Here is a 70,491-nt window from a genome sequence, read left to right as displayed (position 1 = left end):
AGACTAGATAAAATATGTACAAATGTGAGCACAAGCTATCGCAAGGGCATTGAGATTTGAAATGTACTTACGCTGGTGCTTAATAGTTCTGCCCCAGGAAGACCAACTATATCCCAATCATCCCACTGTTTAACACTTGTATGTCCTGTGGTTTTAGGAGAATCCCTACCACCAGAATCTAAGCCAGCACCACCTTTCTTGGGATCCAAATTCCCATCAACCTCAATTTTCATAGGTCGATTCATCTTTTGTCCTGCTTTATTATTTGGAATAAGTTCGCCACTTTCCTTAGCTTTTTGGGAATTCAGCTCGTACTCCTTTTTCCTCTTTTGCTCGATGTGTATCTTTGCTTCAGCCAGTGTACGGCATCCAGCGGAACGACATTCCTGAGTCAACAAAATAATAAATAACCAATGACCATTCTATTTGCACACAGAATATATTGATGCTACCAGGAATACGAGGCAGAAACAAACAGGTCAATAAGTGGTTCCGCGTATGATCAGTACAGAACTTGCCTTTTTGTAAAACAATACCGAGCAGAAAGAATAAAATTGATCAGGAGCATAGTTCTTTTAATGTTTTCCAGGAAAAGAAAAGGAATCTTCCTTCATATGCAAATACTATTACAAAAAGTTGGTATGCAGGATCGTATACTCTACCAGAATTCAAATGAAACTTAAAATGACAAGATATCAAACATGGAAGTCCGATAACAGATGGAAGTGAAGTGTAGTTCACAATTTTTTTTAAAAAGGGGAACGGATAATTGATTCAGTGGATGGGTGTGGGGTGGGGTGGAGGAGCAAAGAGGACTACAGGAGATGGACAAACAAAAGTGAGAATCTATGAGTTGCAGCATGTGCGCCTACCTACCATCCATCAATGCCAATAAGAAATGGAGCAAAAAGTTAAAATTGAATATAATAGAGAATTTTGCACCATCTATACCTTTTCTTTCGTTTACTAAAAAACTGCGCGAGTAGTTTAATATTCTATTGTTGAGGCAGTGTTTGAGCTTACTGCACTTTTGTGGCACAAGTAACCTCTTAAGGAGAAACGAAACATGAAAAAGAATTTGTAAAGGATTAGTTCTCAGCCAACAAGTGCAATTACATTTGATATATTTGTTCCTTTGCATCGGCAATCACTGTTTCTCAGCTTCATGTAGACAGCATGTAAAGGCGTCGATCAATGGAATGAATTGTACGTGTAGATTTTTAATGGTGGAAATTCAAAATGTAATTGTACTCAAATAAGAATTAAGAAGACATTGCTATAGTTGATATAGTAAGAGAATGCAATGAACAAACATAAAGGTGTGCCCATTAAAATTTAGGAGGGAAATACAACACCTGAAGCTCTTGAATTCTCCTCCGAATTTTTCGCTCCTCAATGACACTCCTAACAAGGGCTTCATGTTCCTCCTTGGAAAGAAAACGCATGAAGACCTTATAGCGATGGTAAACTTCCTTGTCTTCATTTGTAAGATCCTTCTCCAAGGGATTAGGGAATAGTAAATTTCTTTCCAATATGAACTCTTTTCTCCTTTTTCTTTCATCAAGCCTATAAAGGCAAAAACAATATTTTTTAATGGCCGGGAAGCGCAGAATAGGTTATAAAATACAGAGAACTTCAAATAGGCGCTTTGTGTAATTAAACATTATCTATTACATGCAAATATAAAGTCAACATACAAACATGCCTACTACCGAGGCCCTGTTTGGCAGGCTCCAGCTCCCAGCTCCACCTCAGATCTGGAGTTTGTAGGCTAAAATAAAGTGGTTTAAGCGTCTATTTTTAGTCTAAAATGGAAACAAAATAGCTTACCCGAACACTGCTTGTATACCCTCAGCTCCAGCTCCACAAATTTGTGAAGCTACAAATACACAGCTCCAAGAATTTCTTGGACCTGGAGCTGTACCAAACAGGGCCTGATTATCTAGCAACTAAAGCATTGCGAACATGAAATTCATGTCACTAAATTTTACTGCAATAACAGCTTGCTTCTGTTTATCATGAACAATATATTTCTTTCTTCACTATTAACGAACCTGGATAAGTAAATACGCAACACACGCAGCTTCAGTTCACGATCAGTTTCCGAGTCAGTTTCTTTAAATTCCATCTCAGCGAGCGCTTGTTCAGCATCATTATCATACTCCGGGTCAAATTCATGTCTCTTTGAATTGTATCCACTCAATTCAGTTAACGAAGGCCCTTCATCTGCAGAATATCTGGGCTTCTTTACGCCAATACTTCTATCAACGTGACCATCTGGTACATGCAAGTTAAATATGCCAAGGCTCAACAAGTGATTTTGCAGAAACATGAAAGAAAAAAAAAAGGATGTCTAAACACTTCACATATCATGCCATAAAGAGTTCCTCTATCTTCAGTTCATTTCTGCTGGTATATATTGATAATAGAATACCCTTTAATTAAAAAAAGGGCTATATCATACCATTATTTTTGTGCATTCCTTTCCTAAGAATTGCTTTGTTTCAGTTTACTTTGTTCAATCATCATTGGTAAGAGAATGGAAAATGGGTGTTATTATTGACTTTAGGATATTGCTGGAGCCTGAATGCTGAGTGAAAGTAGAAACTAGAAAACTACAGTGATGCATTCATCTATCGTACCTTCAACTTTTGATACATTAGCACCATCTTTAATCTGTCCAGCATTTGAAGCTTTTTTATTTGCACCTGCAGTAGGTCAAACAGAATTAGCACAATATGATATCATCTCTTGACAAGGAAAGATATACTGTTTCAGATATACTGTTTCAGGACTGGGTTGGACAAAGACTCAAAGTAGTCATTCCTAATACATACCACCAGCTATGTGCGAAGGTGATCGACCAGCTGGACCTTCTCCAAGTGCATCTTCCACCCTTTGCAAGATAAATAATTGGTGACTGGCCTCTTTGAAGCTTAAGAGACATATTCACAGGCATTCATAGAGAAAGAATGGCATACTTGACCCTGGAGGGAGAAAATGGAGATTCAGCCTTAGGAGTCAAATCCCCAGGCAACAATGAAGTCCCTATATGAACGAAGAAGAGAGATGAGTTATGAAGATATCATTTTTTCACATATCTACTGACTACTGTCATTCTTCTTTTCGTAATTGTAGGGCAGTAGCCAGCAAGTACTCAGCATTCCCACAATTGGAATCATTACCAACAGAACAACTTTCAGCAGGAGCCTTATTTGATATTTTTAATTTGACTATTAGCTCGTGCACATGCTTAGCCAAATTTGCTCTAATTGATCAACAAAATGATGCCATCTCACATAGACTGCTTCCATGACCTGAAAAAAAGAACACATGATCACGACTCACCTTTTTTACTCTCACCCTGCACTTTAGCCATGGCAAGAAGCTCCTTCCTGTTCTTGCCATTAACATGAGACATATCCTACAATCATGAGGCGGTATTAAATTAAGAATACCAATTTTGTTCACTGCAGAAATAAACAGGTTTAGAGAATAGTTACCGGGAGGGGATAACAAGGTGAGTTCATGTACGCTGTTGTATAATGATCAATGCATTGTGCCTTTGTCTTGGTACCAACATGTTCTGCAACCTCAGCCCAGTTTCCCAACCCATACATTTCAATTCCCTTCAATAATAACGGGCAAACAATCAAAACACACCACCCAGAAAGTAGATAGACCAAAATGAACATCGAAATTACCTCTAGAAGAAGGATTTCCTCATCTGCATTCCAATCCGGACAAATAAGTGGGAAAGAGAGGTTGTCCTGTTCAAAATTTCATTCAAGTGAAGACTTCATCAGTAATGACAACCTACAGGATACAGCACTAAATATCTAAGTGCTAAGGTATACATTAGTTCCATTTTTTCTCTTTCTTTGCTCAACTGAGACCATGGTGGCTGGGGCTATGGGGTCTGCATGTGGTTAGCCAAATTTGCACCAGCTGTATAGTGGTCGAGCATATAACCCTGTGGAACCGAAGTTAGCAAACCATACCAGCTCGGGTTAGCTACTGGGTTGAGCAAGGATTAAAGTCTTAATATACTATGGTTAAGCAAGGATAAACATCTGAGCGCACTTTGCGTAAGCAAAGTTATAGCTAGAAGGCTCAGTTTACGTGGGTAAAGCAAGAATAAGCATGAATGCACTTAAGTGAGCAAGGACAAAAGGCTGAGGGGTTGTGTAGATCAGGCCTTGGATGTTACATTTTCTCTGTTTTATTCATTTTGATTAAGGTAGCAATCAGTTCTGATTATAACTAGTCGGTAAAATACTACTTCAGAATTGAGGGACCATTTACTTCGAGACCACAGCTCTCAGCTCACTAGCTCAAAAATGTTCCAATAAACAATCAATCGTTGCAGCTGTAACTTGTATTTCCCTTCACAGCGTTAGCATTAACAAGGCTGTTACAACTAACTTTGAAGGCTAACCAATCATATAAGCATTGTACAGCAACTGCCAATAACGGAGCAAAAATAAGGCAAACAGAGACAAGAGAAGCTGTACTAACCATCACCCGGTACGGATGATTGCTCCGATGCGGGGTGACTTCTGCACCGACGGAGAAGCACTCCACGCAGAGGTCGAAGTCGGGGCACTTGGAGCACTTGATCCGTATCTTCCCAGAGATGTCCTTGTTGCAGTAATTGCAGTGGTAGAGCGCCTTCTTACCCCCTCCCTCGCCGGCTCCCCCGCAGGCCGCGGAAATGGAGTCCGACGCATCCCCGCTCGACGCGACCCTCCTCCGCTTCGACCTGAAACCACCAACCACCACACAACCAGCGCCGTCGGCTCATTAGCCCGTCCGCGCGAAGCAGTAGAACGAGATGGCAAAGCACGGAGGAACGTCGCGCGAACCTGTGGGCGGTGTCATCGTCGCCGGAATTCGGCACCCCGCGGGACCGCCCCATCGCGCGCCCAAACCCTAGCGCAAACCCTCGAAACCCTAACCCTAGCGACCGCGCGGGCTCGCTACGCCGCTGCTACAACTCGCACCGGACTGAATTGGGGACGGATTGGGGAGGGGTGATCGGAGCGGGAGGGTGGATTGGGATTGATGAGGGTTTTTGGGGAGATCTGGGTTTGGATTTCGGATTGGGGATCGGGGTGTCGTGGTCTCGTGGAGAAGACGACCATTGGGGAGAGAGAGAGAGAGAGAGAGAGAGAGAGAGAGAGGACGGACTTCGGTCCAGGGAGGCCGTAGACTCGAGCTGTATTCGGTGATCTCAGATCTGGGCCGTACATCGCCTAATCCGACGGCTCTCACCTTTTGTAGCGCGGAAGGCTATGCCTCTTGCAATTTGTCTTGCAAGAGTTCATGCTAAAAAGGTTTTGTTTAAGGAACACCATGTAGAATCCAGAGATCTGTTCATTTAAATTGTTTAGCTAGATTCATAAAAACTAAAAGCTGATAGAAATATCAAATTTTTCGCTGAACTAATGGAATAGCTGAGAAAGTCATAAACAACTTCTGCAATGCTCCAAGAGGGGAGAAATACTTAAAACAAGTAAAAAAAAAAAATCTGCAGACAACCATCAAGACAAGAAGTTTAGGGCACAAGTTTCAATCATATCACAAGAAAGAACCAAACTGAACTTCACAGTTCAGATACTACTTGAATCGATTGGCAATCTACCCATCACTCCCAGAACATAATGCATAGGCCACTGCATTGCCATACGGCCCCATATGCCACAGATTGCGACTAAAAACGATTTTGCCCATCATCAAAAGAGAAAACCGACGTTGCCCATTCATCTAACCATGGTCCATGACACAGCACAGCCTAACTTACATTGCGAATAGTTGAGCAGGCATGAACATAACACGAGAAAGCACAAACCAGGATCGCATTAGCTGCTAGATCATGGGCATTGTTATTACACAACTTGAAACCTGTGTCAATGGACCATATAAGTCCACATGCTTATAGATATTTCACATAGCAGAGGCTAGAGGCTGCCTTCAGGGGAAGTTTATGATGCGGTGATGAACTCAAAACAGGTTTTGATAGATCTTGTCTTGGTTGGATTTGTATACTCGTCGCTTGCTGTTGGTGCCTGAGGTAGGCTTGTGATGATCAGAGCTCTTCGACATTGGTCTTGCCTTGCTGCTGCTGTTGCGATGAGAACCAATGGATTCCTGGTACTCCTGGCAAGTTGAAGTTTTACATTAGAAAAATGTTATTTCAAGTCTCTTTGCTTTCACTTGAGGTTGACAATAAGAATAGGAGAAGGAACTCGCCTTTGTGGAGTGGGAAGAAGAATGGAATTGTGCGGATACATCAGATTTGCTCTTGGCAATGCACGGGGTCAGGCAAGGATTAAGATCCTTGCTGAACATTTCATCTGGGCTACCGTAGTTTGGCGTCTCAGCTTCCCCAATGCTACACTCCTGTGTTGACAACAAACAGAAAGAATGGATCAGCACTAAAGTCGGATTGAATCAGTTTCTGTTGACAGCTTGGCATAATAGAAGTTGACATATAATCCATGCATATTTAGATATCATTTGCAGCAATGCTACAATATCTTTTTTTCTAAGAAAAGTAAGAACTAGAAGCTGAAAGCCTGAAACCAACTAGCCAAATTAATCGAGACACATAGGTCAAGAATGACTATGCAACGTTTACAATGTTTAGGGAAGAATCAACAAAATATTGGCTTTCAAAAAAGAAAGTTTGAAATGTTGTCATGAAAACAAGGTTAAGAGCTGATAAAGGTTTGAAATGTGGTGCACAAATGTGCTACGAGGAGTCTCAAATGTTGCAAGTTCAGGCCAAGACATGAGATAGTATAGAGGAAAGAAACATTGGTTTCTGCAATCCACCACCGTATTATCACTGGAATTTGGGACAATCGTACACTTATGAACATGTAGCAACTATTGCTACCGTATAAATGAGAGCCGTTTGCTGGATGGTAAACATACAACTAACGAACACATAAGTATAAAATACTACTTTTTTAACCCAAAAAGAACAAGGCAGCAACAAACACCTAGCTCAACCAAGAGATTCATAACTTGATACAAGGACCCGCTCCAGTCAATAAACACAAAAACGCACATTTAAAATGTCATCATGAAAGAGAATGCACCATTCCCCTCACAGTACTTTGCTTGCCCTACAGATAAATTAATAGACTCATTTCCAAAACAGCAATCTTATTGGTAAGTGATAACCAGGTCGCATAAGCTTTGATTTAAGAAGGTAAATTATAATTTAAAAACAGACTAGCATGCGCATCATTTAATTGTAATAACAAACAAATGGTGGAGCAATCGAACACACCAGAGAGAAGGCGATCTCCTCGTTAAACCCCGGCGTCCTCGGGGATGAGCAGTACCCATCATCAAAGCACGACCTGGCCGTGTGCTTCTCGGCCTTAACCTGCACAGCACAGAGCAAAACAGCAGCGAGCATTAGAACCCAGTCGCCAAGGAGCAAAAGCCAAGATTACATGGCAAGATCGTGACAAGGAACGTGCCTGGGAGAGCTCCTGCGCGAGGCACTGGATCTGGCCGGTGAGCGTGGAGATCTCGTCCCGGAGGCGGCGGTCCGGCTCCGGCTCCTTCTCGGCGTCAGGGAACAGCACGGCATCCTTGAGAGCCCTGATCTCCTCCCGCTGCTGCAGGCAGAGGTCCCTGAGCCGCTCCACTTCCCGGTCCTTGTTCTCCAACTGGAGGCGGAGCGCGGCGATCTCGTCCTCCTGCGCCTTGCTCTGTGCCAGGAGCTCCCGCTCGCTGCGTAGCACCATGGCGAGCGTCCGCGTGTTGGCATTGTTGCAGCCGTTCTTGACGTCCGTCAGGGCCGCCGCCTTCTTCTTGTTTCCGCCCTCCGACGAGCCCTTCTGGAACAGCAGCTTCCGCGACAGCCCTGGCAGCTTCCCGCCGCCGCCGTTGTTCTTCGCTGCGGCGACGGTGGTCGCGGGAGGGACCTGGAGGTGGTTCTTGGCGGGCGGCTTCTTGTCCATGGAGATTAGCCGCCGGAGCACGGAGCCCAGGTTGCCATGGTGGTGGGGCTGCGGCTGCGGCCTGGCGCCGAGCAGGTCGCGGCCGGATCTCGCCGCGACCACCAGCGCGCGGCTGCTTCCGTGCGTTCCCGGGGTCGCCGCGGCGGCTGCGGGGGGACCAGCCCGGCGCGGCGAGGGGGACGGGGAGTCGTAGGACGCGTAGCGCGAGGCCGCGGCCGCCTTCTTCATCTCTCTCTCTCTCTCTCTTTCTCTCTCTCTCCCAACGCCGCCGCGCGTTTCGGCTTCGCCTCGGTGTTTGGCTGCGTGAGTCGAGCGAGCTGCGGAGAGGAGGGAAGAGGGGAGGATGGGGGAGCGGCCGGCGGCGTTCGAAATTCAAACGGGCGCTCCCCTTTTGGTGCCTACCGATGTGGTTGTACCGTGCGATCCCGTTGCGTTTCCGCCTCGGTGTTCGCTGACGCTTTGTTTCGGAAAGGAGAACGTCTGCCACTAGCGTCAGCGCCTTTTGCTGCACGCCGAGCAGAGACCGACAGGGCCGGAAAGGGGGTTTCAAAGTTTCGAACCAGACCAAGCGCCAAAGAGTTTTTTTTATTATTTTTATTAAAAATTTAAATAAATAGATTCTCTATGAAAAAAATTACAAAACCAAAGGGCGGTTAGGTCACCCGTCCTTCCAGTGGACGGTTAGCAGGTCTAACCGCCCCCTCAGAGGGCGGCAAGAGGGTGCCCGCCCGTGCCTAGACCTTACCGCCCTCTGAGGGGGCGGGTACGGCTCCTTACCGTCTTCTCAGGGGGTGGTTAGAGGGGCTGCCCGCCCGCACCAACCAGCCTCCACCCCCTCCGCACTCCTCTATAAAAGGGACTAAAAAGAGCCTAAAATCACATTTTATTCAGAAAAAAGAAAAAATTGTAAAGAGGGAGGAGAAGAGAGGAGATGAGAGGGGAGGAAGAGAGCCCAGCGAAACCCTGCTACATTTGATCTGCGGATTTGAAGATCACTTTCTGGTAAGTCTTTTTTTTCTTTTTATTATTGTTAATTAGTGCAGTAGTAGTATATGACATAGGTTTTAGGACATGTATGACATAAGGTTTAGAAAATGATATATTTAGTAGAAAATTGTCAAATTTACTTAGAACATGTTATGATAGCAGTGAAATATAGAATATTATTTGTACTATGTTAGTTTTAGAAATGTAGATTTTATAGAATAATAATTGTAGGGTTGTATTGTGAGACCCAAGAGCTAGCACTATATGATAACAGGCGAACCTAGGATATAGCGTTTAGAAAATTGTAGCGTTTAATTTGCACACGGTAGAATAGCTAGTAAATATATATTGTATAGAGTAATATTTGTAGGTAAGTTTGGGTAGGACTATTATTGAAAACCTATTGTTATGTATGAATCGGTGTCGGTAAATTATTTTCTCCGATAATGAGAAATATAGTTCGTCAGTCTTAATATTGGTTATGTTTGCGGGTGTTTCCAGAGATGGTAGAAAAATTAAATTTTCAGATATATTATGGTGAAGGTGAAATTAGGTACGGTCATAACGGTGTAGATCTGTCTGGATTTCGTCATGTCACGAAGGGTCTTAGTAAAGCTAATGAGATGACCATTGTGGGTGCGTGTAAATGGTTCATGCGGTTTTTTCAACTGGATCCGCAGCAACATGAGCTGAAGCTGAAAGCTGTCCTTAGCCGTGCTAGTCATGGATACTTCGGCGAGCTTGTTCCCATCAAAGCCACGTCAACTTGGAGGCATTATATAGATATATCTTGTGAACGTGACCTGTCTTTGGTTTTGTTAGCTGAGGCGTACCTGGAAGATCAACCTGAGGTGAACTCTGCGGAAGCAGTAGCAGGACTAAATGAGGTAGTGGAAGATGAATCGGAGCAGGTTAATGTTGGGACCAGGGAAGATGTTGGAGATATTCAAGAGCTGCAACCGATGGGTGTAGCCGATGAAGGGGAGCATATCCCTAGCATCATTGAAGAGATGGAGTTGAAGGATCAAGAGTTGGAGGAAGGCCTTGCCGATGGGGATTTATCTGACGAGGAGGGTAATGCTCCAGTGCCTGCAGTGATCATGAATTTTCAAAGCTGGTGGTTAGTGAGGCTGGTCGGACACCGTGACGGTACCATGAGAACGAGGTGTCCTATGGTGCTATGTACCCTACAAAGGAGGCAGTTATTGATGCAGTTAAATTTTGATATTTGTCTCTTCGGAGGCAGTTCAAGGTTGTTAAATTCAGTAAAAGGGAGTATGATGTGAAGTGCTTGGTGGCTCAGTGTCCTTGACGGGTGTACACATTCAGAGGAAAATGGGTAGACTACTGACAGTGCTCAATAGTTAAGGAACATAATTGTCATATTGAGGAAATAGAGTTCGCCCACCGGAACCTGTCATTTGCCTTTATTGCAAATGTAATGTACGGGGAGATTGTGGATAACCTAAGGTATGAGCCATAATCAATAAGCCGTGCTATTGAGCAAAGGTTCCAGTACACAATAAACTATGCGAAGGCATGTAGGGCGAAACAAAAGGCTATTGAGATGAGGTTCGAAACATATGAAGATTCATATCATAATCTACCTCGTCAATTAGTCACAATTTGTGGAAGGAACCCAGGCAGCTACTATGATATCAAGCATTACCCCTCGACTGATATGGAGTACAGCGGGAAAAGAGTATTGCAGCGTGCTTTCTTTGCATTCGCTGCAACAATCAAAGCATTTCGGTATTGTCGACCCATCATTTTCCTGGATGGGATATTCCTGACTGGGAAGTACAAAGGACAGATATTGTCTGCAATTGGGGTCTACAGTAACAACCAAGTCCTGCCACTAGGGTTTGTTTTCGTGAAGAGTGAGAACGTGGACAACTGGTATTGGTTCCTTGAGCAGGTCAAACATGCTATTGTTCTTGACTGACCAGATGTGTGTCTGATTCATGATAGATATGCAGAGTTGTTGCAAGCTTTGCTGGATATACAACATGGTAGTGTTCGACAGGGTGTAGCAGCACAGTGGCCCGACCTCAAGAGCAGGTGGTGCATGCGCCATATGGGTGCGAACTTCTACAGACAGTTTAAAAACAAAGAGTTGATAAAGCTTTTCAAAAAGTTGTGCAGTCAAAACCAGCAACGGAAGTTCAATGTCCTATAGGCAAGACTTGATGAGCTAACTCTAAAACAAACAGCGGATGCTGCACCAAATGGTGATGAACCGATAGCTCTTGGACCTCTCCCAACAGATACTCCGCAGATAGTAAGGAGGTCAGGGTTAGCTATTAAGAGCTTCTCACAGTGGATACGTAATGAGCCAAATGAAAAATAGGCTCTGTTGTACGACAGTGATGGTGCAAGGTATGGAGTAATGATAACAAATCTTGCAGATGTTTATAACTGGGTCATGCGAGGAATGAGGTCTCTTCCACTTGTTGGAATTGTGGAAGGCATTTTGCATGGGACTTGTAAGTATTTTATTGATCGTTATGCAGCTGCTAAAAATATAATGGAGGATAATCATATGCTTTACGGACGGATGCTATGTGAGTATATGGAGAGGGCCACTAAGAAGGCCCACATGCATCGCGCAAATCAAGAGGGGACTGTGGAGCACAGGTTTAGTATCCTGTGCCAGGATAAGGGTCGGAGGGGTGGGAGACGTGAGAGGCATGTTCAAGAGTGTGTGCTAAGGAGTGGGACATGCATTTGTAGTTGCCATAAGCCACAATTACTTCACAAACCTTGTACACACGTCATAGCTGCGTGTGCGGAGCACTATATGCTTCCCAGGTAATATGTTTCAAAGTACTTCTTGAAATATCAAATACTGAACACCTGGAATCATGAGCTATATGGTTACGGTATTGTTGACACTTTTACAAGTAATCCAGGGCCTGCGAGAATCTATGTCCCTGATTTGGAAAAGATGAAAAACGCACCTGGCCGAAGACAAGCTCGGCAAATTCGCAACGATATGGATGAATCCGAGACGGGCCCTAGGGTCAAGCGATGCCGTCAGTGCAATGAAACAGGTCACACGTACAAATATTGTCCGAAAAATGCATCTGGTGATGCACCTGTTGTCTAGGTGAGTATTATGACGTGTTGTAGTTATTTTCTAGCATTTGAACCTTCATTTGTAAGTAAATGTCGCAATGTGTTCATGTTGCATATAGTTGTATAGTGAATTTGCTTTCAATGTATATTGTTCCCGTCTATATCTAGTAATGCATTAATGTACATGTCTTTCAAATACAGATATGGTGGACCCTGCGACCCCCGAGCTTCTGGACCCTGCAGTGGATAAGGGGCACCGCAGCTTCTTTTCCGGCCCCACATCGCGTCAACTACGGAGGCATACCCGGTGCATTGGGACGAGGACGCTGCATTAGCGGTACGTTTTACTTACAAGTCAGTAGTCCATACTCAAGGAACAAAACATGTACATTTTAATTGTTTTTTCTTGTTCGTATCTGCAGGCCGATATTATTTACGATGTCCATAGGGATGCAGCGGGTGCCATGGACCGCCTCCGGCGAGGCCAGCACCTCAGTGCGTTGGATGTTGCGGGCTTCATTAAGCAGGTTTTTGACAAGACCGCGCGCCTTGAAGCTTACCTCCTGCCGATCCACCACAGATGTAGCTGGAGCGCCTCCTAGGTCTAGTGGTGTCCACGCCGAGTCGTCTCGGCGGTTAGATGTGCACCGCCGTTCATCGGTGTCGGCACCCACACGACCCCTTTTACCACGTCATGCAGGCTCGGAGCAAATAGGTACGAATTTTTAATTTGCACGACGTTCAAATACATTCGTTTCTTACTAGTGCATTGATTATTAAACTTTCATTAGGTGCTCCTACACAAGCCTCGACGCAACCTCGTAGACCGAGCCTTGTGCGTCCACCCTCAGGTACTGGGCACCCTCTTCATCCTCGTTTTCAATATATTCAGCAAATTAAGCTAATATTGTGCACAGGTTACTTCGGTGATGAGGTCGGTCCGTCTTCAGCGGCCCCATGCGCTACCCCACCAGCACCGTTCAAGCCATACTACGGCACGCCCGCCTGGCCATCTTCTGTTGCACCGGCATACCATGTAGGTATAATTGTACATTTTTTACTACTACTTTTATTTTTACATTGTTCATATCTAACATAATTATTTGTTCGTAAGCCCCTCCAGCCAATACACATAGACGCCAGGAGAGCCTTCACAGTCCTCGTACCTTAGTCAGGAGGATGAGGTTGGCCCGGACCCCGTGTACGACCTCGTTCGTGACTTCTTCGGAGGCACACTTGACTACAATGTCCTCCAGTGGTCCCAGGTACCCAGTGCTCCCCTTCGGACACAGCCCATGCAGGACGAGGCCTCGACATCGGTGCTCCCTACTAAGCCTACCAGACAGGTCGGTCCACCCGACCCTCTTACCTACTCTAGGGGCCACGTGAGGGTTAACCAGCGGTATCGGGACCACGAGGAGGGGCACGGCCGATGGCAACGGGGGAGACAACAGTAGAATTTTAGATTTGTTTTTGTAACTTACATATGCATATTCGATTCGCGATGTACTCCTACGTATTCAGACACGTTTACTCTTTATGGTTCACTTCGCATGTCGTAACTGCATTTCATATTTCAAAACGATGGCATCCTAGTTGCATTTCTTTATCCGACATGACAACACGCTACATTCTATCATCGTCACCAATGTATATCTTACAAACCTACTTATGCAAGAAGTGACACCTCGCTTACTCTGTCGGGAGTGTAACTTTAATCACGAAGTGACCACACTACTGAACTTTAACCATGACATGACAACACATTCCTCCTTACACAGGCTTTAGACAAGAAATGACAACACTGGACAACTTTTACCACACAATAAATGACAACACAGGTACCAATAAACATTGAATCTCTATCCATCATCAATGACACAACTTTCTCATTCTTCAAGATGGAATCCAATGCTCCTGCCACCATCTGAGCCCCTGCACTCACTCCTTTCTTCAAGAGCGAATCCAATGCTCCTGCCTCCCCCAACCATAAATAGCCGAACCTCCATACGTTGATGCACCACTCATTTCTCAGATCTCTCAAGTGCAATATCTTTCTCAGCTCCACCAAGCCCACCAAAGAAATATTGGGGGATTAGCTTACCTCAAGGTATCGAACCACCAATGTGCTTCTGTGATGACTTTTGCAGGCTCCGCGAGTCGCATGACATCTCATACACATATGGGCTGCGCTTATTCATGTGTGCCAACTACGAATATGACAAGCCTCAATATGCAACATATGAGTATCGACCGGTATAACAAAAATATCAGCCACATCTCTGCCGATTTCGCACCCTGTTTTACTAACCGCTCATCTTGTTCTATTTGTTCAGTTCCCTCCACCGCTCTGTGATTTTATTCAATAGTTCGACAATGATCAAAATGAGGATCAGAAGCAGTGGGTTGACATGAACATGAGGTAGAGAAGGGAAGCATATGCACGGCGAGAGTACGAGCAACAGCAAGAGGAACTTCGCCTCAAGCGGGAGAAAGAAGAGCGCATGAGAAAGGCGGCGCACAACCATACCGTGGCTTAGGCTCGGGAGGCTGAGAGGGCAAGAAAGCGGAAGAGAGCCCACCGTGCTAAGGCGGCAGGTCCCGATACCCTCCGAAAGGGAAAATATCCTAGATGCACTCAGTAGAGAGTATCTAATGTAACCCGACATACTTCCAGTCCCTAAGGCATGTTATGATTAGGAGCGGCGCACTAATAAGTAGGTCTTAGTGAGAACCGTACATGCCACCTTCGTTTCCTCGCCGTGTCATCGTGGTTACAGTTTTATGTAATATTTTCACCCTATGTTTAATACTATGTTTGGCGTAGTTCGCACCGCATACCCACATAATATGCTGCGAGTGCTAATTACTGATTTTTTATTCTCCGACTATTACATAACCTACTCCAAATTTTAATTCCAAATTTTCTTAAAGCCCTATTTTATTTTATGATGAAATACACAAAAATTTACAATTTTCGGGGAAAAAAATGTCATTACCGCCCCATCAGAGGGCGGCAAGGGGGCTAACCGCCCTCCCAGGGCCTACCCACCCCCTGAGAGGGCTGTTAGCCCCTTTGCCGCCCTCTGAGGGGGTGGTTAGGCCACCCGCCCTCCCAGGGGGCGGTTAGCAGGCCTAATCGCCCTATCAGAGAGCTACAGGCGTCTAGTTTTGTAATTTTTTCCATAGGGAATCTATTTATTTAAATTTTTAATCTGAAAAATAAAAAAAAACTCAAGCGCCAAACACGCGAATTTCTTGTTGTTCGCCCCGTTTTCTTGAAGCTGGCCCAGCCCAACCCAGCCGAATGTCGTCTAGGGCTGTTAATGGGTCAGATCGGATCTGATGGAGTAAAATCATGCCCGACTCAAAATTCGTGAGCCTCAACTTAGCTTGAACCTGACATACAAAACAGGCAAAAACTGGCACAAAACCCCATCGGGTTTTCACTATCAAAATCCATGTCTCTGTCACACTCTTGTTAGCCCTTCCTATCTATTCGTCGTCGTCCGTCTTCAACGCGCCACCGTGCCTCCTCCTCCTGTCGCTTCGCGTCATGGGCTGCCGCTGCCTTCACGGCTCTCTGCATCGCGTCATGGCCCGGCATTGGGATCCTCTCTTCACCCCGGATCTCGCCGTCGGGGCACCGCCATCGTCGGATCACGAATCCTGCCGATATGGCTATTGCTGGATTTTCACATCTCCGGCACCGCTATCGCCACCCTTCGTCTGTTGTCGCTAGTTCTCATGCCGCAGAGATCCCCCCCATCCATCGTTGTCGCTAATCGTTAGGCCACCATTGTCGTCCCGCTGCCGTCGCAAATCCGGAGCTATCCATCGGTCGCAGGGACCTCTTTTTCGGTTGGATTTGCTTTCCTCAATCGGCCTCGTCAAGCACTGGTGTGACGGCATGGGGCGGCAGCTACGCGTGTAATGGCGATGGCCGAATGGGGCCGGGTACTCGGGCACAAATGAGATGGAGGGCGAGGGTGGTTCTGACTTAGTGGGCTCAATGACGAATGACAGTTGGGCTTGGGCTTAGTGGGCTATAATTCACTGTTTCGGTTAACCTGATGGGTACTTGCGGGAAAAATGTAAAACCCGAACCTGATCTAGCCCTATTCGGGTACCCGACCCGCTAGACTCATGGGCGGAAATTTGGACTTGAACCTGATCGGGAGCAAAACCCGCAGGTACCCGAACTTACAAGTCCAATTGTCAGCCCTACCGTTGCTGCAAGGAACAGGCTGGAGCCACAAGACGGGTGGCGGGTCTAGTGGGGATCCTCAAAACAATGATTTTGTCCTATCAACTATAGGAAGGACACTTCATAAGAACTAAAATAGAAAGAAAGTATAGCATATACCCGAATAGAGAAAGCATAGTAAAGATCAATTAATGAGCGATTGGGTTGATACAACTAAAATCTGTTTAATTATACCTTGACATAGGGTAAATTTTAGGAGTCCCCTTATGTAGTAGAGCCGATCCACTAAGTGTGTGATTGGTTGTCTATATGAGTTTTGTCCACATGGAGTATATATGTAGCATGAAGTGGAGCAGGTTGAGCGAAGTCATATTTGTTGAAAACAATAGTGTTTAGTTAGTTGTATCTGTCTGCATAGGTTGAGTTGAGTTTATGTTTGGTTGATTGAATCTGTGGCTGTATAAACAAGTGCAAGAGTTGAGACCGTGATTGATTGCTAATATGAAGACGACTTTGCGACAAGTAGACTCGTCTGTATAAGCGGATGCAGGAGGCTACATCCATCGGGCCAAACTGCGGAGGGAACAGTGCATATGGCAACAAACATGCTTCTGCTTAGATTATATACATCCATTGAGCTAAAATCTATCTATACAGATAACCAATCACACTTTAGGGATTAAGCAGCAGTGCTTTGGAGAACGTGGGATCGAATTTGTTGATGAAATTGCTTCTACGATCCTGCCTGCGTGCAGGTAAAAATTATTTGAGAATATCTTTGGATCTTTCATATATGGTTTTCTATGAATTCGCACCATTTTTTAGAACTAGTACATTTTCACCTGATAGCTGATATGCACCTAGTTGGATTAAAACCCAAACGTTTCAACAACCAGGATTAAAACATGATCAATCCAATAGAGGAAAAGAAGTAGACAAAAAGATCATTGATTCTATGCTACCTGGCTACCTGCTCTATCTGTACCAGGGTTCAAAAATTCACCGAAAACCCGTCAATTCACGCATCGAATTCTGAATTTGACCGGTTTTCAAATTTGAATTAAAAAAATATTTAAAAATCACGAAAAATATAAAAATACTAGAGACAATTCTAAGACATGATGTGATTTTTTTTTTCTTCAAAAATAATGTACTTTACATCATATTTCATGGAGAGTAAGTATGGGAAAAAAAGAAAAAAGCATGCAACACATTTAGTAGGTGTTCACGTTAAGGAAAATATTAATATGCAAACATATATATTTTTTTATGTTTAGGGTGTACCTTAAGAGGATATATAAAATTAGTTTCATTTCATTTAGAGTTTTATTAATTTCTCCATAATTTTTATAAGGTTCACAAGCATAAAAGTGGATATATTAAGAAACAACACTGATTAACTTTTTAATGTCTACCATTATTTTTTCTATATAAAGCATAGTATAAGCAAACTAATAAAAGTGGTTTCACTAATTTTGGAGGTGTGATATGTTAGTTATGAATTAATATAGTTGCAATACATTTACACAATCATGCATGTTATAGTAACTATTTCATGAGTTCATATATTTTTAAAAGATATAGAATCATATAAGAAGAATAAAAGAATTGATTTCATGATTTTTGGACTAGCAAAGAATTAACTGTACATTTAACTAGGTTTAGCAAATACATTTTCTCATAGAAAATATTAAACTTTTTATGATTATAAATACTTTTATCATGTAGATCATGTTATAGGAAACTAACAAATTTGTTTCACTTTATTTGAAGCTTAGATGAGTTAGTTATTGATTTTACAAGGTTGAGATATTTTTTTGATATTTTTGTTGAACTTCATTGAAAATTGAGAAATGCACTCGGTAAATTGGAAAATTCGACCGGTTTTCTACTAGTTCATGCAAAATGCATTCAATGCAGAAAATGCGATTGTTAAATTGGAGAATTCGCACGGTTTTCGGTGGAATTCGACCGGTTTCGCTAACTCGATTTGGTTGGTTTTTGTCTCCGATTTATAAATTTGTCCGAATTCTCGTCGAATTTTCTGGTTTTCACGAATTTTAGAAAATTGGTGGCTAGTGATTTTTGTTGCCCAAACAAATTTTCGAACCCTGATCTGGACACTAGAAGAGAGTTCTAAGATCCAACCCATCGAATCGATGGATCATGAGCCATACATATAGAACTTTCAACCCAGTAAAGGAAATGGTAAAAGATTACAAATTGTAGACAACTAACGCCTCACGATGCTCGACGCCTTCCTCTTGCGTGGAACAAGAGAATACTCGCACGTCCGGAAGAAATTGTGTTGCAAGATAATAGGACCTTTGTTATATATGGTAGTTGTTGTTAGGCCACTCCCAATGGTTTGTTTTTTATGTAATGTTTAAGAGATAGAGTAATAAATTGATGCTAAGAAACAAGCTTTCAATATATGCATGTGTATTACTTGTTTTTTAGATATTTCAAAGCAATTTATTATCTCGCAATCATCTAGGATTACTAAAAAACTAGTTTCTTTCATAAGAAACTAGCTCATTCTCTCTCATCTTTAAATTGCTTGCAACATCATCTTTTTTTATAGACACCTAATTAATGTCTAAGAAAATAGCATTGGTAGTGGCCTTAGATCACAGTGTTATATCAGGCTAAAATTAACCCATGGTTTAATACACAACATAAGTTAATCATGCAATTAAGTTGTAATTAAGGACTAACTAGCAATTGCAGTTTTGATTGGGGAGCTAAACACAAAATAGTTAGATTACATATCAGTTAGTGCTATAAATATAAGGGTGGCAGCCGTGAACTTGAGTTAATCAGATCATTTAGCTTATGTTAGCAACCGTCCTCTATAAAATCCCTCTCCAAACCCATCGGGAGGGCGCTAGATTATTTTTTTTTAAAAAAAGGGGCCCCTGTTACCAGAGCCTTCATTGGAGGCTTTAATCGGAGAGGTAGGACACCGGGGTTTGAATTTTCTGGTTTTCACGAATTTCAGAAAATTGATGGCTAGTGATTTTTGTTGCCCAAACAAAATTTCGAACCCTGATCTGGACACCAGAAGAGAGTTCTAAGATCCAACCCATCGAATCGATGGATCATGAGCCATACATATAGAACTTTCAACCCAGTAAAGGAAATGGTAAAAGATTACAAATTGTAGACAACTAACGCCTCACGATGCTCTACGCCTTCCTCTTGCGTGGAACAAGAGAATACTCGCACGTCTGGAAGAAATTGTGTTGCAAGATAATAGGACCTTTGGTATATATGGTAGTTGTTGTTAGGCCACTCCCAATGGTTTGTTTTTTATGTGATGTTTAAGAGAACATAGAGTAATAAATTGATGCTAAGAAACAAGCTTTCAATATATGCATGTGTATTACTTGTTTTTTAGATATTTCAAAGCAATTTATTATCTTGCAATCATTTAGGATTACTAAAAAACTAGTTTCTTTCATAAGAAACAAGCTCATTCTCTCTCATCTTTAAATTGCTTGCAACATCATCTTTTTTTATAGACACCTAATTAATGTCTAAGAAAATAGCATTGGTAGTGGCCTTAGATCACAGTGTGATATCAGGCTAAAATTAACCCATGGTTTAATACACAACATAAGTTAATCATGCAATTAAGTTGTAATTAAGGGCTAACTAGCAACTGCAGTTTTGATTGGGGAGCTAAACACAAAATAGTTAGATTACATATCAGTTAGTGCTATAAATATAAGGGTGACAGCCATGAACTTGAGTTAATCAGATCATTTAGCTTATGTTAGCAACCATCCTCTATAAAATCCCTCTCCAAACCCATCGGGAGGGCGCTAGATTGTTTTTTTTTTTAAAAAAAAGGGGGACCCGTTACCAGAGCCTTCATTGGAGGCTTTAATCGGAGAGGTAGGACACTGGGGTTTCACCCCGGTGGGCTGGTTGCACCCTTGCTGCCTTACTTGGTTGAACCCCAGGGAGGGCACTAGATTGTTTTGAAGGGTGATCCACGCCGCCAGGGGTCTCTCTGGATAGTCGTCAGCCATATACATCGATCCAGAGCAGATGGCTTCACCAAATTCTGATTCTAATTCTTAATTCCACATTTATTTGGTGGTGTATTCATGTGATTAGTGATGATCTTGCGCTAAGATTAGTTTTAACTCAAACCATTGCAAACACGTCCGTACCACAAGGGACTCTTGTTGCGCATGTTAAAGCTGCAGATGTCCTCTACCATAGGGCACTCCGATCTCCGACGCATGTTAGGCAGCAGGAGGTAGAGGGCACCATTCGGCATCAGGGCCGAGTACCTGGGCTCGACGTCCCGCAACTCCGTGCACATGAAGTCGGCCTGCTTCCAGAGCTCTTTCCAAGGAGTTCCACCTCTTTTCTTCCACCGCCGGTGAGCCATGTTCAGAGCCCACACCTTCAACGTCTCATCGCCACGACTCAAGGAGCATTTGATGTTGATGAACTTGATGGAGTCCCTGAACGCAACCCGTGGTCCAGCTCATCTTAGTATGTTTGATTAGCTCATCACATGATCAGTGGCGGAGCTTGGATCTAAATTTAAGGGACGGTAAAGCTAAATAGACTCCAACTAAATCATAGGAGACCGAATCAATAAAATATAAGAGTTTATGTTCAAAATACACTAAAAATACATAAAATTTGTTTAATAAAAAATACATTACAAAATACATAAAATTAGTTGGGCCAGGTGACCACAACCCCTTTAACTACAACTATCCTTCGCCCCTTCACGTGGCAACTCCAAGAAGTCAACCCGACACCCCTCGGACAAGTCGATGAAGATGAATTCTATGACGGAGCTAGCGGAGGTGCGCAAGTCACAGTACGTGAGGCCCTGCTAGAGGTCGACCTAGATGGCCTTACCGTCGAACAAGGACATCATGTCCGTCGAGAAGGCCTCAAAAAGGTCCATGAAGCGCCACACCTTTATCTGCCACAGGCCGGTGCCGTCGGACGCTGCGTTCACCCTCGTCGCTAGAGTGCACACGCAGAGAAGATCCTGGTTGACGCTTTGGGACCAGAGCTTATGCGCCATGAGGACCAGCTCGTGATCTTGGCCATCGGTGGTGCGCCTTGGGATGGACGTCACCATGTAAAAGGCCTCAAGGCCATTTGATTGGTATGTACGAGATCATGGAGAGCGACGCATGTAGGTGGAGTCGTAGACGAGGTAGTAGACTATCAAGGACCTGAGAAAGGATCTGCTGGATGGACGTTAGGGGACGATGAGGCAGAACACCGCTTGGAGGGAAGGTGCAAGGTTGAAGGGGAGTAGGAGCTTGGGCCCGGAAAGGGTTCTCCACATTTGAAACAAAGTCCCTTAGCTCTTTTATAGGCCTTAAGAGCAGACAAATTTTCTTCATCATTCTTGGTCCTGGAAGTCTCAATTCCCCTTCTCTCATCGACATAGCCTTGCTGAATGGACCTAGGAGTAGATGGTATTGTCCCCTTGTTGATTCTTCTTAAGGAAGAATTTCCATCCACTTTCTTCTTCAACTGTTCCCTTACATGTTGTTGAGGAATTATGGCAGCTGGTCTCTGATACTAGTCAGCCTATTACTGAACCAAACTCTGTTGGAGATTTTGATTCAGGAAAGGATCTTATGGCTGTTTCTGCTCAAGCTGTGTCTGGCACTGAGGCTGCAAGAACCATGAAGCTAATAGGGCAGTTGCACAATTTAGAGGCTACCATGTTGATACATTATGGGAGTTCAAATAGCTTCATCAGTGAAACTCTTGCATTTCAGATTAGTGGATGGAAGGAACTTGTCACCCCTGTCAAGGTGAAGATAGCTAATGGAGGGCTTGCCCTGTGCACACATGAAATCCCAAATTGTGAATGGTGGGTGCAGGGAGTATCTTTCCTAACTGCACTAAACATTTTTCCTCTGAAATGCTATGACATTATCCTTAGAATGGATTGGTTAGAGTCACATAGTCCCATGAAAATTGATTGGGTTGACAAGTGGATTTCTTTCAGTCATCAGTGCACAATGATAAAACTTCAGGGAATTTCATCCAATCCTATGCATTGTTATTCCATTGATGATCTGGCTCTCTTGAAGCTTGAAATAAAGGATGATATATGGTGTGTAATCCAGTTGTACTCTATGAACATGATGGACAGTGAATCAGACTGGCCTGATGAACTGGTGAATGAATTTTCTGATATTTTTGAGGAACCAACAAGTTTACCCCCCAACAGAGCCTTTGAGCTTTCTATACCACTAATCCAAGGGGCTCAACCTTTCAGGCTAAGGCCTTATAGGTATAGTCCAGCTCAAAAGGATGAAATTGAAGAACAAATCAAGGAGTTGCTCTAGAAGGGTATGATTCAACCTAGCTCAAGCCCCTTTCTTTCTCCAGCACTTTTGGTCAAGAAAAAAGGGGGAGAATGGAGGCTTTGTGTTGATTTTAGAAGACTTAATGCCATGACAGTCAAGGGTAAATATCCTCTCTCTGTAATTGATGAATTGCTGGATGAGCTGGCTGGAGCCATGTGGTTCACTTCACTTGATTTAAGAGCTGGATTTCATCAAATTCTGATTGCAGCTGAGGATCAATATAAAACTTCTTTCATAACTCATAATGGTCAATACCAATATAGAGTAATGCCATTTGGATTGACTGGTGCTCCTGGAACTTTCCAAATTGTCATGAATACAACTATGGCATCTCTTCTCAGAAAATGTGTGATTGTTTTTATGGACGGCATCCTTATTTACAGCAGGACCTGGGCAAAGCAGTTGTTGCACATACAACGAGTGTTTAAGATCCTGAGAGAACAACAATTCAAAGTGAAGTTGTCCAAATGCTCTTTTGGGCAACAAAAGCTCCATTATCTAGGGCATGTCATTAGTGCCAATGGAGTGGCTACTAACCCTACTAAAGTGGAAGTTATAGAAAAATGGCCATCACCTTCCAATGTCAAGGAATTGAGAAGTTGCTTAGGCCTAGCTAGGTACTACAGTAAGTTTGTTAGAAATTTTGGTTTGATAAGTAAGCCCTTAACCAACTTGCTAAGGAAGGGAGAACCATTTATTTGGTCAGCTGCTGCCCAGGTGACTTTTCAAGCTTTAAAATCAGCCTTTAGTCTCTACTCCGGTACTTATTTTGCCTTATTTTAGTCAGCAGTTCACAATTGAGACTGATGCATCTTATAAGGGAATAGGAGCAGTATTGCAACAAAATGGTCATCCAGTGGCATTCATCAGCAAGGCTCTTGGTCCTAGAAATCAGGGGCTCTCCACTTATGAGAAGGAATGTCTAGCTATATTGTTTGCAGTTGATCATTGGCGTTCATACTTGCAACAATCTGAGTTCATCATCTATAATGATCATCAAAGCTTGGTACACTTAGATGATCAGAGACTGACTACCCCTTGGTAGCATAAGGCTTTATCCAAACTTATGGGTTTGCAGTACAAGATTTGCTATAGAAAGGGCAAGGACAACAAGGTGGCTGATGAGCTCTCAAGGCTTGTTCCTAATTCTGATACTGAGTGTCTGATGGTGTCAGTTGCTCAACCAACTTGGTTGACTGAAGTTGTGCAAGGCTATCAAAATGACAGTAAGACTTTCTAACTTCTCACTGAACTATCTATCTCACCTACTCAAGACAACTTCAGATTGCTCAATGGACTCATCAGGTACAAGGATAGAGTTTGGGTTGGCAATAATCATGCCGTTCAGCAGAAAATTATTTCAGCTCTTCATACTAGTGCTATTGGAGGACATTCTGGGTTCTTAGTCACATACAAGAGAATTAAATCTCTATTTGCTTGGCCAAAAATGAAAAGGATGATTAGGGACTATGTCAGTCAGTGCTCAATCTGCAAGCAAGCCAAATGTGAAAGGGTGGCATACCCTGGACTCCTCCAGCCTCTCCCTGTACCTGAAGCTGCTTGGTAAATCATCTCCATGGACTTTGTGGAAGGTATTCCTACATCCTCTCACTATAATTGCATACTTGTTGTGGTTGACAAATTCTCCAAGTATTCCCATTTTATTGCCATGTCTCATCCATTCACTGTCCTCAAAGTTGCCACTGTTTTTTATCAACCATGTGTACAAGTTACATGGACTCCCTCAAGTGATAATATCTGATAGAGACAAAAAATTTACTAGCTCCTTGCGGCAAGAGTTGTTTAAGTTAACTGACACAAGGTTGCATATGAGCACAACTTATCATCCACAAACGGATGGCCAAACCAAACGTGTTAATCAGTGTTTAGAAACATACCTGAGGTGCTTTGTGCATGCTTTTCCCCATAAATGGTCCCAATGGCTACCTTTAGCCGAATTTTGGTATAATACTAGCTATCACTCAATCTTGGGCAAAACTCCATTTCAGATTCTTTATGGATAGGATTCTAGACAGGTGGGCATTGATAGGATTGAAGCTTGCTCTTTACCAGATTTTGCAGTTGTGGCTCAAGGAAAGACATTTGATGACTCAATTGCTGCAACAACACTTATCTAGAGCCCAAAACAGGATGAAAATGCAGGCTGGTAGGAAGAGATTAGAAAGGTCATTTGATGTCGGAGATATGGTCTATCTTAAGCTTCAACCTTATGTGCAAACATCTGTGGCCAACAGGGCAAATCATAAGCTGTCCTTTAGGTATTTTGGCCCTTATAAGATATTAGCAAAAACTGGTGCTGTTGCTTATAGGCTACAACTTCCTTCTTCCAGCAATGTCCATCATGTTTTTCTTGTATCCCAACTCAAGGGAGTTGGCAATCCCGCTGCAAATTCCAACCCAGATTTTCCTGACAACAATGTCCAGTACCAGGTACCTGAATACATTCTTGATCATTGATTTCGTAAGGTTGGTACTCGTCTGGTTTCGCAGATCTTAGTTCATTGGACTGGCTGGCCTGCTTCCATGGCCACCTGGGAAGACGAACATCTTCTTCGACAAGAATTTCCAGCAACACCAGCTTGGGGTCAAGCCGGTTGTCAAGGAAGGGAGATTGTCAAGGACCTGAGCAAGGATCTGCTGGATGGACGTCAGGGGACGAGTGAGGCAGAACACCGCTTGGAGGAAAGGCGCAAGGCTGAAGGGGAGCAGGAGCTTGGGCTCGGAAAGGGTTCTCCACACGAAAGGATTCGGAAGCCCAACATGAGGTTCTACGGCCCAGACTGGGAGCACTGAGGTTTCGGCCCATTGAGGTTTATATGGCGGGAGATAGCGTGTGTATTTAGGACAACTCTTTCTTGCCAGAGGGGATGAACTAGAGGAACTGGTGGGCGACAATATGCCGTTGTAGGCGTGTGTGGCCGGTGTGTCGCCGAAGATAGCTACAGAGATACACATCTACACTCGTATCCACACTCATACATCATGGGTTTGTAACATAGACGCGCTCGATATGGTGTCGTAGTCGAAAGATCACAATGAGGACTAGGAATTGCTGGTTCATGATCTTGGTGGCACCCTTGGCATCCACAATGACGAGTGGGAGGGGGGGAGGGGAGCACCGCTGCGATGCTTCGAAGCGCCTTGTCGTTTGGTTGCAGCCCCAGAAGCGAAACTTGGATCAAAATAGTGATGATGTCACTTCACTATATATCTAACAATATATACAATTTCACATGTTCGATATGAGTCAGTTACTCGTAAAAAATTTCTTTGACCTAGTGCATGTGCACCACCTAAAACAATCTAGCTTCGCCCTGGCCCCGAAGAGAAAATGCCTAGGTGAAGAGCTATCGAGAAGGATTTAGGAGCTTAGATCGGGAGAATGGCCTTCTTGGTAGCGGAGCTATAGACGGATCGAGGGGATTCGATGGAAGGCCATGCAAAAATCAACAAATTTACATGCTACTTCTAAGCACCACCACTTTTTATCAGGCAAGTCGTCTAAGCCTCCAACCAAATAGGCCCATAACATGATGCCTTCCACCAACGCTGGATGAAGGCGGGGCCACTGCAGCCATGACTGACGCCGACGCAATGTTAGTGGAGGAGGGCGGGGAAGGGCTCGATCCTATCAGTGCTACTACTTTTTTTTGAAAGGATCGGTGCTCGAAAAGCAAATAGGCGTCGTTGGATGCGACCGGTGGATGTGCTATCTCAACACACACAAAGATGACACTTTTGCCCTGGAGTCGGTGTATTATGGTGGACTTAGTGGGCTAGGCCTTGGACGCCACATTGGGTCTGGCTCTTGTACCAGCCCAGATGATTAGATGCACGTACTAAGATTATGGTGTGGAGGATGCTACATCATAATATTTTTATTTTTTTCTTATTATATAAGTAATGTTTTGAGCTGAAAATTCTATGAGAGTTAGATGATAGCATTCTCTACACTATAATTTTTTTATAACTATTTATATAGTATTTTGAATTTTGAGAGTAATATAATGTTATATTTTATTATTTTAATCTACTAGTTGAATGCTCGTGCTTTGCAACAGGAGCTAAAAATTTGCACACGATAACATTATTGATTCCTCTAAAATCAGTCATCATCGTCGAAGTATCTTGATGATTATTTATGAAGTTACCAACATAATTCAAGTATATGAAGTTACAACACTAAAGACATAACATTGTTAACATTGTTGAAGCACTGCAAACACTAAAGATATTGTTCGCCACTGACTCATATAACATGTAGTAGCAACAATAGTGATAAGTAATTGTGGGATAACTACGCTTATTGAAATAGCATCATACCCCAATTCAACAATCCTTGAGCCAAAAGAAAAAAATTAACTACGCTTCTGGAATTTACAACATACCTGCACGAAGTGATCCTCGACAGTGGCAGGTGGGCGGACGATGTAGTCCATCGCGCGGTCCTCCAACCGCACATGTAGGTGCAAATTCAACAGCTACGGCGCAGAGGACGCACACCTGAATGAGGAGATCTTGTCCAGCATCGCAGTGCTTCTCCTTTTCATATATTTTTTTATACTACAGATGTGATAGCAAATAAATGCATATTTAAAAACTACAAAATGAGACCTACATTGTAAAAACATAATTTTATCATGTCTAAGGTCACCTAAATGGCCTCTAAAGACAACACTGAAAACTGTCGTAATCAAACAACAGACATACAAACTCGAATATCTCCAAAACTAGTCAACAAAAAATTCCAAAATTGGGTGGAAATAGAGATAACAACAAGAGATACAACTTTGGTATAAAATTGATATGCAGAAAAAGTCATTAACAGGGCTCCATGATCTTCATCGCACCAGGTGTTCGATCCTTGTTCTGTTCATATAAGCACTTGACATAATGCACCCACAGAAACGGAAGTACAAAAGCATCCTCTGAGAGAACATAACAGAATGACAGTTAAGATTCATGCTATGCATCCTTTCTAACATTCCAGTCCACTACGACACACCATTTGATATTGAAGTACTACCTTAACCTTAACATTTATACCAATATTTCTATCCAACGGTTAGCACCCTCCTAACTCATACCAGTGTTTACCATTTTATGGCTATCACCCTAGCAATCAAAACATGAAACTATCCAAGAGGAATTCTCATGCAGATAAATGATAATGTGCATCGCATTACAGTGACAAGCATTCCTCATTCAAAGTTTCAAACTACATCATGAAACTTCTATTCTAGACCTTTCCCCCTTGACGATTGCAGAACTGCATAAGTCAAGGATTGTAGCTAAATGTGCAAACAAACACCAACACTTCCACTCCTACAAGAAAATACATTTTGCTTATTCCAACATTACACCCCAAACTGAAAATCCAGAGTCCACAAATTCAATCAACGTGTTCCTCTATTAAAATACTTTCATTTTGGGGCCAACTTCCAACTCTCTGCTTATGAAAGTTATTAAACAATGAGGACACGAGGAGAAGCAGACAACCGACAAAATCTTTGTCTAATCAAAATTAACATATCAAAAGAGCAGCTTACAGCCCACCAGAACAGCAACGAATAGCACACAACAAGCTAAAGCGATTAGCCCCCCAGGATCGAAACCCACCTCCATGAGCTCAATCAGTAAAACACTCCATTCGAACCCGCAACAACATCAATAGCATGCAAGTAGCCTCCCACAAGTGGGGAAGGAGAAGAGAAACCGAGGCAATCGCCTTGAGCGCGAGAACGTGGATGAGGAACACACGCGCTGCTAGATTCATCAGCAGCGCGATGGTCACCCGCGACCGTAGCACGGTCGCGAGCCATTCCCCGTCCTCACCCGGTCAGGCCTCATCGTTGAGGAGCAACGCCGCCCACCACTGCAGTGCGGTGGCGCTGGCCTCCGCGGAGGCGGCCGTGACGTAGAGGCAGTTCACCATCGTCATGCGCGGTGCATTGGCGTCGGGGTTGGCACAGTGACCGAGCCAAGCCAAACCCTAACCCTAGCCCCGACCGAGGCAGGCGTTACGATCCAGTGCGTCGAAGGCAAGTACCAGGGCCTTTGCTTGGGCCGTGCGCCTTCGGCTTTATTCACGTGGGATGGGAAAGCGGAGGGGCGGAGGCGATGCCGCGATGGAGAGGGCGGCGATGTGACGGGAACGCGACGGGAAGGAAGAGGGGAGATCGGGATGGATGTTGGACGGGAAAGATGAACCACCTGTTAGAGCTCTGGGGAGGAGTAGCATGACGTTCTATCTGATGCGAGAACCTCTACGTATTTTTTTTAAGTAGTGGAGATATCGAGTGTTAGAGGAGCAATAATCTATAGTTATTATTTTTTCAAATGGCTACCTAAAATTGTTAAATTTGAAAAATTAAAATAAAAAATTAAAAATCTAATAACTGACGCCCGCAAAATGACTGGACTGCCGACGACCAGCGCAGCGCAGACGAGGGAGGAGGAGAACAGGGAGCAGAAGACAGCGGAGAAGACGAAAGAGAAGAAGAGGAAAAGGACGATGGTGTTGCCGACGGATCCGATGCTGTGGCACAAGGTGGCCGCCGTCTCCGGTAACATATCCTCTTCGTCCTCCTCCTCCTCCTTCCCCCCCCCCCCCCCCCCTCCCTTTCTTCCTGCTTCCTTAATCTGACTGACCACTGGGTGAGCGGTTGAGTTGAGCAGGGGTCGCCGCTCTGGGGCTCGGCACCTACGGCGCGCACATGTTCCGCCCCAAGAACCCCGCGTACAAAGAGGTAGATATGATGTTCTTCTTCATCCGCCTTCTTCTCCAGTTTCCAACTTGTTCCTTCCAATTTATTGACCTGCTTCTTGCGATTGGGGGTGGGGGGAAAATCGGCAGGTTTGGCACACGGCGTCCCTGTACCATCTTGTCCACACCGCGGCGCTGCTCGGAGCTCCGATCACCAAGCGCCCCAACGTTGTGAGTACTAGTGCCGTCCGCTTCACAATTTGCTGCTACTCTATTCCCTGTAATTTACGTGCGCCGCACGATTCTTTCCTTGTTTGCAGTTTGGAGGGCTCCTCACTGCTGGAATCGTGCTCTTCTCTGGAACGTAAGCATGTCTTCCTCTCTAATTGTGATTCAGATTATCACGAAAAGAGCAATGGAATAGGGAAAAGAATGTTTTCTTGAGTTATCTTGCGTTGTATCTGGATCGTGGATTTCAAAACTATTACTGACGGAGGATTGACCATTTTCACTTTAGGTGCTACACTGTGGCTTATCTTGAAGACAGGAAGTTTTCTTCACCAGCGCCACTGGGTGGCTTTGCGTTCATCGCCGCTTGGGCCAGTCTTCTCTTATAATTAAAATGTGTTTTGGCCAATGAAAACAATTTCTCAATTTCTGAAAGCCTTGTATGTGGTGCTTTATTAGGTTATGCAATTGTACTTGTATGGTATGCACCTTTGGTTAAATAATATTACTTTGAGTTCATACTTTCTTGTTTCCACCAAAACACGATGTGCTGCTTATGACCTGTGATCAATTGATCATGCCAATGAAACTATGTCTCCTTTTTCTTTAATTTAGTTCCATCTAATAGTTTTGTCTTGTTAAAAGCATGGAGTTGCTTTTACACGAGAAGTGCGGCCTTCTTATTTGCTATGCAAACATAGCCAGTTAGATCAGCATGATTGCTGCCGATCTTGTTGCTTCCATCCACAATATGAGCTCATTTTCTTGCTACAGTTTGGTTCACTGCTTCCGTAACTTGTTTGTCTGAAACATGTTTAACACTGTAGACATCACTCTGGACTTCAGATTTTGCGGACTATTTAGTGTAGCAATGAGTTCACCATATTCTGGACGGAGGTGTCATGTTAATATTTTTCTCATGTGTCACTGGCCCCAACTAGATACTGTACAAAATAGTTATTGATTGTTGTGCTAATTATATCCTAGTTGTTTGGTCTCCACTTTTACATATTATATAACACTAAATAGGTTCTGAGTTAACATAAAACAAGATACATGATGAAAAATGAAAATAGGTTCTGAGTAAAGTTGACATGCAGAATTGCAATATTTGGAAAATGTAGCAACATGTGAGCTGTTGCCTTCTGTAGCCAGCCATGTTTCCAAGTAACAACATGCTCTCACGAAGAGAAAGTTTCATTTTTTGACTCAATGGAAGATATTCCAGGAATACAGGAAAAGTTTCCTTCTTTCTGTGCTTTGTTTATCAGTATATCAGGCTGCCAGCTCAAAATGACAAGAATTGTGACCTGCAAGATGGCATTAAGTGAATCGTGTCAAGAGTAAGACTTGCAATGATCATGTTTTTCAATAGCATGATGCCATGCTTAATTTCTATGAGGATGCGTGCCGCTTCCAACAGAAATAACTTTATACATGTCACTTAGACCTTTTGATTTATACTCCCTCCGGTCACAAATACTTGATGTTTTGGACAAGATCCGGTCAAACTTTTGAAATTTTGACTTTCAATAACTTTTAAAATATCTGGTTTGGAAACATGAAAAATCATGTGTAGATTTGTCTTGAAAAAAACTTTCATAATCTCACAAATTTATTGAATTTTATAAATGTATTCTAGTATAAAATAGTGGTCAAAGGTACATATTGGAGACCGTGTCATGTCCAAAATGTCAAGTATTTTTTATCGGTGGGAGTACCTGCGGTAAAAAAGAGAAGGCCCTATCTATAGGAAAAATTAGGGCTTCATGGGTTCCTAGAAAATTTCACTCGAGTTTTGCAAATATTGGAGCTTTGGTTGTATTTACCAAATATATTACTGTGATCTTAAATTTCAAAAAAGAGACCATGCATGATTTAATTTAAATGTCCAAATGAAAGGATGTGCTTATTATTGGAGTCCTATGAGTCTCATGCTACCTAACAAGTATAAGTGAGAAGGCTTCTTGTATAGAATATCAGAATTGACTCATGTTGTCTATGAATGATTTCTTTTCTGTCTTTACTGATATGTGTTTCTGTGTGGTGGATGTGCATGGGCTTTCTTTTGTGCGTGTCCTTATCTGTATATGAGTGCGCGCCATGCCGTATAACGCATGCCCTGCATGTTTGATCTTGCTGGTGAAATGTATCCCTGCAAAAAAATGGGTGCTACTAATAATGGTTCAGACTTTCAGAGTCCAGACTAGAAACATACTTGGATCTAGGTCGGTGACGATTGCAGCTGCATTGAAGTAGCAAGTACCACCATGTTTCTTAAATTTTTGCCAGTAGCTGTTGAAGGCATAGGATGCATGGTTTCTGACGGTATTGGGAAGATAACAAGATTTGTTTGGTTCAATCATGGTGCAGTCTGCACCACCAGGACCACACGCCCAGTTAAGAGCTTGCTGCAGGACATCATCTGGTGTTTGCTCATCTGCTATGCACCATTGCTTCTCCCAATTGTGATCATCTGCTTCCATGGAAAGGTGTAAGAATTAATGATTGTGAATTTGCGATTGTTTTTTTCTGGGAGACATGAATTCAAATTTCAGTTATTGTAGCCTTCTTTTTCCATGTTTATATGTGCTTTGCATCTACTTGAGAATTAAGACAAAACATTGGAGTAGCTAATTTATTTGTGATGGAGCAGCGGTATTAGTGCTCGTACTGCTTGCACTATATGCTCTAGTAACAAAGTTACAATTGGATATATCTTTTTAGAGCTCCATGAATATGGATAGGAATGACAGAGTCTATTGCATCCCAGGCTCAAACATTTCGGCCTTATTCCAGAGCAATGAATATAACTAGCTTATACCGTGATAAAAATCATGCTATGCTACTTTGTGCAGTGAATCTCAAAGCATGGAAGAATAATCTCTCTCTTTTTATTGACATGGTTAGAAGTCTGCATATCTTCTTAAAAATTTATAGCAAATGAGTTAATCACTCAGTATGTGTTGTTCCAGATTTGCATACATCTTCTTTCCCCTCATCTTGTATCAAATTCGAGGAACATGTTCCTTGTTGATAGATAACTTTGTTTTAGTATTTATTAGCAGCTTTTAACTTCAGTAATTGTTATGGTTGCTCAGATTTCCGAATCACATTTTCCAGACTTGTTACTTTCTAAGATCTTGCTGATGGGAAGGTTGAACTTTATGTTAACGTCAAAATTTGCTATGGAAAGAAACACTGGGTAATCAGAGAAAATAAGCTTAAAAGAAGGAAATAGAGGGAAGAAGAGTACATGAGCCTTCTGGAATCAGGATCTAGTAGTTATCCTCATACCTTGCTGAGCCGACGCTGCAAGGATGTGTAGGATCAAATAAAGAAGCAGTGTCATCCTTATTGTGGCTTGCTTCTTGAGATCCCAATTCTTCACTCTGCCTGCATTTGGTGGTAAGGAAGAATACATTCTGCTTTATTGCAACTACTAGGTGCTAGGACTCAAGTTCCAGTATGATGTATTTGGAATTGAACTACTCTACAAGTGGATAGTTTGAGTTGTGTGAAGTTCATATAATGGCCAATGGTTGTGTATAATAACTGGGGGAAATTATTTCCCTAAAAAAATAAAAGGGAGAAATGCCAGAGTCCCTTTGCTTGTCTAAAAAGTAAAGGCCTCCTATTCCTTACTTCATGCACAAATTGAGAATGTCTTCCCTTTGAATGAAGCAAGTGATGCTGCCACAATGCAATACAGCACTACACTAGAAAAAAGTAATTACATTAAATCATCATTTGTTCCAATGATGTAAATTCAATTGAAGATAATTCCTTTTGTTTTTCTGAATGATGTCAATGAAGATAAAAGGTTGAATAACACATGTGCTGATGTTGCAAAGCGCATGTTTAGCTTGGATGGGGTGCACCTAGGTAGTATGGGGCATACACATAGTGTGCACAAGATCAGAGCAAAATTTATGACATCTACAACCTGACAACAGACAACTTTGAATCCTACTATATGAAACAAATTAAATATTCCTGGAGGCTGCATTGAAGCTGATGTTTATCCTACCTATCTCATGATTTCTGTATTCAGATTCTTGTATAGTTGAACTTTATTTATTTCATTCACCAGTTAGCTCTCTTCAGGCCAGCAAAGCAAGATAAAAGTCGTTCCTTTCTATGATACTTCCTTGACAAGGCAGGAATCTGATGCCTCTCCACGTGTTATACTTATTTCTTTCCAAACCACCTTCACTATTGCAATATGTGACATCTGAATTCTCCTTGTATGGTATAGACAACCTCCGTGTTTGCTTCCTCCCTTATTCATCTACTCTCCACCATCCCCTCGCAAGCATCGGTGACAGGATGATCACGATAGCATCACCATCTAGGAGGGAATATACAAGAGATACTGCAGAGATTGATTTGCAGGCCCACAAGGACGTGGAGAACATCGTGTTCTACCAGGTTCCGGCAAACATGGGATCAGGCTTGTCCATGGAAAGTGAGAGATCACTAAGTGTCCATATCTGCACAGACTACAATGATGACAATTTCCTGCACAGGTTTCTTCATCACCTTGTGGAGTACAAAGAGAAGTACAAAAATGTTATCAACCTCCTATTCCATGGTATTGAATGGCAGTCTGAAGGGATGCAACTTCTTTGTTCATTTTTAGTCCCTGGCTCGAGTGTGAAGCAGGTGGAATTCCAGAAGAATGTTTTCAGCACAAAATCATCACTTGCTCTCGTTCACTCTCAGAAATGCTTCAAAGGAACAACACCATCAAAGCAGCTGTTTTCTCTGACTGCAGAATTGGATCCGCTGGAGCCACATTGCTTGCTTCAGCTTTGGCAAACAACAGAAGCGTGGAGGAGGTCCAAGTATGGGAGGACTCCATACGATCCAAGGGGGCAGAGGAACTCTCCAAGATGATTGAGGTGAACTATATGCTGAAGAAGTTGGTCATACTTGACAACAACTCCATTGCGGCAGCTCCGCTTATCTCTGCTGTGCAGGCACGCAACCGCAGAGTGGAGGTGCACATATGGGGACACAATTGCAGCACTAGAGGTGGCATGAACAGCTGTAAAATTGTTGAATTCCTGCCTGAGACTGGGAGCATGAGGATTTGCAACAACATTAACTCCACAGGGCTGCAACGGGTTGCTTGTGCTCTGGCATGGAATATCGCAGTGACAACATTGGACATGTCAAATGTCCCACTAAAGTCCAAATGGGCCAAAGAGCTTAGAGGAGTCCTTGAACGGAACAGGAGCCTGAAAGCTGTCAAGCTTAACAAGTGTTCCCTTGGGGACAAAGCGGTGGTGTATATAGCTGCAGGGCTCTTCAAGAACACCCATTTGGAGAGCTTGAGTTTGGATGGAAATAGATTCGATGGAGTAGGGTTGGAGCATTTGCTATGCCCTCTTAGCATTTTTTTTCTCCACTCAGAGACAAGCCAATACCACATTGGAGGTTTTGAGTTTTGGAAGAGAGCGAGCGAATATAGGCAGGTATGGTGTAACTGCAATCTTGTAGACGTTGGAGACAAACCAGAGCCTAATTCAGCTGGCAAGATGCAACGATGCAAGCTTGAAGCCGAATGACGTTGTCAAAATCTTTACAAGTTCAGAAAGGAATGCCACTCTTCGAAGCTTGTCTTTGAGAGGTTGCATGGGAGTTGAGGGGGAGGTAATCTTGCAGACCATCATGAGCACTTTGGAGGTTAATCCTTGGATTGAAGAAATTGACCTGCATGAAACACCTTTACATGTTGTTGGTAAAACAGGCCAAATTTATGAGAAGCTCTGTCAGAATGGGAGTCTTGTTCTGCCAAATGATTTTCTCGATTTGCTACTGAGTGCTCCTACTTGCTGCCGAGTTCTTCTATGTGGCCAAGAATTAGCAGGTACCATCAGCATTGTCCATTACTGCCCTTTTCTTTATTGGCTATAAACAGAAACGAAGTAGCTAAATCATTTAGCAAATGACGTTCATCACAGAATTTTCTTTTAATTTGGGGATTGCTAATTAGATCATGTCTGATCTTAATTTTTCTTGGAATCTTGACCGCATCACTTGCAATATTAGCCTGCTAAATTAATACCTAGTTTTTATATACTGTTCACTTGATGCTATAAAATATCTATACCTCACACACCAAAAAAAAGAAGAATAGAAAAGGAGAAGAAGGAAGGAAAAAAAAAACTGAGGTTTTCATTGCTACTGATGATTCAATTTATGTGGTCATGCAGGTAAAAGCATGCTATATAACTCCATAAATGAGTGCATGAACCCAATAACGTCGCCTTGCATGGATGTAACAAGTACTCTGAAGACTCCAGTTGAGCAAAAAGCGTGCACCAACGAGAATAAGATTAATGCTATCTTTGATAGCAACACAAAATTGACAATGCGTAATCTTGGTGGACACGAGGAGAGTTTTGCCTTACACGATTTTATGTTTGTGGTGCACGGTGGTCCATGTTTTTTCATGATTGTGTCTAGTTTGGTCGTAAGCCTGCTAATAGGTATCCCAAAAGCATAGATCAGATTGAATGGGAGCTGATATATTGGCTGAAGTTTTTAGTTTCAAATGCTAGGAGAGTTTCAAAATTGTTTCTTCCTTGTGTAACTACAGTTCTCACCCATTATGACAAGGTAGCTCATCTACCAGAAGGGCTACAGCCAATTGCTACACTTGTACAAAGGCTCAGAGAAGACTTCCATTCATATGCAGAGATTTACCCCACTGTTTTTGCTGTGGATGCAAGATCATTAGTTTCAATAAGTAGACTCAATCATCACTTGCGGATGACAATAAAGACAATTCTCCAGCAAGTACCTCAAATTTATGAAGTATGCAATGATTTGATTAGAATTTTGGATGGATGGAGGTTAAAGAATAATAAAGCTGTAATCAGATAGTCTGAGTTCCGTGAGATATGCCAGCTCAACGTTCCAGCGTTGAGATTGAGATCAAGGCGTAATAATATGGAGAAAGTGGACACAAGAAGACATGCTGTTGCAAAAGCACTGCATAACTTGGCTGAAATCATATTTTTTGAGGAGCTTGGAGTACTGATCATGGATTGCGACTGGTTTTGTCGAGATGTCCTCAGCGAACTAGCTACATTGAAATTAATCAAGACAGAAAGAAGTGGCTTTGTCCGCAAACAAGAGCTGGAGAGGATTCTACAAGAGGAGCTGTGCAACCAAATTCCAGGGTCAAACTGGAGAGCTGGTGCATCCTTCCAGAGCAGTGATGTCATAAATATGTTGTTGAAACTCGAATTGTGCTATGAACAGGATCCTGGGAACCCAAACACATTACTTCTAGTACTAGCTATTCTTGAGGAAAGCAAAGAAAGGACCCAACGGTGGCTTTTAACCATGCCAGAGTGCAGGTATGCTGGAAGGTGTCTCGAATGCAAAGATACACACATGTTTCTGACAAGTGATTTCTTTCCAAGACTACAGGTAAAGCACGCTGTTTCTCCGAACCACAAGTATAGCTGCCAAAGTGATTTGCGTGTTATTTAGAGATACGTACTGACAACACCTGAATATGACAAGAATTAGTTTCTATATATGTCTTTGACTTTCTGAAAGAATACCAATTTTCCAGGTTCGTCTGCACAACAAAATCATGTGTCTGGGACAACAATAGGGTGCAGTCTACAACTTGGAGAAAAACCTTATTTATACAGTGATCAATGGTGTCCATGTAAGAGTGGAGCTGGGAATGAAGTTAGACTCATCCATAGATGTGCTTGCATGCTCCAGCAAAAGTGTTACTGACATGGTGAGGCTATTCCACAAGTTAATAATCCCTACCATACTCAACTTGTCTTCCAGTATGACGTTCGAAGAAAGCATTATCAGGCCGGACTGTGTAAAATATCTCATACCACACAGGTTCCTCCAAATGCAACAACTGCCTCTGAAAAGAATAAAGCAAATTCTTTTGTCATTGCCAGCAGAAAGCATGTACGAGTATGAGCATCCATGGAGTGCAATTGAAAGCAATTTTTTTTTCTCGAATACGCAGGAGAGCTGCGCATCTTTGTATTAAAACGGAAGAAAAGGATTACAAAAATACAAAAGGAACACAACGACCCAAGAGGTCAAGAGCCCTGAAATAAGCAAACTTGATTACATGAAAATGAACAACCCAACTAAGGACCCAGCATGAACTACAACAACCGTTTCTTTTCCTTTTTTCCTTTGTAAGCAGCGGATTCGCTCCGACTGCTGTTGTACCGGACTATTCTTTTCTATCTTAATTCAAAATGCGCAGCTCTCCTGCGTATTCGAGAGAAAAACACCGATCCAAACCTACGTATGTGCGCCAGGATGGCAGACAGCTGTGCTGCCCCGGCACGACACCAAAGCTCGGCTTCCTCCCAAACGAGAGCTACCTGCGAGTCCGTTGAAGACCGGCGATTGTTGAAGACAATGGCATTACGAGATAACCACAAACGCCAACAGGTAAGAAGCACCAGAGAGTCAAAACCTCTTCTGAGATCACTGGCCACCTGTCCACGCATGTGCACCCACCAATCGAGGAGATCGCAACTCATTTGCGGAGATTGGATTCCCAGAACACGGCTCCAGACCTCTCTTGCCACTACGCAATGCAGGAGCAGGTGGTTGGTGGTTTTTGAGTGCTGGGAGCAATGAGAACAGGAATCATCCAATTGCAAACCATGACGTCGTCACCGCGCTGCCGTCCAGAGACGTCCCAGCAACCCCAACCAAGCGAAAAACTTCACTTTCCTCGGAGCCCAAGCCCTCCAGATGAGTTCGGCACCGCCGAAGTACATGCTACCTTGGAACATAAGTTGATATGCATTGCGAGCAGTATACTGACCGGACGGTGTCCATTTCCAAGTGATCAGGTCCTCACGGTCACAAAGGCTGAAAGAGACAAGCCGGTTCCAAAGATGCAAGAATTGAACGAGCGCTGGCAAGGACAGGGGGGCAGTTAAGTCCTTGATCCAGCTTCTGTTACATATGGCTTCACAGACCGTTCTTCGCTTGGCAATTGATTGAGAGACGCAAGCGAAGAGGTCCGGAGCAGTCCAGCGAATAGATCGACCATCGAGCCACGCATCAGTCCAGAAGTATGTGGTCTTTCCATTGCCAACATTGAAAACAGTCGAAGCCTCAAAAAGAGCCCGCACTTGTCTATCCTCCTCAACCGGCATGGCTGCCCAGGGTCTGGAGAGATCAGTACGCTTCCACCATAACCACCGAAGCCGCAAAGCAACCCCGATGCGCTGCAAATCCTGGAGTCCGAGCCCCCCAAACTCCAAAGGCCTGCACACTTTGGCCCAGGAGATAGTGCAGCGGCCGTTGGAGAGGTTCTTGTCGCCACACCAAAGAAATGCTTTACGAATTTTGTCGATTTATTTGATGACCCAAGGAGGAACAACAATTGAAATTAGAGTGTGCAGCGGGGAGGTCGAAAGCACCGACCTCACCAAAGTTGCCCTCCCAGGTTTAGAGAGAAGCCTGGCCTGCCAAGTAGGGAGCCTTGCCGCTACCTTGTCAACAATAGATTGCAGATGGCATTTACGCAAGCGCCCAACAGAAAGAGGAACTCCCAAGTATCGAAGAGGAAAAGGCGAAATACTGCAAGGGAGAACCGCCCAGATAAGATTGATATCCTCTTCAGAGCAGTTAATGGTGGCCGCCGTGCTCTTACCTAAATTGGTTTGGAGGCCTGTAGCATCACCAAACATCCGGAGAATATCAAGGTGTGCCTGAATATCATTGGTAGTCGGAGACACAAACAACACCACATCGTCGGCATAAAGAGAGCACCGATGCTTGATGGAATTGTGGCCAAGAGTGTCGATGGCGCCAACCTCGCTAGCCTTTTGTAAGATGCGGGCCAAGGTCCCATCACGAGCACGAACATGAAGGGGGATAGGGCGTCCCCCTGACGTAGCCCTCTTGCATGAGCGATAGAAGGCCCAGGAACCGAATTGAGTAGAACACGGGTAGAAGATGAACCCAAGAGCCCCTCAATCCAACTACACCAACGATGGCCGAAGCCCCATGCTCGAAGGATCTCCATAAGAAAGGCCCAACCAACGGAGTCAAACGCTTTAGAGATGTCCAACAAAAGGATCATACTACGACAAGGATCAGATCATGCCAGAGATATGCTATCAGATGATGACTTCCATGAAGTTCTTCACCGTAGGTACTATGATCTACAACACCTTGCAACTGAAGTTGCGGTCACCCCAGACAATCTACAGCAACCTGAAATTATCCATGAAACAGACGTGGTTGATCCTTCCATATTAGGCATTGCGAAAGGTGTTGAGATGGTTCTACAAAGATTGAAGAGAGTGGAACAAGGAATAAGCGACTTGATGGAGGAAATCGCAAGCTTGAGGTACTATGAGTATCACCTTGTGACTGAACTCCACCGGAAAGTGGACTACGTAATGCATTACAACATCCAGTTGGAGGAAAGAAAAGTGCCTCAGATGTTCTATTTTGTAAGCCTGGACGGCCGCTCCAAACAGCTGGTCACAAGAATATTGCCTGGGATGCGATCCCTACGGGTGCACATGTTGTGCGAGTTCCGAAGAGAGACGCATGTGGTGGAGGATCAGGTCGGGTGTGATCTGATTCAAGTATGGACAACCAAGCGGTGAAATCCTTGCTGCCTTACATGATCAAGTTCATGAAGCTGCTAACCTTCGCTCTGAAAATCGGCGCACATTTCATTGTCGGCATGGGGGAGATGATACCTGACCTGAGCAGGGAAGTGGTGCACCTGCTAGACTCCTCAGTCATGTATGGCACGGCTGCATCAGCCGCGTCGGTGGGGGCTCTAGAGTCTAGGCGCGGCAGCACTGTATGGAAAAGCGAGGAATGGCAGCAACCAAAGTGGTGCAAGTGACATGGGAGAGGATATGAGAGTGGCCAGACAGTGGTTTATGGATTTCTTGAAAGGGCAGGGGATTTTGACAGGGACGGACATAGCACAGAGATTTGGTCTGTGGTGGGTTAGGTACAGAGATGACGGCCACATTGCATGGATCTGTAGGAAGCACATCGTCGCAAGGGAAGAGGATATCTTCGAGCTACCACTCTGAGCCATCCTCCAGAGCCCCAGTGGTCCATACCTCAAAGAAACCATATGAGGACCTTGTGCTTTCAGGTGAAAAGTGTGAAAATTCTGTGGTGATGATGAATGATGATACCCCAGAACCAGGTGTTCATAGAGCAGCTTGTACAGGTGCTTGCCAACGGCACCACATGAGATCACTCGAGCTTATGCCTGCTTTTTATCACCCTGTAATGTGGATGCATGTATATTTTTTTCTTTGCATCTGTGTGGATTCGTGGTCTGTAACATGAAGTGAAAGACAGCATCATATACGGATCTCGTATCGCAGATCGATTATAAACTGTTGTTTCGTATAATTCCCGTAACCTATGTATGCTTGATCTACAACTGTGAAGCCATCTTGGAACAGGGAGAGGAAAGATAAAAGTGTGAAAGAAAACGAGGTTGATGGCAGGCAAAGGAGTTAGGCGACATGCCTCTATGTCGACAGTGATGCAATGCAATGCATTGTGAGATGAGTTGCTACTCTGCTGCCTGAGAACAAGTAGTTTTGTTGCTTTTTTTTAAAAAAAAGTAGAGGCCTACGACTAGGAATAGATGGGGCACAGAAAAATATTGGCATGCATTTTGTTTGTTGGAACTTGGGGACTTGCATATTGTCACATGTACATGTATATATACTGACATAAGATCTCTAAGAAATACAAGTTACTATTCCTAACATATATTATGATATAATAATTAGATAGATGACTATATATAGTTATGCTTTTAAGCATATGTTTAATTTTGCGTAATTGTAATTGGGAATACTAATGCACTTTGTTAAAAGTCAATTGGATGAGAGAAAAAAAATCCGGGAGGAAAAAGAATGAAATTCGTAGAGGCCTACGACTAGGAATAGATGGGCACAAAAAAAATATTCCCATGAATTTTGTTCGATGGAACTTGGGGACTTGAATATTATCATATGTACATGTATATATATTGACATAAGATCTCTAAGAAATACATGTTACTATTCCTAACATATATCATGATATAATAATTAGACAGTATATATATATATATATATATATATATATATATATATATATATATATATATATATATATATATATATATATATATATATATATATATATATATATATACACACACACACACAATGCCGCCACAGGCGGAGCCTTGCGGAGGCGAAACTGGACTCCCAAGACAAAATCACCAGGTATTCGCGGCGCGCGCGTCAATCAACGGTCGTTGCGAACTCTCAAATGCGCGGCGAGTCCGTATCTGACCAGCTCTCGCCCGCTCTGCCTGTGACGGGCCTAGAACTCTCCCCATCTGCCTTGGCCCCTTCTTCGGTTGGGCATGCATCTGCGAGACATGGTCTCAGTTCCCCTGCTCGGTCCGGCTTGCGTTGCTCCTCATGTCGTTTGGGTAGCCGGCTTAGGCGTGGTCGCTGTTGTCGGACGCCCAACAATACTTCCAAGAAACGAAGCCAGGCAGGCTCCAGCGCCTCCGCTGTCAGCAACTCCGATCCAATCCCTGCAGTCTCCACCACGTCCGACTCAGCGCTGGGAACTTTCATCCAAAAGCTTACGAAGGAGGTTCCCGCTCCACTAGCCCTCCCACTTCGCAGGCAGTCGCCAGCGTTGAACTCCACCCGGACGCCCCGGAGGATTAAGCAGCTGGCTACTCGCTCAGACCTGTCCTCGGTATGTCCTTCAAAGAAGGGGGAATTTCTGCTTATGCGACACTTAGGGCTTGTCAAGTATGGCGAGCAAGGGCGAAGCCAAATGAGCTGTGGGGGGTGCAAATGCACCCACAACAAAAACAAATTTCAGTACTAACCATCACATATTTACCACACATGCACCCCCCACAGCCCAGAGTCCTGCACCCCCACAGCCCAGCGTGAAGCACAAGCAGGCCAATATCCAGTCAGGCTAAGTGACGCACCCCCCTTGTTTCGGCTCTAGCTTCGCCACTGATGGCGAGGTCGTCTCCCCTGCCCTACACCAGGCTTATGTCCAGCTCTTCGACGTGCCTCTGTATGATCAGCATATTCAGGCCATTAAGGAACTTTTCCCAGGATATGGCTTGCCGGCTGCGCCTCCTACATCAGAGGAGGGTTCACCGGCATGTTAGACCACGTCGATGGTTGTAGTTCACCCACATGGATAGTTGCAATATTTTTTGTTGGAATGTTCATGGGCTAAACTATAAAGCCCGTCGAGATGTTGTCTGTACCACGATCTCTGACCATGGCGCTTGGTTGAGACCAAATTGGACGTTGTCTCCCCATTCATTGTTAATGAGATTTGTGGCTTGGCCGTCTTTGGGTACCCTGCTTGTCGGTGTCCAACACGAGGGGCGGTGTGCTCGTTGTCGCGCGACAGCCATTTTCCTTGACCGCGGTCCAGGTGCTGCGCTTCTTGGCTCAGACTTTGCTCCCAAATTACATGGTGATTAGGAAACTCCACTTCTAATGTATTACTTTTAGCACGGTTTAAATCAGCTCGCTTGAGTAAAGTTCAGGTGGGGGGTTAAACCTCACCATTGTTTTCTCCCAAATAAAATAGCACTGTAATGTTCGGTTCACAATGTTTTCGATTGTTCTTTTTATGGTTTTGACTGAATAGCAAATGACAAGTGATTGAGAAAACAATATATTTGACTTGAAGACTGATGCATTGTTGGGATGTAATACAACTTGGTATATTTTTTAGTACAAAACTACATATGGTTTGATTGATAATTTAGTAGATCACAAGAACAGGGTTATTCTGACATTTGTACTCTCTTCGATAATATGTTTCTAAGCCATCCTAGTCATCCGACATAATATTTCACTTGGAAAATGGTTTCACAAATCACGAAGAAAAATATAGAGATACAATCATGATCATGGAAAACAAATTTAGGTAATACATTGCTAAACAGGAAATATTCACAGGAAATAGTTGGTAGTAAGCACTACGGAATATAAACAAATCCTAGCTACGCTGCAAATTACACTAATATATCCTAGCTGCAAATTATGCTTGGATCTCAACAAAGATAGCAACAGTGGACTTACCAGACAAACGCTCGTCCCTCCTCCTCAGTGAAACTTCATCATAGTTAGTGACAGCTGTGAGTTATTGACAAGAGAAGAAAATAAAAAATATGCTCATAAATCATCTCAAAAAATATGCTCATAGAAACACACACGAATATATTTTTCTCCCTATAACTTACAACACCACTGAGTTCAAATCTGATGTTGTAGAAAGCAAAAGACACGCTACAAATCATAGTTAATAGCCCAATATGCCTAATGGATTGACCTAAAATAGAACATATCTTTTCATATGAGAAAATCATAGTTAATACCTATTAATTTATAAGAGGGTAATTATTTTATAATGAGAAAATCAAAGCATGTTGGATTAACACATGTTCAAGCATTTGGACAGTGGGATATTCCAGAAAATAGCATATACTATAGTTACTAAACTTTTCATATGCCAGGCATACAGAGGTCAACCATCTTCAGTCATCACACAATAATAATCAACTAAAATACATAGTACATTAAAAATAACCTTTAACTATATTGGTTCAAGAAAAGAACAAAAAAATTGTGGGACTAAACATATGAAGCTTTCTCAAAGGGAGAGAAAGGAAAATCTAAAAAAGTAGATATAAGTTTCCAACTTTGGGAGGAATTCCTATCCCAATGTATCAATCATAATGAATTTATCCTCAAGTGTATGTATGATACAACCATATAGTAACAAAAACTAACTTTACCAATGAACCTAATCTAACACTGTAACTGTTGGAACCAAACTTCTGAATTTGCATGGAAGATAATCACATTCGAAATAGTTGGCAGTAAGCACTATGGAATATAAACAAATCCTAGCTATGCTGCAAATTACACTAACATATCCGCGATGCAAATTATGCTTGGATCTCAACGAGGACAACAACAATGGACTTACCAGACAAACGTTCATCCCTCTTCCTCCTCCCCGGTGAAGCTTCATCATAGTTAGTGGTAGCCATGAGTTCATGAAAAGGGTAGAAAACAAAAGATAAGCACGAGCTTTTCAGGCACAAACTGCTCCAGAATCAAGAATTTGCAGGAACTATCATATACAAGAAAGAGATACTTCAAAGAACAACGCTTCCTTCCTCGGTGAAATCCAAATGTTTGCTCTGTTGTAAAATCCAAATGTTCATCTACAAAATTGGCTGAATAAAACATACCTAAGTAGACCTCCTTGGCTGACTCCCGATCCTCCCTCTTCCCTCCTCCTCGGCTGAAGGCCAATCCTCCCTCTGCCCTCCTCCTCGGTGGTTTATATAAGGATTGTTGTTTATATAAGGATTGTTTAGTGGACCTACTCGGCGACCTTTGCCACATATATGAAGACCCATTTTTTAGAAACAAAACAAAGGGTTTTGGTAACAAAATATGATTTTGGTATGTAGAGATTTGCCATATATAGACATTTCTTTTGTACTCACCTCGGTGGCGGATCCAGCGAAAATTGCGCCTCCCCGACGCGGTGTGGCGGATCCCGCCCGAATCTCGCCCATGGCCATCGCCGTGAGGGACGCTCACTCTCAAACGGTAGTGGAGTCAACTGTGTTACTACGTAGTAGCACTAGGGGAGTTTGTGAGGCATCCCTGTGAGAGGGATTGGTATTGGAGTGGAGTTGGGGTGATAAAAGAAGGGGAGCCTTAGGGATAGAGTGTGGTGGAGTGAGTGGCTATTTTGGGCTGGGAGAACGAAAGGTGTGGCCTTGGCTAGCGGAGTCGGGTTCTTGGACCGGCCATTGATGGCGGCGTGGAGTTTTTGTTGCGGCAAAGTCAGCGGTGATGCCTATGAAAGGACAATGATGTCGTCTAGATGGGGTGAATAAGCGTTTTTGAAAACTTCATCCCCTTCTTCAATAGTTGCTATAAACTTGCAGCGGAAATAAACTAATGGATTTTTCACAAATGGAAAACCTAAATATGCTAGGCTCAACTAATGCACAATCACCCTAAATAAATGTGAAGGTTACAATCCTAGAGTGACAAAGATTATTCAAATCTAGCAAGATAGGTAAGAAAAAAATATATTTAATCGTAAGGTCCGATCCTATTGACCAGATGTTCTGATGCTATTCATCGAAACATCTGTACTGTTCATCAGATGTTCTGTATTGCTCATCAGATGTTCCATATATTTAAAAATAGCTAGATTGAATCTCACGAAATTATCTCAATGCGCGTACAAATAAGCATACAAGCAATTAAATCAATGTAATGTAGAAGAGTAAGGAAATACAGAGATAAATGATTTGTTACCGAAGTTCGAATATCCATCGATATCCTACATCTCTGTGGAGGAAGCTCGGTCACACTTGAGCCGGGTCTCTTTCGACTATTTTTCTCACGAGGTTGCACACATGCACTCCTCGTCCCCACCATTGTCAACTCCTCATCCACTCCGGAGATGGTGAGTTTTGCAACCACTTCCGGGCCTCCTCTCAATCTTCACTGGAGGAGATCGTTGACAATCAACCACCAAGCCGTTTAAGAGATGGTAGTCTTTAAGAGTAACAAACTCACGCATGATCAACACACTCAACTAATGCACTAATCGTGGGCTACCAAAGCACCGCACCTCTCTCTCTACTCACTAAGCTACAAAAGCCTTGCATATCACAAAGAAATCCTAGAGAGAGGGGGAGCACTCAAAGGTGAAACACTAAGTTCCAACACCTCTCAAGCCTTTGCAAGCACCAGAAAAACACCTTCAAAGCCCTCCAAAAACTTGCCACCACGCAAGGAGGCATGTCCTTGCTAATAGCTCAATGCATAATCCTTGGAGTCGGAATGTTATATACCCATATTGTGTAAGTATTACGAGTACCTTTGTACTCAGGGTGCTGCCCTTAAGTTGATGCATGTATTGCTGCTGCCGAGGAAGAGGTTGTCTTTGGCTACTTTGTGCCTACCGATCAGGGTGGCGGGCAAGAGTAGTTCATCCTATTCTAGGAGGTCCGTGCTTTTGGGACGATGCCTAAGGGCATGTGGCACCACTATCTCTTTTGTTGTATAGGTTCTTTCGCTACGTAGTTGTTGTTTCCCTTTTGCTGTAAATTGTTGAAAACCGTTGCATGTTTAAAGAACTTGTAATATAATGTTAACTACTCACTCTTTATTAAGCTATGTTATGATGTATCATGTTGGAAGGTATGTGTTTCGATCTTGGGCACAAAACACGTGCCGAGACTATCGGAGCAATATTCGGATTAATCGTTGAAGTCGTGATTAAGTAAATGATCAACTTAATGATTAATTTAAAAACTATTTAGACGGTTTCTCATAGTTAGCTTGGCCATTATGCATGCTAAGGTTACACAGTAGTAAGGCAATACTGTCGGTGACATGGGAACCAGGGGTCCCCGAGTCCCAAGGCCAGGACAGCAGAGTGCCACGTGGCGCCATCCCTCGGAGATTGTCTCCCCGAGGTCCGAGAAGGCCAAGTTCCGAGAGAGGGTGCTTGGGGCCATGAACAGTGGTCCCCGAGCACCCGAGTTCCCGATGACAGGAGAAGTCACAGTTCTGGGAGAGGGTGCTCGGGACCATGAACAGTGGTCCCCGAGCACCTTGAGTTCCCCGAGGACCCGAGCAGTCACAGTTCCGGGAGAGGGTGCTCGGGGCCATAAACAGTGGTCCCCGAGCACCCGAGTTCTCCGAGGACCCGAGCAGTCACAGTTCCGGGAGAGGGTGCTCGGGGCCATAAACAGTGGTCCCCGAGCATCCGAGTTCCCCGAGGACCCGAGCAGTCACAGTTCCAGGAGAGAGTGCTCGGGGCCATGAACAGTGGTCTCCGAGTATCCGAGTTCCCCGAGGACCCGAGTAGTCATAGTTCCGGGAGAGAGTGCTCGGGGCTATGAACAGTGGTCCCCGAGCACTCGAGTAACCCGAGGACCAAGAAAGGGCATATTCGGGAGAGAGTGCTCGGGGCTATAAACAGTAGTCCCCGAGCACTCACAGTTCCCCGAGGACTTGAGAAATTCTTCGCCGGTGGTCCCCACAAGGGCTCAGCGGTGAGGTGTCAATTGGTGAGAGGTTCGATGCTGCATTTAAGAGTGTGCGTGGCCTGTCACTTCCAACCACTCTCCCCACGCCTGCTGTCAGTCCCTGCCACAGTCTGGCAGGGAGGCGTGGGGACATTTAATGCGCGGGTCCCATCGCACGTCATCCAGCGCGTCTCGGGATAACATCGCAGGGCTCGAGGCATAACGCCTGCCGCCCTGCTGTGTCAGGCTCGCTCTGACCAGGCGGGCACGCGGGGTTGCTCGGTGGCTGCCCGGCGGGCCCTCCCCGCTGCATCCGCTGAAAAGCAGAATGATGACGACGAAGACCGAAGCGGGCCCTCCCTGTCACCTCAAGCTGCAGCCCATGATGATTGCTTTCCATTTATGGCGTCTGGGAACTTGCGTCACCCTTTCTGGGCACGCTACCCGCCCCGACAGGTATAAAAGAGGGGCGGGCTCCCCAGAAGAAAAGGAGAAGGGGATCGACCATATGAGCTCAGAAGACAAGCCGATAAAGAACAAGGAGCACGAAGCTCTAGACTTAGACAAACACCTTTGTAACACAGCAGATCCTCAGAGAGACATTCCCTGAGCATTTATAGCATACACACAGGAGTAGGGTATTACGCTCCGTGCGGCCCGAACTTGTCAAAAAAAACCCTGAGCATTTACTTCCTCCTGCATCTGATCATCCACTCCACCTGCATCTCATTTATTCCCATTTATTTCACATACGAGGTAGATTCAGAATCATCCCCCGGCCGAATCTCAAAGATGGTCCCTCCGGATCCCCGCTTGAGGAGTTCACCCTCCGACAAATACCAATCCACCATTATGCACGCTCCACTTCCACATCAACACACTCCTAAACGTTGCCCCTCTCCCCCTTGCCCCGTGTCATCGACACGTCCACATAGCCTAAAGTTGGCCAAAAGGGCCAGTTTTAATGGGCCGACACATGGCTTGCTACCGTGGGCATAGCTCAAGCACAGCACAGCCCGGGGCGGCCTGTGGCACTGTGTCTATGCTTTTTTCTATGTTTTTTTTCCTATTTTTTAAAAAGTTTTTTTCTGAATTTTCTAGAATTTTTTTATTTAAAGAGCCACGACAATGATATATTCGGCTATTTGTCATTTGGCCTACTATAAATAGGCAGCACGCAGCACCCATTCTATTATTTTTCCTTTTTTTTTAAGTTTTCCTGATTTTTATGTTTTTCAATTTTTTTTAAAATGTTTTGATTTTTCACATGCTAACAGGCTAAACGTGCTTAAGGGACTGAAGTTGATCCATCTTGCTTACCGTGCTATGAGTCGACACGAGTCTTACATGGATCGTGCCTACGTTAAATACCCCGCACGCGGGTCAGCACGACACAGCTAACCAGGTCAAACCATGCCATGCCTAATAGGATGTTCCGTTACCAGGTCTAGACCGTCCATTTGCCCTGCTCTAACGTAGCTTAGCCGGACTGTGAGGCCGCCCATTTGGCACTTCTACTCTGATGATTCTCGAATAACTTCCCTTTCTCAAGCTGCGTTGATGATCCTTGAAAATTTCTTAAAATGTAGGAAGGGCACCGTGCGGAACGCTTGATATGGTGACTACTTCAAATAATGGTGAGTTATGTCTCATGGCAATTTACACAAACATCGAAAGTGCTAAGTCTTTAGTTACATCAAATCTGATCAGTTGGTTACAGATCCAATGGCTCAACATTCGGGTGTTAGAACACTGGGTTGTTGTATAGTCACTTTTTTCTTCTCCCTCTGAATCCACCACTGATATAGTGTATCTTTGTGGTGAAACGATTTGTCACATTCACGAGTGACAAGCACTGCACCGGTTAATCGATGCATGGACTGCTACGGCCAGCTACTCAGCTTAGAACTTAGAACACCGGGCAGCCCTTGACGGCGATGCCCGGCGCGGTGGGGCAGGAGGCGAGCGGGCAGTGATCCACCTCCGTCCCCCACCACTTGAGCTCGTGGTGCGCGTTCTGGAGCGCGAAGAAGATGAGCACCCCCATGAACGCCGTGCCGGCGTCGAGCGCCGCCGAGAGCACGTAGTTGTACTTCTGCCACCACCCCTTGCGGTACCTGAACACGAAGTAGTTGAAGATGGTGCCGGTGACGAGCCAGCTGGCGATGTTGGTGGGCGTGGCCGGCGGCATCCCGGCGAACCCGTACGAGATGACGGGCACGTTGATGAGCGCGATCCACTTCTTCTCCGGGAATGCCCTGCTCAGCAGCCACACCGGCACCGGGAGCACGGCGCCGACCAGGAACAGCCACACCAGGTTGCGGTACAGCCCGTGCGTGCCGAAGAGCCGCTCGGGGCCGATCAGGCCCCAGATCACCGACGCGTCGAACGTGACGCGGTACTTGGGGCAAGTCCATGGGCTGTCCGGGTGCAGCGCCTCGACGTCACAGATATTCTCGATGTTATCCAGCATCCACCACGCCACCGCCAGGTTCACCACTCCGGCGACCACCGTCCCCACCAGCTGCGACGCACGCACGCCGTGCATACATGTTCAGGATTAGTTTCATGTGACGACGGCCGAAATGGACCGCGTGTCTGAACCTGAGATCACTACCTGGGCGGTGTACATGCACCGTGGAGGGATCTTCATGTAGTGGCCGAGCTTGAGGTCCGCGAGGAACGAGAGCGCGTGCACGGTGCTGATCCGGCCGTAAATCTTGAAGAGCAGGTTGGCGATGGGCTTGCCGGGCAGCGCGTAGCCGATCATGAACTGCGCGATGATGTCGTACCCCGGTTGCTGCAAATATTTCATCAAGAAACAGCAAAATCAGACGAAGCTGACGATGATGTCGGCAATGGTGATGACGATATGATGCAAGACAATAGATCGAGACACGATCAGCTGCGTGCCTGGTTTGTGGTGGCCTGGATGACGCCGATGGGGAGGGTGACGATGAAGGCGAGCGCGAAGGCGAAGAGCATCCCCCACCACGGCAGCTGCACCTCCTCCTTCCATACGAAGGACATGAGCAGCGACACCACCACGCTACCCAGCAGCAGCACGAGGAACCACCACTGCGGAACCTGCTTGTACCTCTGCATCAGTTTCGCGTGCACGTCCTGGTTCACCGCGTTCATCGCCGACCTGCTCTGTCTCCACATGTCGCTGTGCACGGAACACAACAACAGTTCATGGATGAGTCCAAGAGCACCATGATCAGCACCGACGAAACAAGATTAGCAAGCTCGATCATCATCAATGCATGATGACACCAACGAAAAAGTGTATGCACGTACCTGCCGTGGAAGAGCAGAACGTGGACGATGGTGGCCGTGAATCGCAGGAAGCCAGAGCCGATGGAAATGGCGAAGAGCGGGCTGAGGTAGAGCTTGCCGTAGCTCTCGTAGGCGGCGACGTTGAGGTCGTAATCCCTGGTGAGCACCTTGGTGGTGTCGTACTTCTGCCCGGACGCCGTGAAGAGCTGGTTGGAGAAGATGGGGAACCTGCGCGCGTCGAACGTGTTGAACCGCCAGTAGCAGAGCGGCACGATGACGTAGATGAACATGACGAATCCCACAGCCGTGTTGGCGATGGACGCCCACGGCGCCACCAACGGACTGCCGTGGTATGCTGAGATGCCTGCCCAGTCGAGCGTGAAGGCTCCGACGCCGAGGCCGTGGTACCCGGACCCGACCTGTTGCGCCGTTATGCTGTGCGGCCACACCCAGCACGCCCACGAGAAGAATGTCAGGATCGGCAGCAGGTACCCCGGCAGCGCGTAGTAGGCGAAGCTCGCGAAGAAGACGATGAGGAAGAAGCGCATCCGCGACGGGCCCCTCGATTTCCCGCCGCCCTCCTCCTTCTCGTGCAGCGCCCTGCATGCACCCAAAGAGCATTAGCGCAATAGCGCCCACTCACACACAGTATTAGCTAGCTAGTACTGCAACTAATCGAGTTGGTTACCAGGGTGCTTAAGAGTTTAATCACCTGAAGAGTGAGACCTGGGCAAGATTAGAAGGCCACCACATCTCCGCAGGGTTGACCAGGTACCTCCTCAGCATTCCAGCCCAGCCGTACCCAAGTATCTGCAGCGTGCAACGACCAAGTTCAGATTGTACTACACTAGTCATGCAAAACGGCGACACTCTGCAGTACATCAGCATCTCTTGCCTCTCCATTTTATTCAGATGATGCACACCAACTCTTTTCTTTTGGATTTGTTAATCACTAACCAGTCTCTTCATGACATTCCATGATTTTATACTGTATTGCGAAATGTTGGCTAACGATTACCCATGTTTTTTTACAACTAGAGTCAGACAGGACTTTTAAGCATCCCCAATATGAATTTTATAAAGATTTGTTAATCACTAATCAGTCTCTTCTTCATGATACTCCATGATGTGAGACTAAACTACGAATGTTGACTAGATAAATACCCATATTTTACAACTAGAACCAGCAATTAGACACGAATTCCAAAGTTCCCCACTGTGAATTTACAAAGACACGTGTGTGCAAAAGCTAACAAAAACTTGCCAATAATTTGTAGGCCCTCTAGTCCATGCATGATCTCATGGTGCGTTATGGGCGTAAGATTTTTCAGACCCCTTTTTGCGCTTTCTTCCCCGGGCCATGATTGGTGGTAAGAACACAATCTTGATTGGTTTAATTTAGACTAGTGTACACGCTACATTCGCGTGCCAAAGATGAAATGAACTAGAAGAAACTAGTCAATTCTAAGTACCAGCGATATAGATTTTTTTTTAACGCTTACGCTTTTTTGCGATGATTTTTTATGCTTACAATTTTTGCGATGATCATTTATGCTTACGTAAGTATATTTTACCATTAAAAAGGATTAAACTGAATAAATTAGTGAACAGTTTAATTTGATTGAGCCGGATTATTTTTAGTGTGTGTTAATCTTTGCCACAGTCAAGTGAAGCCTTGGAACTAGCTAGCAAGGCAAGTAAGGTATGTTTGGTTGATTGAAAGAAGCTAAATGGGATGGGATGGTTATGTATGAAGTGTTACTAAGTAGGATGTTCGGTTAGATATATGTGATTGTATGAGAATGTGTTTGGTTTGATGTATTGGATGATATGAGAACGTATTTAGTTATTTAAAAATTATGTATTATATCTATGTATAGCATAATTATTTAAAAATAATAATTTTTATATTTGTTATCATCAATAAACTATGTTAATTAGTACTAATCATTACTAATTCCAATTAATTATAACTTAAATTGTTTATAACTATCATTAAATACCTACAATAATAATTAGTTATAGTTAATAACATTTAATTATAACTAATATTTAACTAAAAATCCTTAATAACTATCAATAATCACTAATCATATTAACTTTAAGTGATTAGCTAAATTGACATGACGAGATCCTTGGGCCGATTTTGGCACACGACTCCGTACAATATTTCCTCGATATATTTAAAAATCTAAACTATTTCATCCTAAACGGGATGATGCAGTTCAACCAACCAAACACAACTCATGTATGTATCAATACCCTAACCTTACGTACCTGTGTTGTGAGGACAATGAGGAGGGCGCAGACGAAGCTTAGCGTCTGCTTGTAGTAGGCCTTCATGACGGTGATGGCGCCGATGGAATATGCGTCGCCGCCGCCGTAGGAGACACCGCAGTTGGCGAAGATGGTGATGATGACGTGCTCCTTGACGTTGAAGGGGCCCGGGTTGAGGTTGAAGCTGCCGAGGCGGCCGCCGAGGATCCTGACCTCGCGGTCGGGCAGCACGGCGGCCATGAAGCGTCCGGCGGGGAGCACGAGGATCTGGGCGAGGATCCCCGAGATGGTGAGCGGCTGCGTGCGGTACGTGAAGAAGGTGTTGAGGAAGATGAGCAGGACGCAGGAGCCCAGCCCCAGCGTCCACGCCCGGAATGTCATCACCGGCACCGACGGGTCGTCAGTCTCCGGCACCACCAGCGCCACCTCCTCCACAGGGCACCGCTCCACCTTCGCCTCCATCTCCGCCGCCTGCTGCTCCTCCGCCGCCACCGGCGGCTTCAGCGACGCCATGCGGTTCTCTACTAAGTCTCTCTGCTCCACTGGATTCCGATCGGTCGCTGAAGCCGATGGGTGCTTCGCTGCTGCCTGCGGTAGACGGGAGCGGCGCCTTTAGAGATTCTTGGTTCTTGGATGGTAGCGCTTGACCCTGCTCGCCCCCATTTATATTCCGTTCACGCTCCGACCTCCGTTGCTCCTCGTACTAGTGTACTACAACCATGGTGCGGGCTTTGGGCGACGAGGAGGAGTGCACCGGTGCGTCACGGGCGTCCGTGGGTGGGATCGGACGGCGGGGGGAGCGGCCACCTGGGCACCCGCGGGGCACGCGCCGGCTTAACCCCCGGCGCGCGGGGACACGCGCGCGGCGCGGATGGACACATGATTTTAGTCTAATCGCGCTCGGCTCATCCCTTTAGTGGTGATTGGCGAGGTCGTTCGCTTTGTATAGTCCCCTCTCCACAAATGTGAAAGCGGGTACACCTGGCTGATCAATTTCGTGTGTACTTTCCTTGTAGAGCCAGGCAGAGCATTTGTACCCTCTACTGGTATGCATGAATGAGCACACATATTCTTGCCCCCTATCTAAGTTTTAAATTTTGCATCCGTTCATGCCATGCATACGCTATATATGAGTTTTGTCAAGCAACTAGGATGACACTAAGCATCAGTTCTCCAATAGAAAACTAAATCAGAGATGAAACAATGGAGCTTCGACAGGGAATCTGTGAACGTCGAGCAGGCTATTTCAGTCTGACTGATGTGTTCTTGATATTCCTCCTCTGGCGTTTGCTGAAAAAAGCAAGGCTCCCCTTGCCCCCGCGCGCAAGAGTCACGCCTATCTCCTTATCTCGCGCATATATTCGTCATCCACAAAAGTGTTCAAGAGGATCCTGCACTCCGTCGATATCACCGGCTGGGACGACTGAGCTGCTAAAATGAGCAAGTGGCCTGGGCATGGAGCCTTGCCGAGGCGAGGCGCACAGGTGGACGACGCAAGCAAAGACGGCATCGGGTTCTGCCGGTACACATGGGTGGTGGCGCCGGCGCGCGCGGTGGTGTGCCTGTTTCTTCCGTCCGCCGCGGGAGGACAGCACTGCAGCCTGCAGGGCGGCGCGCGAGTGGGGCAGTGTGCCAGGCTGCCATGGATGGGAGATGGCCGGAGGGCAGTACCAATCACTTTAGGTATTGGTCAGCTTTCCGGTGATATTGTGCCCGGTCACGTGAAGTGAACAGCACGTCGCAGTTTATCCTGAAATGAAACTCAGAGCTTGGAGAGATCGGTCCGCACTCAGCTTTTCGAATGTAGAATGGATTTGGTCGATACAAGTACTCTGTGCTCTCACCTCTTAATCCAAGGTCGATTAGCTAGTGATTAGTAACAATTGCACCGTGCACAACAGATACGGCTACTGCCAGGCATTGTGTGATTAGAACATTTAAAATTATTTAAACTATTTGACTCTAAAAAATCTATATGATAAATCTATATTAATTCTATCTAAATATATTTTAAATTTATCTAAGTATATATACTCTATTATTTAAAAAAGAGTGTAACCTATCTAAAAGTTAAATTGCAAGTAAGTAAATATGAAAATATAAATAAGATAGAGAGAAAACTCAGTGCAAAAGATTTTTATTATATGATATCGATGGTATAAATATCAACTCTAGTTCATGTTGGAGCTCCATCAAAAATATATTCCCGATCGCTAAAACTCTTCCGGCCACAACTCTTGAACTAACAAGCTACCAAGACAATGGTCTCAAGTCGGATGAGTCACAAAACTACCAAGGTAAGATCTCATCACCAGTTTCTCTTCTGGTCATTTGCACCGTCTTTACTTCGAAGCTTAAGTCATGAAGATAAGGGTTTTGCATCCCTGTACAAGCCTATTGCCATCACTCTGTGAGGAACGGTGATGTCCTAAGAAAGACGTAAATTATGACACTTAGAAATCTAAATCAAATTGACTCCAAAAATCTTACAGGATAAATCTACCTTAATTTCTATCTAAATGTACTCTAGGTTTATCTAATGTGTCTATTCTACCGCTCAAGAGGATTACAACCTACTATAGCAAGATAAATTACAAGTATGTAAATACGAAAACGTAAATAAGGTAGACATAAAGACTCGATACAAGGGATTTTTATCATGTGGTATCGATGGCATTAATATCATCCCTAGTCCACGTTAAAGCTCTACCAAGGATATGCTCTCAGTCGGCACTTGGTCATGACTCTTGAGCCACCGAGCCACCAAGGCAAGACCTCAAGCCTGATGAGCCACCAAGGCAAGGTCTCACTACTAGCCTCTCTTTCGATCACTTGTGTCGGAGGGTTAACTTCTGTCGTAGGGATCCTAGGAGACCCCTTTTTAGAGATTCGGCCGGGGGGATGATCCTGAATATGTTCACCGGAGAAATAAATGGGTATGAATGCGATGGCCGGTGGGATGGAATGATCTAATATGGAACGGAGTAAATGCACCGACGGTTAGACAGGTTCGGATCGCACGGGGGCATAACACCCTACTCATGTATGGATACTATAAATGTCCTGAGAAAAAAACCTCAAGGATGTTGCTGATTACAAGAATGTTTATCTATCTTAGAGCCTGGGGCTCCTTGTTCTTCGGCCTGTGTGTAGCCGCCGGCTTTTTTTTGGTGCTCTCGATCTTCTCTTCTCTGTTTATGAGCAATTGTTTCCTTTTCCGAAGCTTATCTTTTTTTTCTACACTTGCTTTCTTCCGTGCCGCCGGCTGCTTTAAATACCCGTCGGCAGCAGCGTGCCCCGAACGGGAGGGGGGCACGAGTTCCGAGATACCATAAATGGAAAGGGCGTCATCATTTCCTCTGTGTGAAATGACCGGGGGTGGAAAATGCGTTCCACGCCCGGTCGTTCATCACCATAAATGCACTGGCAACGCGCGCCGTGGAGAGGGCCCACCGGGCAGCCGCAGAGCGGCCCGGCGTGCCCGTCCTGTCTTGTTTCCCTGCCACAGCAGCGCGGTAGACGGAATGCCTCGGCCCTTACGACATTATCCCGAGACGAACTGGATGGCACGGGATGGGACCCGTGCATTCAATGACCTCACGCCCTTCTGCCAGAACGTGGCAGGAACTGACACCGAGCGCGGCGGGAGCAGTTGGAGGTGACAGGCCACGCACGCTCTTTAAATGCGACCTTGGACCTTTGACTGGCTGACACCTCATCGGTGGGCCCCTCGGGGGCCACTGTCAGGGGGCTCTCCAGGTCGTCGGGGAACCGAGTGCTCGGGGGTCACTGTACACCTCCTTGAGCACTCTCTCCCGAGAATGCCCTTTCTTGATCCTCGGGGAACCGAGTGCTCGGGGGTAGTGTTCACCTCCCCGAGCACTCTCTCCCGGGCACACTTGTACGGATCCTCGGGGGGCCGAGTGCTCGGGCGCTGCTGCACACAGCCCCGAGCACTCTCTCCCGGAACTTCCTTCGTGGGTCCTCGGGATACTTGGGCGCCTAGGGAGCCACCGCTCGCGGCCCCGGGCACACTTCTCCCGGTACTTAGCCTTCCTGGTCGTCGGGGGACTCGGGTGCTCGGAGACCACCGCACACCTTCCCGAGCACTTTCTTCCCGGCACTTAGACTTCGTGGATCATCGGGGAACTGGGGTACTCGGGGACCACCAACTGTAGCCCCGAGCGCCCTCTCCCGGGACTTGATCTTTTTCACCTTACGGTGGAGACTCCGCGGGATGGCGCCATGTGGCGGATTGCTGGCCTGGCCTCGGGATTCGGGGACCCCGGTTCCTGATACACCGACAGCTTGCCTCTGTGACCACTTCGGAGCTTGAGCCACCAAGGTAAGGGTCTCCGCATCCCTGTACACGTGTCTTGCCGCCGCTCCACACCAAGTCGAACTATCAATAAGCTTAGCCACCAAGGTCCAAGATGCCGGCGAGTCACCAAGACTCCGAGGTATCGACGTACCTCTCCGTACAAGCTAGGATCATTCTTTGATCCTTTCTTCAAGCTGCAGCACCTAGCTACAACTCACTCTGGACCTAGAAACGCTAAACACTCTCTAATCTTATGCTTAATCGCCTTGGATGATCACTTTAAGCACTTTGGTGGCTTGGATGTCTTCTCAAGTGTGTATGAGCTTCTTCTAGACTCCAGCAGCATACCACATCTTCAAATGACTGAGTGAATGAATATCTATAGTCTCAAATCTGCTAACTAGCCATTTTCCCAACGGCTTAGAAAAGTTGTTAACACCGGATGATTTGGTGAGAACAGTAGTACTAATATCGGATCATTCGGTGAGTACAAACTCAGAAACTAGCTGTTAGAACTCCACCCAATGCCTCTGTGAATATTGGACACTCCGGTGTACCTTCAAATCTATCACCGGACATTCTGATAAATTATCTTGAGTCATCCAAGCCTTTGCAAGCTTTCTGTGTAAAATGCTCCGGTGCATTCATCCTCAGAGCACCAGACTTTCCGGTGGGTTATTTTTTATTCTTCAACATTTGCAGTCGCCTCTAAAAAAAATGCTCTGGTGCTATAATCCGGTATGCACAAACCAATCATCGGACCATCCAGCGAGTTGATCTTCAGCATTCTGCACTTGCATTCTTCTCTGCAGAAAATACTCTAGTGTTACTCAGTGCAGATCACCGGACTATCCGGTGAGGTACTCAGTCTTCTCACCCTTTGTCAGAAATACTTCACGAGTTCATGTCCTATTCACCGGACTATCTGGTGAGGTTATCAGCCTCTAGACACAATGCTCCGATGAGTGCAAACTCTTCTACATCAAACCTTTCGATGGGACAAATCTTCATGGGACTTTTTCAATTCAATCAAACTTTGTCCTGACTGTGGTGGCTTCTTGATGTATTGCATCCATAAGACTTACTAGCATATATTCTTGATAAGTATGTTAGTCCTAATGACTATGTTATCATTAATTATCAAAATCACAATGATAATCTAATAGGGTTATTTTCGCTATAGTCTCCCCCTTTATAGTGATTGATGACAACACAACTAAAGCAAATAGCAAATAATAAATGATACAAATCGTAAAGAGTACAAAATCTTATCATTTAGCCCCCTTTTGTTGTGGCTTCTCCTTTCTCCATTGCCACTTTCTCCCTTTATCGACCCAAGCAAGAATTTCTCCCCTCTTTGTCAACTTAGGTGTCTCATGTTGCTTCTTGTATCTTCTTCTTCTTCTCCTTCTTTGTCAACTTCGGTATTCCTAGATATCTTGTATCTTGCTTACTATTTTGGTCATCAAATTTCTCATCCTTTATCAACAATCTCAATAAAAGGCTATGAATATATGTTGAACTCAAGGAAAAACGTTAGAGTACATGGGAGAGAACTTTATAAATCATGAGTCAATTAAATGATACTAATTGAAAAGATATATCAATTGTAAGTATATGCAACATTGATATCAATTGAAAAAATAAATAAGGATCATAATTAATGAAACTCACATGATATAATCTAAAGTCCCATTTACGTATGCATATATATAATAAGACCTACTTGTGAATACCACTTATAGAAATGTAACAATATATGCACATCTAGACAATAAGTAGAGTTAGGAAGTTTAAATCATATCATACATGAAGGTAGCTTAAATGTAGAAATGGATTGAAAATTATACTAATTGAAGTATTTAAGTATTGCATACCTTTGTGACGTGTCGATTTCTCTATAAGACTACAAAAGATACATCTAGCAACACATATTAGACTTAAAATCACAACATATAGGATATAATCCCTCTAAATGTGTGCATACAAGTTTTGAATACTTACGAGGCATATGAATTTGTTATTAATAACAATAAGACGGATATCGTATAGATTGGTTTATGACATATAAAATATACCAATTGTGAAACTAGTGTTATAAAATAAACTTACAATTAATGAACCATGTAGATTGCTCATGAGAAAGAGAAAAATACAAGCAACCTATTATATAAAAACCCACACTAGGTATTGCAATAAATTGAAATATGCACATATAATCCTAGGTAAGGCAATGATTCATAAAAAACATGAACAAAAGTCTAGCTACATTACATTTTTACCTTTGGATAGGGATTTGGATATACGATGATTATGATCTTCATCAAAATGTCCAATCTTATATTCTTGTCTTCTTTGCTTGAACATTCACTTCATTTTGTGAGACAAGTCTCCAAATCTTCGTAGTCGCCTCAGCCTTCAAGTCTTCTTTGGATCCAAACCGACTGGGCCCTCTTCATATTGGTGATGACTTCCTTGGGCACCTAAATGGGTTGGTTTCACCCTCGGTCCATTCTCCTAACTATTTGTGCAACCACTTTGCTATTGTTCTTCTTTTTGAGCTTCTAGTGGTTAGTCTTAATCTTGATCTTGTAGTTGAGCTTGGTATGGATGTTAGAGGTCTTGTTGGAGAGGTTCATGATCTTTTTTTTCTTCTTGACCTTCTTCTTGACTTGCTTGCATTGGAAGCACTTGTGGCCTTCTTGATAACATTTGAAGCATATCACGATGGATCCCCCACAAGCTTCTTTACTATGGTAGCATGATTATTTTGAGGAGGTTGGATATGTTTCTTATCCTTTAATCTTGCCAAGTCCTTCTTGAGTTTTTCCACTTATTTATTGAGCTCATCATTTTCTTGTGCAATGAGTTCATCAGATGTTTCTACAAAAACATTCTCAACACATATCTCATTGCAAAGTGGTGAGCTAGATAAATCAATTATATCATCACAAAAAGTGCCAGCATCTACCTTAGAATTAAAATTAAATAGAAAATGTTGATTGCTCTAAAGGAGCCTTGGATTGAGATTCAATACACTTAAATTTTGCATGAAGTTCTTCATGCTCCTTGTTTAGCAAATTGAATTTGCTCAATTGCTCATAATTATACCATGAATGTTATTGAGGACATTGAATTTCTTAAGTTCCTTAGATTGTTTCTTAAGGGTTCTTTGTTGTTCATTAATCAAATGAAGGAGTTCATCATATGAGGGAGAATCCTCATCAGATTTATCATCACTTACATTGTTACCCATACCTTTGGCCATAAGACACTTGTGTGATGATGACCTTGAGGAAGGACTTCTCTTAGAGGAGTGGATGACGAAACTCTCATCACTTGAGCTTCAATCTTCATCTTCACTCACCCATGTTTCCATGCTTGCAAATGCTTTGACTCTTTCTCTCTGTTTCTCTTAGTCTTCTTCTCTTTCTTGATGTGATCAATAGTTTTGACCAAGTCTTTGATGAAGATTCGATGATCAATCTTAGCATTAACCTTCTTGATGTTCTTCTTCACTTGAGAGATAAGCTTGGTGACTTCGGGGTCCATTTATTTATCACTTGATGTGGTTTGCTCATCATCTTTATTGCTCTCTTCATCTTCATCTCCATCATCTTTGTTTGAGCTTGACTCTTGCTCCTGTCTCCTCATCTTCGCCTTCATGTGTCAGCATAGTGCTTGTTTGCTTGTGAGAGCAAGATTCTTGGCGTTGGATGAGGAAGAGGCTTCCGCCTATATGTTTATGGTCATCTCATGGGTTATGATATTGTCGAGCACTTGAGTTGGAGTCATCTTCTTGATGTTACTGTTATCGTAGATGATGGAGACTATTAACTTGTACTTTTTGAAAGAAGAGTTTGAAGTATTTTTCTCACTACTTGATCATCGTCAATTAGCGTTAAACCTAGCCTATTAATCTTATTGACAAGAATATTCAAACATGAGTATATGTCATTAGCACCTTCATAGGCAAATTATTTGATGCTATTGAGTTTAGTAGTAAGCACATGATTTCTCATTGCGCATATCCTTTATGCCTTGATTTATTTCGAAAAGGCTATTCTAAATATCATGTGCCATTAGTGAGAAAATAAACATGATTAAATGTATCAATATTTAAAGATGATAAAAGGATACTCTTCGCTAATGCATATAATTACCTTTCCTTGTTGGTGATGCGAGACCTCATCCCTTTCTTAGCGACCCTCTAAACATCTAAACGTTTAGCTTGCAATAACAAGTCATTGAAATTTTTCAACAGATAAAATTAGTGTCATTGAAATATAGAGCTCTATGGGTATCCATCCCAACCTCAGACGTCACAACTCTAGGATGTTAAGCTTATCAAGAGCACAACACTCTGATACTAATTGTGAGGAACGGTAACGTCCTAAGAGGGGGTGAATTAGGCCACTTATAAACCTAAATGAAACTGGCTTAAAAAAATTCACAAGATAAATCTATCTTAATTGGTATCTAAATGTGTCCACTCTACCTTTTAAGAGGATTGCAACATACTATAATAATAAGGTAAATTGCAAGTATGTAAATGCAAAAAAGTAAATAATATAGAGAAACAAACTCGGCATAAGATATTTTTATCTTGTGGTATCGATGACATTAATACCACCCTTAGTTCACGTTAGAGCTCCACTAAGAATATGCTCCTAATCGACACCCCATCATGACTCTTGAGCTACCAAGCTATCAAAGCAAAGCCTCAAGACGGATAAGCCATCAAGCCACCAAGGCAGGGTCTCACCACTAGCCTTTTTTCTGGTCACTTATCGCCGTGATCACTTCAGAACTTGAGCCACCAAGGCAAAAGTTTTCGTGTCCCTGTACACGTGTCTTGCCGCCGCTCCACACCAAGTCAGAGGGTCAACAAGCTTGAGCCACCAAGACCTGCCGGCGAGTCACCAAGAATTTAAGGTATCGACATACCTCTTGGTACAAGCTAGGATCACTCATTGATCTCTTCTTCAAGTTGCAACACCTAGTTACAACTCACTTTAGACCTATAAGCACTAAACAATCTCTAAACTTGTGCTTAATCGCCTTAGATGATCACTTTAAGCACTTTGGTGACTTAGATGTCTTCTCAAGTGTGTATGAGCTTCCTCTAGATTGTAGCAGCATGCCACAACTTTAAATGACTGAGTGCAGGGGTATTTATAGCCTCAAACCGGTCAACTAGCTATTTTCACAATTGGGTTAGAAAAGTTGTTAACACCGGATGATCCGAAAAGAACAGTAGTACTAACACCGGATAATCCGGTGAGTACAAACTCAGAAACTAGCCGTTGAAACTCCACTCGATGCCTTTGTGAACATCGGATACTCCGATGTACCTTCAAATCTATCACATCACCTTCTGATGAGTTATCTTGAGTCATCCGAGCCTTCGCAGCCTCTCTGTATAAAATGCTTCGGTGCATTCATTCTCATAGCAACAGACCTTCCAACGGGTTGTTCTTCATTCTTCAACACTTGCAGTCTCTCTACAAGAAATGCTTTGGTGTTATAATTCGGTGTGCACAATCCAAGCATCGGACCATCCGGTAGGTTGATCTTTAGTCTTCTGCAGTTGCATTCTTCTCTGTAGGAAATACTCCGGTGTCACCCATGCAGATCACCGAACTATCCGCTGAGGTCCTCAGTCCTTTACCCCTTTATTAGAAATACTTCGGTGAGTTATGTCTTATTCACCCGACTATCCGATGAGGCTATCTGCCTTTGGACATAATGCTCCGGTGAGTGCAAATTTCTCTACACTGGACTTTCCAGTGTGGTACATCTTACTGTGACTTTTCCAATTTAATCAAAATTTATCCTGGTTGCAATGACTTCTTGATGTATTACATCAATGAGACTTGCTAACATATATTCTTGATAAACATGTCAGTCTCAATAACTATATTGTCATTAATCATCAAAATCATAATCATGATCTAATATGGTCATTTTCGCTACAACTCCACTCCAAATCGGAGGGTCAACAAGCTTGAGACACCAATGCCCAAGGTATTGGTGAGTCATCAAGACTCTAAGGTGCCGATGTACCACTTGGTACATGATATGATCATTTCTTGATCCACTCTCTAGGCAGTAATACCCAGTAACAATTTTCTCTAGGTCTAATAGTACTAATCACTCACTAATCTATTTGCTAATTGTCTTGGATGATCATTTTTAGTACTTTAGTGGCTTGTATGTCTTCTCAAATTTATATAAGCTTCTTTATACTCCAGCACCTTTAAATAATCGAGCAGATAGATATTTATAGTCTCAACCATGCGGACTAGCCGTTGCACTAACAGCTCAATTTTTCTGTATGCGCCGAATGATCCGGTGTAAATAGAATATACTTACCGGACCATCCGACGCGTACATCCTCCACGAACTAGTCGTTGAAACCCCACTCAAATTTATTCTGAACACAGGATATTCCGGCGTTACCTTCAATTCTATCGCTAGACTATTCAGCATGTATACTCGAGCTAACATGCGCCACTTCTCTCTGTGCAAAATACTCCGGCGTAGCCAATTTTCATCGCCGGACCATCCGAGGTGTTTAACCACGCCAAACAAGTCGTTGACACCTTCTCTGGAATAAATACTCCGGCGCAACCACCTAGTGTGTACCACTCTGAGCACCGGACCATTCGGCGTGCATATCTTTTTCTGCCAACCAAGATATTTCTTCTCTGCACAAAATACTCTTGTGTGTATAATTTCAAAGCGTCAGACTATCCGCTGTGTAGTCACTTCAACTTCTTTATCTAGAAAGAATCTGGGGTGCAGGGTCTTCATGCGTTGGACTTTTCGGTGTATTAAACTCTATTCTTCAATAGTTACAACGTTCTTTGCAACAAAAGCTCTGACGTGTATACCCTTTAGAGCGTCGGACCATCTAGCGTTAACAAATTTTCTAAAACTTCTTCAATTTAATCAATCTTTGTTCCAGCTATGATAACTTCTGCATATACTGTATCTATGAGATCTACTAAATCATATACTTGACAAACATAATAATTCAATTAACTATTATTATTAATTACCAAAATCATATTATATATGTAAAGACAGTCATGTTTGCTACACTTACTTCCATGAGACATCCTACAAACTGCATGCACCATCTTGGAAACGACCCAACAATGTCGATTAGTTTGGTACCCTTTGATTTGTCATTTGCGTCTAGCAGGGATAACCAATCTAGGCACTCACGTCCTAGAATGGATGAAACGCTAGATTGAATGGAAAGCGATGGGTGCAGCTCGGTGCTCACGATCCAAAATCTGGCCCCAAACTGGCTGAGCTGCTGTACTGCTCCGCCCGCTGCCAAGTAAGTACTCATGGATGGATGGTAACCTCTGCAAATCATTCAGTTTGGTTCAAGTGGTGCTGAACCCGGGCCATCAAACGTGCCAAGACATACACCAGCCGTACACGTCCCCAGCCCGATCGAGCGCGGTCGTTGCATCGCTGCACCTTGCAATACAAGGTCAGAGTTGGCCCTTTTCAACAGTGGCTGAATGCGCATGTCCTACTACATGGCTCGGATAAAAAGAATGGATTCGCCTTTCCAACAGTGTCAGTGCGTGCCGGAAAAGCGAAAGCGAAACGGAGCAGCCAATCGGCCATAGATTGATAGGCCCATGATGACCATGGTGCGCACGCCCCTGCATATATAATGGCTGCGCCCGGCCGGCTCTGCCACCCGGACCCCGCTCGCGCCACGCGGGTCGCCGACGAGGAGCCAGCCGAGACGACGCGCTCTCCGCGCGGCTGCTTGACGCACCGCTTCCACGTGTAAGAACTGTAACGCTCTCGATTAGTTAGTGGAAGAAAAGCTTCTAGTGGTAGGCTTGCACGGCGACGTGCAGTGGACACTGTGGCAGCATCCATCGCGTACACTCCTCTAGTCCTGTGGCTACAGCGTGCGCGAGCTGGTACTTGAGAGCATCTAGCGCCTAGCGTGAGCCAGCCCTGGGACGGCTGCTGCTGGTACAGACAGCGTTGACCCCGGGCGAGACGTGGACGCTGTTGCTCCCTCGCTTTCTGCTTTCGTGCCGGATCGCGGTCCGTGCGGGTCCCCCATGGCCCATGGAGGAAAGGCGAGGGGAGTCCGCGGATTGGATTCGTCAAATCAAACCCCATCGGCCATGCACGGCCACCCGTCGCAGGGGTTAGGGACGTCGCGCGGATTGGATTCGTCAAATCAAATCCCATCGGCCATGCACGGCCACCCGTCGCGGGGGATAGGCACGTCGCGCTCAGCTCGCTGGCCTCCCTCCACCGCCGTCACCTCCCGCTTGGATCCTCACTCCCACACGCATGCTCGCGTCGGCGTCATGGGCATCCATCCGCAGTTTGTTGTGCTGGGTGGCGCCACGGCTTGCGGCCGCCCGCGACTCCGCGCCATTGAACCAGTGGTAGACGTCACGGTGGCCTGGCCTATGCGTCGGTTGCGGTGGTTGGGCTGGCTGGCGCGCACGGTTGGGCTGCGGATTGAGGGAAGGAAAACTGGGCCGTGGAATGGATTCGGCTTAGTGGTGTGCTGCGATTTAGCCCCATTTGGGGTGGAAGAATCGGTTCAGACTCTTCAACCGATTCTCACGAATCGGTTCCAAACCGGACCGTTTGCGGATGATTTCTCCATTGGAACCGGTCAAAAAGACGGTCTCAATACAGTTTTACGCGCGAAACGCTTCCTCGTTCTGAAATCACTCTTCGCCCGCCGCCTCTCCTGCAACCATTGCTTGTGCCCCGCTTGCTTGTGCCACCGTCTCTCCTGCGCCCGTCGCTCGTGCCGCCTTCACCTATCGGTGCGTGCAGGAGGAGCCAGGTAGCAGCGCTGGAGGATGAGTCTGGTGGCAATGAGAACGATTGTCCTTGCAATCTCCGCTGCAAGGTGGTGAGGGATTTGGATATGAGTTTTGGGAGGAAGAAGAACAACCATGGCAATCTCCGCGCGGATGAAGGGATACTGGGTTGGGGAAAGTTAGGTTCTGCTTGGCATGGATTGTAGCCCAGCTTCCCCATTTCAAAAGCCCAAATCCGTGCCAAACAGTCCGCTTCTCAATAGATTTTCCAGACCGCCGATTCTACAACTACAAAGAAAAGCGAAGAAACACAGAAGCGGTTGTTAGGCTGATACCACTGTCCCCTCCAAGTTCACAATATTACCCACAATATGCCACTAGTATAAATAATTGGAAGCCTCTCAGTTTCACCCAGTTCCTCTCATCCTTGCCCGATTCCCCTCTCCCTCACGTGAATAGGCGATGCGAGCATGAATAGGTGACCAACCCTAGGGTTCCCTAGCACCGGCTCCATCGGCCCAGCTCGCCGTTGTCTGGACCTCCTGTCGGATCTCTCTGTTCCAGCTGCTATCCTGGCCCGTCGTAGCTTGTTCTGGCCCCTGCACACTTGCAGCTTCTCCTGTCCCTCACCACCCGTCCTCTGCAAACGGTGCTGCATCTTGCCCCTACGTCACGTCTCACGCTCCGGAGCGTCATCAATCCGCGTTGCCCAGCGCCATATCACCATTTGGAACTCATCTGCCACAGCCGCCGGCTCCACTCATCCAACCTGTGTCACCACTCGTCAAGATCTGCTCTCGGCGCCGCTGCACAATGCCTCCCCATCCTTGACTTAGCATCGCTTGCCCCGGTGGCTAGCCTCGATGTAAAAAAAAATTGGGTTGTTTTTTTATAGCATGTGCAATACGTTGGGTGGATCGTTGTAGGCATCTGTGTGCATAGCTAATTTTGGTTGTGCGTTAATATTAGTGGTGCAACTGTGCATGCATAGTTGTTCAGTGTGGTAATTGTATATGTATTGGGGTAATTTTGTATGCTATGTTCATAGATGGAAAAAATCAAGCCCAAAGCAATGTGGGATGCAACAACGCATAAGATTTTCATAGATATTTGCTTGGAAGAAGTGGCTGCTCATAACGAACCTGATAAATGTCTGAATAACATTGGGTACATGAACTGGAAAGGAAATTCAATGAACGAACAAAGAGAAGTTATACCCGTTGATAGTTCAAAAATAGATAGGACAATTTGAAAGGCAAGTATCAAGTGCGGAAGACGTTGAATTTAAATGCCTCTGGTCTATACACAAGCATGGATGACATATAGTATTTTGTTCATGTAACTATGTGAGCACTAACATATTTTGGCTATAATACTCTATGTTAAATATTCTGTCTAGTATTTTGTTGGCCTTCTTTGTATAGCCCAGGTGGTTTTTGTGAAGAGTGAAGGCAGAAATTGTAAGAAAAGGGCTATCTTGTGACACTTATTGTGACATGAGGCTACTATTATTGTTATAATCCTCCCTGCACTTCTTTTTTCCATATCACAAATCTGAAAGTTTGCATTAAAAAATGTCAAAAGTAACGAGAACATTGATGTCTCTACTAAATCAGCTACAAAACAATTATATCATTCAGGGGCATTTCAATCTTTTCAATCTTACCATACTAGAAGCAGCAGAATTGCCAAAAGGCTAGATTCTTCGCAACGGATTCCCCAGACAGCAGCCAGCTAGAACCCGGATTCTGCACAATCCACACCTGTACCAAATAGGACCTTAATTTGGAGATGAATTCTTTAACCAAATAGGACCTTAATTTGGAGATGAATTCTTTAATTGCAAGTGAGGCCTACCTTAAAATGGTGCTAGGGATTATACGCTAGACTGTTTTGTACGTACCATGTTAGTAACAACTGAGCTGATGTGTCATGCATAGCACTTTTAGAGGAAAAATATACTGAGCTGATGTGTCATGCATAACACTTATAGAGGAAATATATATGGATTATGGTTTTAATTGTTGTTATTGCAAAAAAACATATCATGATAAGGGTAAATTGATCAATTGCACAACCATTTTCTCTTTCAAGAAACAAAATCCAGTTAGCTAGCCAAACGATTTTCAAAAGTGATTTTGATTAACCAAAGAAACTTTTCTAGAGATAATCCGGAACTGAAACTTGTTGTGGAGAATCCGAATCCCTACCAAATGGATCCTTAATTTGGTTTCCCTCGATTTAAATAGTTCCAGAAATTCAAATGAGTTTTAAAAGTTTCTTCAATTAATTGGAAAGTTTTTTCAATTAATACGCTTATAAAAATATGAAACATTTCTCGAAAATAATTAGAAAGTTTTTTCAATTAAATACGATATTTACATGGTATAAATATGTTTTTTTGTCGTCGGAATTTTATTTATTGCTGCTGCAGATTAAGAAATTGCTTTAAAATCCAGAGAACCTCAGATAAAATCTCGGAAAAACTGGAATAATTTTTTTCACATATTTTCTTAGCAGCTCGTGGTGTTAAATATCAATCAAACGGCTTACAAAAATCTAGAAGTAGTGTACGACCAGGATCTCCGTTCCCTTCACCTTCATGCCGCCGCAGTCTGACCCGACCCGACTCGACCGGGCACGGAAATAGCGCCTTTTCGAAACTACTCCCAATCAGGGTTCGAAAATTCAACGGTAACCGAGCAAAAATCGCGATAACCGGCCATCTCGGTTCGGCTCGGTTTCAGAAACCGAACGGTAACCGAATTTGAATTCAAAAAATTCAAAAAAATAAAAAAAATTCAAAAACATTCTAAAAAAACTAGACACAATTCTAAGACCTTCTGTGAAAACAATTTCAAAAATAATGTCATTTGCATCATATTCTATAGGGGGGAAGTTTGAAAAAAATGAAAAAAAAATTGAAGCGTACGGTTTAGTTATTAACTCATGTTAAGGAAAATTTTAACTGCAAACACATATTTTTCTTGTGTAGAACGTATCTTAAGAGAATCTTTAAAATTAATTTCACTTTATTTAGAGTTTTATTAATTTCTCTATGATTTTTACAAAGTTCACAAGCATAAAGTGAATATGTTAAGAAATAACACTGTAATTAACTTTTTCATGTCTACTATTATTTTTTCTAGGTAAATAATAGTATAAATAAACTAATAAAAGTGGTTTCACTAATTTTGGAGTATGATGGGTCAGTTATGAATTAATCTAGTTGCAATATATTTACATAATCTGCATGTTACAATAACTAATTCATAAGTTTATGTATTTTTAAAAGACATAGGATCATGTAAGAAGACTAACAAAATTAGTTTCATGATTTTTGGATTAGCAAAGAGTAAACTATGCATTTAACTTGGTTTAAAAATACATTTTCTCACAGAAAATTTTGAACTTTTTTATGAGTATAAATACTTTTATCATGTAGATCATGTTACATGGAAACCAACAAAATTTGTTTCATTTGATTTGAAGCTCAGATGAATTAGTTATTGATTTTACAAGATTGAGATAATTTTTGGGGTTTTTTTTAACTTCACTGAAAATCGAGAAAACCGCTCAATAAATCGAGAAAACCATTTGGTTACTTGCGATTTTACAACTCCTCTAGAATCCGTAGTTTTGCGATAAAATCGGCATCAAATCTATAGTTTTGTGAAATTATTGCTTAAATCTGTAGTTTTGCGATAATTTTACCAAAGTATCTGTAGTTTTGTGATAAAATTAGCACCAAATCTGTAGTTTTATGAAACTATTGCTTAAATCTGTAGTTTTGCTATAATTTTATCAAAGTATCCGTAGATTTGCGAAATTTACTCTCTTTTTTTTTCCATTAAAGATCACAACATGTCATAAGTGTCAATTAGGTTTTGAGCAGAGAAGCTAGATCGATAATCCAAACACTGTTATGCTTCTGATTTTTTATGACTTCAAGTTTTTCACTTTTAGTTAGGGTCTAGCATTAGATTACTTCATCTTCTTCATAAATATAGTAGAAACCAGAATAGTAGCTTGGCCAGACAAGATTAAAAAAAAAAACTACATGAGTT

At 44.0% G+C, this 70,491-nt stretch overlaps 5 protein-coding genes, 1 long non-coding RNA gene and 1 pseudogene across 6 annotated transcripts in view; 3 read left to right on the top strand and 4 right to left on the bottom strand.

Moving 5' to 3' along the window:
- LOC133915439 (uncharacterized) overlaps positions 1-3,354 on the top strand; it is a 5,502-nt gene extending 2,148 nt beyond the window's left edge. The window contains exon 3 of the long non-coding RNA XR_009909324.1: positions 2,779-3,354. This is a non-coding gene — a long non-coding RNA (uncharacterized LOC133915439). The remainder of the gene's footprint in view (positions 1-2,778) is intronic.
- Positions 1-5,008, bottom strand: part of LOC133915435 (transcriptional adapter ADA2) — a 5,687-nt gene extending 679 nt beyond the window's left edge. Inside the window, exons 1-11 of the mRNA XM_062358586.1 lie at positions 4,866-5,008; positions 4,519-4,762; positions 3,705-3,770; positions 3,504-3,629; positions 3,349-3,424; positions 2,982-3,048; positions 2,838-2,896; positions 2,643-2,708; positions 2,055-2,277; positions 1,356-1,566; positions 72-386 (exon numbers count right to left, since the gene is read on the bottom strand). Of these exons, the coding sequence (XP_062214570.1) occupies positions 72-386; positions 1,356-1,566; positions 2,055-2,277; positions 2,643-2,708; positions 2,838-2,896; positions 2,982-3,048; positions 3,349-3,424; positions 3,504-3,629; positions 3,705-3,770; positions 4,519-4,762; positions 4,866-4,918 (1,506 nt within the window). The 5' untranslated portion in view covers positions 4,919-5,008. The remainder of the gene's footprint in view (positions 1-71; positions 387-1,355; positions 1,567-2,054; positions 2,278-2,642; positions 2,709-2,837; positions 2,897-2,981; positions 3,049-3,348; positions 3,425-3,503; positions 3,630-3,704; positions 3,771-4,518; positions 4,763-4,865) is intronic.
- A 654-nt stretch (positions 5,009-5,662) lies between these two features.
- LOC133915436 (uncharacterized) lies at positions 5,663-8,464 on the bottom strand. Its single transcript, XM_062358588.1, has 4 exons — positions 7,497-8,464; positions 7,301-7,399; positions 6,253-6,402; positions 5,663-6,159 (listed from the first exon to the last, which is right to left on the bottom strand). Exons 1-4 carry the CDS (start codon positions 8,208-8,210, stop codon positions 6,004-6,006), a joined length of 1,119 nt encoding a protein of 372 aa, XP_062214572.1. The 5' UTR covers positions 8,211-8,464; the 3' UTR covers positions 5,663-6,003.
- A 20,586-nt stretch (positions 8,465-29,050) lies between these two features.
- Positions 29,051-30,101, top strand: LOC133915431 (uncharacterized). Its single transcript, XM_062358582.1, has 5 exons — positions 29,051-29,212; positions 29,325-29,395; positions 29,503-29,583; positions 29,673-29,716; positions 29,870-30,101. The coding sequence occupies exons 1-5, from the start codon at positions 29,059-29,061 to the stop codon at positions 29,967-29,969; spliced, it is 450 nt and encodes a 149-aa protein (XP_062214566.1). The 5' UTR covers positions 29,051-29,058; the 3' UTR covers positions 29,970-30,101.
- Positions 30,102-30,594: 493 nt separating this feature from the next.
- LOC133915432 (glucan endo-1,3-beta-glucosidase 4-like) lies at positions 30,595-33,184 on the bottom strand. Its single transcript, XM_062358583.1, has 3 exons — positions 32,878-33,184; positions 31,799-32,056; positions 30,595-30,890 (listed from the first exon to the last, which is right to left on the bottom strand). Exons 1-3 carry the CDS (start codon positions 33,002-33,004, stop codon positions 30,856-30,858), a joined length of 420 nt encoding a protein of 139 aa, XP_062214567.1. The 5' UTR covers positions 33,005-33,184; the 3' UTR covers positions 30,595-30,855.
- A 110-nt stretch (positions 33,185-33,294) lies between these two features.
- On the top strand, positions 33,295-41,041 carry LOC133915433 (protein TORNADO 1-like; annotated as a pseudogene).
- An 8,289-nt stretch (positions 41,042-49,330) lies between these two features.
- LOC133915430 (oligopeptide transporter 3-like) lies at positions 49,331-54,329 on the bottom strand. Its single transcript, XM_062358581.1, has 6 exons — positions 53,273-54,329; positions 51,708-51,805; positions 51,017-51,595; positions 50,630-50,885; positions 50,334-50,516; positions 49,331-50,240 (listed from the first exon to the last, which is right to left on the bottom strand). Exons 1-6 carry the CDS (start codon positions 53,783-53,785, stop codon positions 49,626-49,628), a joined length of 2,244 nt encoding a protein of 747 aa, XP_062214565.1. The 5' UTR covers positions 53,786-54,329; the 3' UTR covers positions 49,331-49,625.
- Between the last annotated feature and the right edge of the window lie 16,162 nt (positions 54,330-70,491).

The sequence above is a fragment of the Phragmites australis genome, chromosome 4, assembly GCF_958298935.1.
Source record: "Phragmites australis chromosome 4, lpPhrAust1.1, whole genome shotgun sequence".
NCBI lineage: Eukaryota > Viridiplantae > Streptophyta > Magnoliopsida > Poales > Poaceae > Phragmites > Phragmites australis.
Note: the sequence above shows the minus strand (reverse complement) of the source record. Positions and strands in the feature narration are given on the sequence as shown.

Excerpts from the sequence above, each read along its gene's own strand:
- LOC133915436 (XM_062358588.1), bottom strand. The coding sequence starts at position 8,210 with ATGAAGAAGGCGGCCGCGGCCTCGCGCTACGCGTCCTACGACTCCCCG. Across the intron at positions 7,400-7,496 it reads TCGCGCAGGAGCTCTCCCAG|GTTAAGGCCGAGAAGCACAC; the intron begins GCACGTTCCTTG and ends TGTGCTGTGCAG. Across the intron at positions 6,160-6,252 it reads CTTCTTCCCACTCCACAAAG|GAGTACCAGGAATCCATTGG; the intron begins GCGAGTTCCTTC and ends TCAACTTGCCAG.
- LOC133915431 (XM_062358582.1), top strand. The coding sequence starts at position 29,059 with ATGACTGGACTGCCGACGACCAGCGCAGCGCAGACGAGGGAGGAGGAG. Across the intron at positions 29,213-29,324 it reads CAAGGTGGCCGCCGTCTCCG|GGGTCGCCGCTCTGGGGCTC; the intron begins GTAACATATCCT and ends TGAGTTGAGCAG. Across the intron at positions 29,396-29,502 it reads AGAACCCCGCGTACAAAGAG|GTTTGGCACACGGCGTCCCT; the intron begins GTAGATATGATG and ends GAAAATCGGCAG.
- LOC133915432 (XM_062358583.1), bottom strand. The coding sequence starts at position 33,004 with ATGTATTCTTCCTTACCACCAAATGCAGGCAGAGTGAAGAATTGGGAT. Across the intron at positions 32,057-32,877 it reads TGCAGCGTCGGCTCAGCAAG|ATGATCACAATTGGGAGAAG; the intron begins GTATGAGGATAA and ends CCATGGAAGCAG. Across the intron at positions 30,891-31,798 it reads CGTCACCGACCTAGATCCAA|GTCACAATTCTTGTCATTTT; the intron begins GTATGTTTCTAG and ends GCCATCTTGCAG.
- LOC133915430 (XM_062358581.1), bottom strand. The coding sequence starts at position 53,785 with ATGGCGTCGCTGAAGCCGCCGGTGGCGGCGGAGGAGCAGCAGGCGGCG. Across the intron at positions 51,806-53,272 it reads TCATTGTCCTCACAACACAG|ATACTTGGGTACGGCTGGGC; the intron begins GTACGTAAGGTT and ends TGCACGCTGCAG. Across the intron at positions 50,517-50,629 it reads TCCAGGCCACCACAAACCAG|CAACCGGGGTACGACATCAT; the intron begins GCACGCAGCTGA and ends AAATATTTGCAG.